This window comes from Varroa jacobsoni, unplaced genomic scaffold (assembly GCF_002532875.2).
Source record: "Varroa jacobsoni isolate VJ856 unplaced genomic scaffold, vjacob_1.0 scaffold_1287, whole genome shotgun sequence".
In the NCBI taxonomy this organism is placed as follows: Eukaryota; Metazoa; Arthropoda; class Arachnida; order Mesostigmata; family Varroidae; genus Varroa; species Varroa jacobsoni.
This window is the reverse complement of record NW_019214189.1, coordinates 64855-136943: the sequence shown is the minus strand read 5'-3', so window position 1 is coordinate 136943 and position 72089 is coordinate 64855. Positions and strand designations below refer to the sequence as shown.

At 42.9% G+C, this 72089-nt stretch overlaps 1 protein-coding gene and 1 long non-coding RNA gene across 6 annotated transcripts in view; both read right to left on the bottom strand.

Annotated features, from left to right (window-relative positions):
- Positions 1–21294: 21294 nt before the first annotated feature.
- LOC147752380 (uncharacterized) lies at positions 21295–53059 on the bottom strand. Its single transcript, XR_015314220.1, has 3 exons — positions 51246–53059; positions 22579–22642; positions 21295–21515 (listed from the first exon to the last, which is right to left on the bottom strand). It is a non-coding gene; the product is annotated as an uncharacterized LOC147752380 (long non-coding RNA).
- Positions 53060–59308: 6249 nt separating this feature from the next.
- LOC111268450 (P protein) overlaps positions 59309–72089 on the bottom strand; it is a 53955-nt gene continuing 41174 nt past the window's right edge. For 2 of the 5 annotated variants that reach the window (XM_022847441.2, XM_022847433.2), the window contains one exon: positions 59309–60430. In XM_022847441.2, coding sequence (XP_022703176.1) covers positions 60390–60430 — 41 coding nt within the window. In that variant the 3' untranslated portion in view covers positions 59309–60389. Of the gene's footprint in view, positions 60431–62858; positions 62946–69995; positions 70486–71272; positions 71332–72089 lie in introns of those variants that run through there. The other 3 variants (XR_002685232.2, XR_002685234.2, XR_002685233.2) reach the window with 3 other exon arrangements.

The window sequence follows — 72089 nt, the reverse complement described above, 5'->3', positions numbered from 1 at the left end:
TCCTGTCATCGGTGGCGTAGCGTGATTACTTTCGATACAGAAACTGACGTGTCTGTATAAAATACGAGACAAAATGGGACAGGGATGCGATTGTGAAAAATCGATGCGTTTATTTGGGTGCAGAATGTTTTTAACTCACCCAGCTTTGTCTATGACTATCTGAGATCTGTTGTATGCCCACTCTCTTAGCATGCACATAAATATACAATTTTTGGGGCCAATAAAGCATACCATTTATTTAAAAGAAAATAAAGGTTGTATACATATCGCGCCTAAGATAAATTAATTGGAGTTAATAAAGCTGGTGGGCGTTGCATGTGTGAATTTGCAGGTTGTTTATGTCTAAATTATACTTAAGCGTAACATTTGAGAAACAGTTGTCGGCCAGAAGTCCCGACCATGTCGATGTGTACTATAATTTTTCTTTGCTGTCCCGCTATGCAAGCTTTCGACATCATAAGCCCAGTCTTTTGACTGGGCTTTGACAAAGCCCACAGTGTATATTACTAGCCTCATTTGCATGTATCGAACTAAGAATCCTACTAATAGAATGTAAGTGAATTGAGGTTCGTCGTACAGGATAGCACGGTAATGAAGTAAAACCAAATTAATTAGCTCGCTTTAGCTTTCAGATTAAGAGTCGCCGCGCTCATAGAAGCAGAACATATGATTTGAAGGATCGGTTGAAACTCTTAGCTTTCATTGGACACTAGACTTTAAATGTAAGAAAAACACGTGATTCCTTTCTGAAGCAAAAGAACGAATCTTCTCAGTACCTGGAAATCTTGAACGACTTTTCTGTGTCAGGCACACCGAACAGCTGAAGCCTGAAGGTTGCATTGGAAAATTAATTATGGCTTCCATCTAATTTCACCAACGTACTAACTACAGAAGGCGGAACTCGAGTAGGATTGTTTCAATGCATTTTTCCACTAAACTTTATATATAAACTCAGCATGTTTTAGGAAAAAGCGAACGCCTACGTTAATATCTGCTGGATAAGGCCTGAGGGCACTCATAATCTACAGTTCTATTAGCATCTCTATCTGTCCATGGATTCACACTTCAGATTTCGGATGATACATTGTAGGGTATGATTATGTAGAGGCTTTCGCCACAAGAAAATAGAGAGAGGCAAAAAGGGAGCTACCAAGGTTCCGTATCATACTTCATATACGACTGCGCACCTTTCGGTGCAACAGTTTCTTTAGCTTTTTTAGCTAGTCAATATATGGTTTTGTAGATGTTGGGATGCGTAAGACGTCTGCCATCAAAGTGTACATATTGTAGTGCTTATATTGTTGCCAGAGTCATAAGAAGTAGCAGCCGCGCCGTTAACGCTTGTCATGTAGATTTATAATGACCCTCTGTTACTTTGTTGGCTGGCTGCAAGGCGACTCTAGATGGTGCGATTTGCCACCGTCATTGCCGCGGCTATCTCAACGGCCGACTACTAATCGGAAGCGCTTTTTAATATTCATCAGAGCCACCGAAAATCTGTCTCTCTCTCTCTCTCTCTCTCTCTCTCTCTCTCTCTCTCTTTTTCTCTCGAACTAGAGTGTACCAGTCTCTCAATGGATCTAAATGGCTAGCGCCATTCCCAGACGCAGATTGATTCTGAGACAGGTAGCACTGTCATAGGCCGCTATTTGATCACACACATGACTGGCAGTGCGTCGTCACTCGCCGACATACTTCTGCGAGATCGAACAGAAATTATTACGTACCCAATGATTTCTCTTCGTTTTAGGTAGAAATTCTCATTCTATTAGCGCACTAGAGGCGACTTAAAAAAGGACGTTCAACTCTGATCGAATGGACAGATAGATCGGTCTATGGCCACAAACGGTCACGCGCAATCAGACAATGACCTTCTTGCTACCAAAGAAAAGGTATGGCGCGTACTTCCACACTCAAGTCAGTCTGTTGTTGGAAGAGATTCCATCGAAACCTGGTTCGGTGAGGGCAAAGTCTCACTTGGCCTGAACAAGAAGGTTGCTTTCTATTGCAACAGACGCTGCCTAATGGCTATCGAGGACTTAACGTGAACCGTATTTTGTTCAAGTACACTTCTGTGCGGACGGAAAGTTTTCCACGCCAACGAAATTATTCCAGGGGCAACGGTAGGTGTTCGCTCGTGACCACAGCATCGAATGCCTAGCATTGATCACAGTGAACTGAACGCCAGCTATGGTAAACGAATTCCAAAGTTTAACTCATCCTTGCAAAATCATGATAAAAGCCGGCTGTGAAAAATGGATTGTAGCAATCTTAAAGATACAAAGCGCAATCAATGACAACGAAATAATTAACACACAATGTGTTTCCATTCGTTACCAACTAGAATCCTCCGCACTGTTATTGCTTGCCTTGAGTTACCAAACACGCTAATGGGAGCTATACAACCTACGTATAATTGCGAACTAAGCTATTACTAGGCTAGAATAAGTTAAACAGTGACTAGCTTCAAATATATTAGACCATAAATACTGTCGAAGGAAAGATGCACTTCAAGCCAAATTCGAACTTTTTACTCGAGCTTTCGACAGCTACACGCTAGAAGCAGCTATAAGTTACTTCACATTACGAGGACCTCATATGTATACATACGATGCAGTGAGCTGCCTTAGTTAAATTTTAATTGTAGCCTGAGTAGCTTTGAAATTCCAGCGTAATTAAAAATCAATCATTCGAGTTTGATTATATCTTTTTTAATTAATTATATAGTTTTATCTTTCGATTGCCTATATCACACAATATCAGGACATACATATACATGTGTATACTCTGAGAGCAAGACACGTGTATTCGCTACCTTTGACGTTATACAGACATTACCCCTTTTCGCCTCACCTACTGCTTACAACCTTACGTTGTTCTATGCAAGCTCACAATGGAAGCACTGGACTTCGTGCGACTCCATGGAACGTCACCGCTCTCGAGGTAGCAGAATCGCTTCAATGATGGCTTTAGACAAAGAGATTTTTTTTGCAATAACAGGAACAGCGGAGAAAACAGGTCAGATGAGTCGCTGGGAAGGCGTGTTCAGGTGAAATATGTCCGCATCTTGCTCACCAGGCCAAGAAACGGCAGTAAATGTCTAACCTAAACGAGAATGTCCAGTGCGTACGTTTCGGAGGTAAAATAATATTGAAAGTTTCGAGAAAAGCTGGAGCTAGCAGATATATCACAGGGGTTATTGTACACTATATGTTATCAGATAGACCGTCTCGCTTTTACTGGACAGCTGATGTAGAAGCAGGCAGAAAATAGAGCAAGAAAACGCCTGCGGGAGAGCCATTAGCAGGTCGAACAAGCGGAGAGACGACCCGCTGTCGCGATCCCTGTTGCGCCTGCCGTTGCCTCAACATTACGCACGGCTGAGTCTCCGCTGGATATGCTCGAACACGCCTATTATTCGGGAAAGAAAAGCTCAATTCTCAGATGTTCTGCTTTGACAAACCAAGTAACCCGTTTTTTGTCCCTTTACAATTCTAGCGACGTTTCGCCGCTCCCACCATCTTCGTACAAAGCGTTGCGTAGTAGTAGCTTATCGCGTAACTGAACGATGTCGGCGCGCCGGTCAGCAGGTCGGCAGACGGACAAAGAGGCAACCGTGCATCTTTAGCGGTTCAGGCAACGCGGAGAGCCTATATTTCGGCATTATGTTGCTTGTATGTGTTCCCCAGTCAGGTCGAGCATTTCAAGCCAGTTACCCTATGGACTGACTGAGAATAGGGTTGTGAAACAGCTCTATCCCATTTAAGCCAGTAAGCCAGTGAATTTCTCGCTTCTACTATATGTACCCCCTTTTGCATTTACCCTTTCCCCGATTCCACTCAACAGCGAGAAGTCTGCTTGTTGCGAAAAGCGGAGACCATTTCGCGGTGGCAGCAATAAGCACTTCTTCAGAAAAGGGAGAAAGACGTCGGGCCAGGTCATTTCTTACCCACTTTACAACACGCAACAGCAGTTTGCCCTTACTTGATCAGCGGAAGACAGCCATATTTGACATGTAGAGTGGCATCACAGTTTCGCTGCCGATCTGCAGACGACTGCCTGATAACGGCTTCTTCCTCAACCCTCATTTTATACAAAAAAATTTCGAATCTTCAGGGAGACACAATCCTGTAGAGAGACACCACTTGCTAATCGAGGGTAATTCGATATGTTGTAAGGCAATAATAGGTGATACTACCCGTATATTCACATGTAAAAAAACAAGATAGTATACTGTGTCCTCACCCGATAATAATCAGCAAATAGTACATCGCAATGTCGTAAGAAAACTGTTCTTGTTCTAACCCGACACTGTCGTCACAACGGGCAGACGCAGCAAACGAGATTCGCTTATCTTTATAAGCTCCCGGGGCCGGTGGTCCCAGGCCTTTATCGTCGACGCTGAAAGTTTGACGCAAACGAGCGTAGCAGACTGATCCAAAAACATAAGCCGCCTCATGCCTATCCCAAGGAGAGTGTGTCACTTTGTCACTTCCTTGTCGACGTAGTCTCGTGCTGCAGTGTAGGTTTTACGGGTTTACATCCCCTTTCCCGTCCTTTTGCTCGCCAGATGAGATTGTTGTCGGCCGTTTTCAGTTATGATAGCAACACTGAGCTAAAAGTATGAGAACGAGTGGGCGCAAATTTGGCACGCCTACTTTCTATTCGGTTTTACAATCGTCAAATGCGCCGTCAGCTAGCGAAAACTGGCCAGTACGCTCCGTTCGTTCTACTTGCCTGGGTACGAAACAAGCTAAAAATATGCTCGTCAAAATCAATTAACGCCATTCAAGGTGCAGCTTGCGTGGATAAAAGGTGACAGGCAGACTTTCTGCTGGAAAAAATGACCCCTATTCCAAAATAGCCTGCTGGCCGTACGGATGAGCGCGCCCAACGTAGACCAGATGAGGGAACTTCACTACTTCATGTTGTTTCTTACGAAATAATGATACTAGAGTGAATTATAGAAAATAAACTGGCAACGCACCTAGGTGCGGCCACCTTATATTAAGTTATGCTAATAATGCGTTGCGATAATAGTGACATTTGCTCTAGCGTGATAAATTACTGAATGAAGCTGGCTATGAGGATAGTTTGCTCTTCTACTCTCTGTCCATTTCTCGCAGCAGAAAAACACGTGGAGGTGTAATGCAGCATGCAACTCGTACAAGCAACAGAAAGATTAGTTGGATGTTTAACCTAAAAATATGTCCGATGCAGCCTCGGCCTTCGTTTACCCCACAAAACCAATTGTTCAAGCGGACCCGAAGATAGGCTCACTCTACCACTCGTGCCATGTTCATTGCGAATAGCTTAACTAGGATAGACCGGTTGAGGTCTAGCTATACTTGCTTGACTCTTGCCAAAAAAACAGCAAGTAAGCTGCAAATCGAGCGGTTCTTTCTCCAGCTGCCACTTGTTATTTTGCTGCCTTTCTCCTGACCCGAGTCAATTGTTCCGGAAGGCAATAAGCACTTTCAGGAACCGAGCCCAGTCCGCCCCATACGGAGTCCGTGCTATGGGCTAGAAACAAAGTGGAGTCCTGCTACTTCAGTAATTTCCAACTAGAACGTTTCCACCTTTCAACATTCTTCCTCCCTCTTTGTTTCTTATGTTTTTGATAGGACGAGACGCGGTCAGTATTGCGCATCTTTGGTCCGTAAATCTGGCAGATACATATATAATATACTCTGGGCTATTACTTTAGCATCGGGACCAGCAAGCTATGGTTAGGCATCGAAGAGTCGAACACAAAGCTACCTTGTATAATATGATGCTATACGATGATTGCATAGCTTGCCCTGATTCACTGGCGTGTTACGTCTGTTACAGCTTATTATACGCAACTTACAAACAGATAAAAATACATATAACATATATTGTTGGTCCAACGTTGTGCTTTTTCACAGCGGCTTTTAGTTATATAAAAAGGGCGGTAGCCAACAAGACCGATCGTAAAGAGGGGCCATGTCGATTCTCAGATATTATTACCATCAATATCAGACGTGCGTATAGCTCCACAGTAAGGCAGTCTGGTGCTATTTTCACAAACAGGTGAGAAGTAGTCGCGGCGCGATGCCTTCGCTTGCCAGCGCCGGCAAGGACTGTCTGCCACCGTTGTGTGTCTGTCTGTATATGGCCTAGTGTGTTAAGGTGCAATAAGCCCTTCATAAAATGTGCGATGCATTCAAATGCGAACCTTCCAGTGGAACAACGGGAGAGGCTGACCGCGGCGGTGTCTTTTTAATTCCGTTCTTCCCCTTTTGCACACACAACTACTGTTTATTAAGAGGCCGACGTGCGAAAGGACTCACAGCACAATATGGACGTGTGTAATAACCTGACAATGGAAACTTACGTCGAAAAAGAGCGAAGGTCGTCGGTCAATATTGTATAACATATCGCTGCTTCAGAGGTGTAGCAGTGTCCTAAATCAATTGGTTGGCTGGAGACTATCCGACACGCCTCACCAATTTTACGAATTCAAGCGGTGATGCTAGACACCTTTTCTCTGTCGTCTGAGGACGGAGCCGACGACCCTTGTTCATTTGTGTTCGCCGGCTTCATCGCTTTTCTATTCATCAGTTATTTAAGTATGTTTAGTAATGGAACATTATTGCGAGCGTAGTTCGATGTTTGGTCGCGTTTGGTTTGATTTGTTCATGCAGTGCGCTCATACTGGGGAAGAGCACCGTCTTTCAGGCAAAAAATAAGGATCTGTGTCCATATTTTTTACAATGGCAGGTCTCCGATCGCGCATTGCTTCCGTTACCGGTCACTTATGCGTCACTGAGAGTTTAGGTCAAGATCATAATACGTGTAACTGGAGAAACAGATCAACGAGTAGGTACGCGTAACAACTTCGCTAGTGTTCTCTCTGACTCGATTTCAGATCGAGACATTGATAATTTGCTATCTTTGTACTTGTTGTAAAACTAACAATAGCTACAATCACTGCTGCATGAACACATTTCTCTCCTGTCTAGAGACGAATCGGCGTGTTGAAGAAAACTGTTCCTCGACTGTTTGTAATGGCGTCCGCATGCTTTGAAGTTCGCGCTCTTGCACGACCGTCTGTCTCTAATATGATACATTAGACCGAGGTGTGGCTCTACAAGCAATATCGAAAGGGCAACTATGAAACAACATCATTAACAATAACAGCATTAATTATTAAAAGAGGTAACAAATGCTATCTGTAGATAGATGAGCCATATAAACACAGCGAAGAGAAGGGTGAACAAAAACTTGACGCGGAACCAACCGTAAGAGCATTGGCTGAGCTGAGTGGTCCGGCTGCAAAAAAATACGATAAACTAAATAGTGTAATACTAGTAGTAGCAATGGTGCTGTTAATAAGAGCGATGTGGCAGCAAGCAATACCATCGCTCGTTGTGGCCTAGGGACGAAACAAGGATGCAAGAACGCGGCGAAAAAAGAGAATACAAGGAAAAACTAGAGCGTTTAACAGTACACACGTAGGTCAACATAATATTATATACATTGAAGCCCCTCAAATTGAAAGCACCATACCCGCTTCCGCAGGCTAATTCGGCGGCATGTCTCAGCAATATCCGATAAACAATACTTGCTCCGGTTTGGACTCGTGCCCATCGGCAGACCGATCCCAGTTTTTCGGATTATCTTACGGGGTGTGTGTCCACCTGTCAATCTCAACCAGAAAGTGGCTGTCAGCCCACAAAGGACAGAAACGAATCCACAAACGTTCTTATAGGGTTCCCGCTTACTTTGCATACTTCGTGCTCTGTTTTCAATAGCTAGAGGAAGGAACAACAGGGGCCGTTTATCGGGCGAGCGTACCGGGTTAGAGCTGTTGAGGAGTGGCAGACAAAGCTGTCGACCGAATGATCACATTCTGTATGCAGTACGATGCGGTACGGTGTACAGTCATCGCAACATAGTAAACGAGCGCGCAGTACAACAGCCTACGGTCGTAATAAAGGAAGTAACGGGACTGCCGTGTTGCTGTTTCAGCTGCTTTCCTAGTGTCCCGTCCCTCAACACTGAGTAGATCAGAGAAGTAGCACATATTATGAAAAGGACTGACGGTAGCAATGGTCGTAGTTGGTTGGCTTGTTGTAACGCTAACTGTAACAACAGTTTTGCGATCATGGCGGCTCAACTACCCATCCACATTCAGCTGCGGAAAAGGCCGTTAGGGAGAAAAATAATGGGGAATCCCTAAACGCAGGATGGAACGGGTGACGACGGCGCTGCTAGCAACCGTGTAAGTGGCAACTTGCAGGCAAGCTTGCCCGTTTCGTAGCAAACCCTGCTTTCTGTCAAGTCTGGCCATAAGACCATAGCCGGGACGGAGACCGCCGTACATAGAGCAACACATAATACCCGTCCGACGGCAACTTTTAACATATGGCAACAGCGGCGGCAGTAGAAGGAGCGGTGCACGCAATATTCATTTCGTTTGTTTCTAATAACAGTCAGGATAAGGGACGTATTTCACTACAGAAAAGCAGCCTTGCCGAATACCAGGCAAGCGGCGATGTACACACACTCTGACAGATATAAAACAAAAAAGGGAAACAACGAACGAGAGGGACGGGCGGCGAAAGAAGAAATTAGAAACAAACGAAGAGCTGTTTGAAGCTCGAGATCGGAGCTGAAATGGCAAGCAGACGCGTACAAACAGAGCTTGGCCGTTTTCACTTCGCGAGTCGCATCTACGATAATTCGACCAACCACACACGAGCGGGCTTGCATCAGCTTTTTGAGGGAGTTTACGTACCCAATTTTTGCTGAAGCATAATATACATGCCCGACATATTAGCGGTCCCTGTATGTGTACATAAATACGCCATTACTTTTCCCGAGAAATCGCATATACGAAGTGAGCGCATATTTTTAAAGAAGTACTACTGAAATGGCTGTAGCCATACAAAGACAGTAGTTCAAAATACCATCAAAGCTATGAAAAATCTCTGCGCCGCAGTTAATTCTTGTGAGCCAACACTAGAAGGAGATACTAAAACAGGAGATATTTAATCGATGCTTAATGGATTTCGAGCATTTTAGCAGCAGAGCCCTTTTAAAAATACGGGTGGCCTAGTGTACAGCAGTTTTGCCTACAGTCCTTTTGCAATCGGATAACACCGCCCGCCCCGACTGCGCCAACAGTCCTGGGTGGTTGTTGTAAATGCTACGAACCTGCAGCGTAATATAATGACGTACTTGGAAACATAACGACCTTTTTGGCGCTTTTCTGAAGCATTACGTAAGTATGCTGTTTTAAGTATAAGGAAAAAAGGGTAAATTGAAATACACATTTTCTAATGGCAGCTGCGACAAAATAATAGTTCCACTAAAAATAATAATAATCAAAGGATATACTCAAGCATAATATTTAAATACACAAAAGTGTATAAGAGCGTATTTCATTAGGATTCGATTTCATCTCGTTTGTCGTGGAAGACCATAGAAAAATTCCCATGCTTGCGTGATTTCAGCTCTTCTTGGGCAGTCCCTAGGCCCATTACTTTTTCTGAGGAATCGCATGTACGAGGTTCGCGCATATCTTTAAAGAAGTACCGTCGGTATACTTGTTCCACACGTACTAATGTAACTTGCCATCAATAACTCATTGACACACTGAATAATAAATAATAAATAAAATAATAAAAAATAAAAAAACAAACTGATTGTGGGTGTGTCCTTATGGCTATGATCAAACTCTTCATAGACATTTATAAACGCACTTAGAAGCGAGTGTAGTATCTTTCTTTGAGTGGCATCCCTTTGAGGCATAAACACCAACACCTTAAGAAGTCTCCAATCAGCGATCTGAACAGGCGTTCAGATGAACAGCAATAGAAACCACGAAAGCCACTACAGCCTTCACCAATGGAAATAACAACGTCAGCTACATGATAAGTAGCAAACGGCCACATATGTCAAGTCAGTCTTGCAGAGGAGTTTGGCTACACCTTTAAAGAGATCCGCATAGCGTGTATAGTAATAGGCTTGGTAAATCGTTACAGACGCTCAATGTACGCGGTGCTTTCGTCCAAATTGTTCGATTGAAGTGGTTTTGGTTTATAAGGCCTCGACCTCGCGATGACTCACACCCATTTGATTTTTGGGACGATTACAGCCGCAGCATTGTCAGCAACTCGACGGTCAGTATCAGTGATTGTAGAATGAAAGCTTTCGTCTCTGTTTCGTCTTCCCGAGCGCACAACATTAGGCGAGAAGCGCACGCAATTGCCACTCAAACGACTCATCAACATCTATGTGTTCGGAACCTTTTTTGTAACAGATGTATGTTGACTCAATACACGGCCGAAGCGGCACCCCTGACTCGCGATTTGTACTGCCAGTGGCGTTAACCACAACCGGTGAGCCTTTTTTGCTACATTGCAATCAAAAAATCAGAATAAGTCTCATTGCGACGCGGACGAAGTGACATACGTTGTTGGATAACGAAGAATGAAGGCAGCCGGAATAAGACCGTACCCAGGATGTTCTGGGCGATAAATTTCTGGGTATCGCAGTTAACTTCCGTCCTTCATACTGCTCCGCAGTGGCGTACGCCGAAACACGGGAGTCGAGTGACAGAACATAACGACAACAATAGCATTGAGGCCGACATCGGCAACAGACAATGATAGGGTCCAACAATGCGGCTCTGCTCGCCTTCCACTTTTTTTCATCTTTTCTCCTTTCAGCCCCGCGCTTTTGCCGGATCGATCACTTTCCCGGTCTCACTTTTGTAGCTTTATCCAAAGGACAATCGGCCGTAGACTGTCAATTGCCTTGCGCAACGTTATTGGCTGTAGTAACATTTCAATCGCCGGCTTAGCCGACCCTAAAAAAACGTCGTCTTCGAGAAAAGCATCAGAGAACACCCGCTCAGTCATGAAACAGAGTCCGCAAAGAAACGCAGTGCTAAAAATTAAATAGGAAAAATAAGAAATGGGAAGGTCACGGAGGTGGCACAGAATTATGTTGACCAATCTAAATAAATCGGGCTAAACGTAAAGATTTTGAATCGAAAACAGAACAAAGCGGAATAGAAGCGCAATACACACCCCAGCAGCGGAGACGCGACATCCGACTGGCACGAGCATGATCAGCGACTGACAAATAGCTTTTTGCGACGCTAAGATAGTGAGTTAGACGGCTTAGAAATCTTTTGAACATGACAACCCTAAATGCTGGGGACGATTACTCTCAAATGAGGAATTAGGCTAACGTTTGGTGAAGACCGTCAGTTTAGGTTTCTACTACCTGCAATACCGATTCAACAGCAATATTTGTGAAACGGAGGCGGATGTTTCTCCTTTGATGACCCTTGGAAGGGGGTATCATTTGGTAGCTACCTCATATTGCATTGTCGTCTGTTTAAAAGCAAGTCGACTGTGCAGACATGGACGGGCTGCTGCTTCCCTTAGCTGTCTGTTTCTGTTTTTCTCGCGCGCTATCCCTCTCTGTTAATTTCACCTGCTCTATAATGGCAGGAAGCGTCTACACGGGTTTTATCAACTCGGGTCGATTGAGGAAGCAATACCGATAAACTAAGACCAATAATCTTCGACCAGTTGGTTACAATAGATCAAGTTCGTAGAAAACCTATTATGTTAAAGGTGGGGCGGGGATTGTCAGCGAGTCGAAAATACCTCTCAGGCATTTCTTGTCTCTAGAGATTATTCCGCTGGAGTTAGGCTGTTGGAATAGATTCCATTGGAACTCGACAGGACTTTTGTCTGCTCCAGTTCAACTATCTTTTTAATAAAAATTCTATACGCAATTGCCCCGTCCAATCGAACTTTAGAATTCCAATTATATGTGTATTGCGGTACTCAGTATCTAGTGTCACTGCTAAATAAAATCACGCAACACATCCAGCAGTTGGTCGCTGCCATTTTCATTATGACACTTGCTTGGCCACGCCTTGTGCTGTCCATTGCCAGCGATAGGCTTAATTTAGTACGACTCGACCCCACACTACGTCAATAGCGTGTTTACTAAGTAGCTATTTAAGTTTACACAAACGGATGACTGCTGGCCGAATCAGCTTCACTTCGTAGGCCATTACGTTCTGTTACTACCACTGTGCAGGCTTCGTTTGGCCCCAAAGGTAAAAGAGAACCGTAGGAAAATTCGATGAGACTGTGAAGGAGACTCCTTGCCGAAGCCAATTTTGGACCCCACTTACTGTTTAAGCTAAACGAACTCTACCTATGTGAGGCGCCGTTGACACCGTTCGAGGTATCAGTGCAATACGAATAGCACAGCGCATGTAGTCCAGATGAAACTAAACATTTTCAGTTGAACTTTGGTTCGCTTCTTTGCTGCAAACCTTCATAGGTTCCTGCGCTTAGTGCACGTATCAGAAGAAGGGCAGCGATCATCAAGTACACTAGGAAAAAGACGGAATTACGAACGAAGGACAACTGAGATTCAGCAGGGGGCAAACTTCAAAATTTGGCTACTGCTGGGCCGACTAGGATAAAGTGGGATGATTAGCTGCTTCTATTACTGGCAGTGGCCCATAGAGGGACCCATCTGGTTCCCACCTGACTCTGCTGGGGAGCTTACACTGGTTTAGCATTTGAGAAATTTGATTCAAAAACAGCACGAAAAATGTACAAATATGAAGAGCAAAACTGTATTGGGTTAATCAAAGCAGCTCGAAGGGTTAGTTGAAGCAATAGCAGCAGTGAAAGGATAGAAGCGTTGTCACACAGCTCTACCATCAAGTGATTTACTGTACAGCACAAAGGGAAAATTGAGCTCGCGCCATCAAAAACTAATGAAGTGTGACTATAAAGCTCTGGTCTGGTATCACGCGCTTCAATAACGTTGACCTCAGTTGGTCATCATTGTTTTATTGCTAAAATGTCGGGTGGATGACTGGTCCACAGGACTAGCAGCCCTTAACAACAGCACACTATATCCAATATTCAACTGAGAAAGACGACAAAAGGCGATGCGAGCTTGAACGGAGTATCCATGAGTGTTCGCTTGAGCACATCATTAGCTCCCTGGCCTGTGCGATAACCGCCCTTAAGTTGACTGATCGCTATGGTTGTTTGCATTAGGCTGTTACGCGTTTACGTCAGGTCGCGGTTTTGTTCGGTCGTGCCCTAGAACTTTTCCTCAGCCATAGCAGCAAAAAACCTGTTCGGTATCTATGAAAGTGTGCGGAATTGAGATGCACTACTATTCTATGGAGTGAATTTCATTCACAGCGTCCGCTTTGGGGGCCACGTCGATGGCTAGAGCCAGCAGTGATCGCTTAGAGCAGCTTGGTTTACAGATTAGATAGGCTGACGAGGTGGAGTTTAACAGTTAAAGTGGCTAAAACGACGGCAGGCTATGTTTGAATAAGTTACGCTGCTTTCAAGGTCACTAGTGCATCTGTTAATGGAACACTCCAAGCGAGTTAATAATGTCATTATCACACTATTACTCAGACAGCTGTCAAAGGCCGACGACGGCGCACAGCCGACAGAAGGTGCAGCGGTAAGCTGAGCAGAGAACACGGGTAGCGATCGGCCCGGTGACAAGACGGAACCCACCTATTCTCGTAAAGACGTACAGTCCACCGTTTTCTTAGCATCAAGCTATATTCGTATGGCGCGCACTAGGTCATGCACCCGTTTCAGCTTTCCGAGCAGAAAATCCTTGGCCAGAGCAGTCCCTCGAGGGTTTCTGCTTATTTAGTTAGACGTTGAAAAGTAAAAACTGTTATGCCGATCAAAATATCACAGCAAGAACTAGCTGACTAGGCTTTATCTATTTCAGCAGTTGTTAGTCAAGGGTTACATCCGGCCAAGGCTCTTCAGCAGAAAATTACAACTGAGGCTTACCAGTAGGGGATTTGAGTGACGACAAGTCGAGAGAAGTGCGACGTTTCGGAGGGAGCATAAGCAGAGATCACCTTTATCAACTGGCACTCATTGCAAATGCTATATAAAACATTGTAATTTACAGTGGTAAAAAAATAAGCTGCCATTTGGTGTACCCATGAACAAATGCCGTGGCTCTGGACATCACTCAGTTCTAAATTCAGTAGTGTGACTTCTATAATTTATAATCGTATAAAAACAAGCGTTTGCCTTTATTACATAACGATATTTGGCGAGGCGAGACCTGGTTGCCGTACATGGTCCTATTCCTATCTCATGCTGTACCTTGTTGTGCCGTAACTGAATTTGACTAATCCAGGGAACGCACTACACTTTCTACGGTTCGACCCAGTATGAGTGTCTTTGTGTAGCTATTATCGCGCAGCATGTGCCTATCTTATTATCCCACGCCGTACCGGCATCGTTTTGTGTACTCGATAAATTTACGTTATGCAAATCGACGTCCCCGGTATTGCTACGATCAAAAATAGTGGTTTGTTCTATGTGCAGCGCCAATGATACGGGTAGATATGCACACGCAATTGTACATGTGTACAGAAAGCAACTGACACTTGGAGAGTTAGCGTTATGACAGGGATTTGTTAACGACTAGCCTCACAACGAACAGCGGCCACAACGCCGTGAAGAATCGTGTCATGAAGCTCCGATAGATACGATCCGCTAATTCCCGCGCCTCCATCGAACTCAAACCAGCGCTATTCAATACGTTCGCTTTGTCGACCCTTCTGCTCTTCCTTTTAACCAACTACGATAGGGAGTATGTATGTGAAGTATTTCTGTTACCCTCTTCCCCATGTCCTCTTTGTCAAGTAAGACGCTACACCGTATACGTCTAGCACAATACTCGAACACGAAACAGGGAATGCTCTGCCTCTGTTGATTGTTTTACTTAGATATATATATTGCCGCTTGTTTCAACATTTATCCCAAACGGCAACATTTTCTCCTCGTTACTGGAAATGTACTTTAGAAAAATAAAATTCCAAATGACGGTAGCGTCGCTTGACAATTTTATTTGTATATCTATCAAAATTATACGTACACGTCCATATTTAAATTGCGATTTTTATAGACGCACTTGTTCACAAACATGCGGAAAAATAAAGAGGGGACTAGGTCAATTCGTTCGTAGGAGGTCTACGTTTTGACGTGGACTATTCGAACAATGAACAATTACCATTATATATATTATTATTATATGCTTATTGATAAATTTATTAGAAAAAGACGCACGGACATATAACGCTTATATTTAAATTGGGTTTCCGCTATAAGTTGAGTCGATTATTCAGGTCACCAGGACAGGTGCGCCTGCGGATTGCCCGCCGCCCTTCTCGACAGGATTGTGCTCCGTATGCTGGCAGTTCTGCGGTACTAATTTTCAAATATTCCAAACCCGATCGGGCCATCGTTCGATCTGAGCCAATCTGAACTGAAGTTGTTACACAGAACAGAATGGCTAAAGGCTCATGCTTTGTTTTGGCTGAATGATTTCAGCAGTTCAGCAGTCGTCTTTTAATTCAGCTTCTTCTGTTTTTTCGCCTTGCCTGGATGGCAGCGTTGGTATCATCCTCTCGGGCACAGCGAATAGGGTCTTTTTGGCTTCTTAAAACGTTGTTCTCGGTCGTCCTAAACTTGACGATATTTTCAGACTTCGAGAAGAATATTGCTGAAGAGAAACAGTTAACGATATAAAGTCTACATTGTGTGTATGTATTCCCAATATGTTCGTGCATTGAGAAGAATACAAAATCAGTGTAAGTACCTTAATAGATACACAGTATTTCTTCTTTTGCTCTTTTAACAACAGTTCTCTCCTTGTAGCTATTGTGGAGGATTTTTTGCTATTGTCATCTAAACGTTCTGGAGAAAAAGGATAGTGGAAATCCATCACGTAGAGTATGACAAGATTTGGATAACAATACGTAGCTGATGACACTCCTTAGTTTGTTGCACTACTGGCTTAGTCTGAGACAGGGCAGATTATCTAGCCCCTAGACTAACGTCAAATGATCAAAAGAGCACAGGAGCTGGACAAACTAACGCTCAATACGTAGATCAAGGCCGTCAGTAGAGGCTGGATAATATAACCTGGTCTTTGGTCTTGCAAAAGAAAAAAGGGTGTCTGAAGCTGGTTTGCGTCGACCTTCCCTTCGGCCTAAGCATAACTCTTCGCTTTCTGTTCATGGCGCGGTAGTCAGAAGCTCCCTCTCTTTTGTGCGTTCTCTGCTTTCACTTTCTTTTTTTCGCTTTATAGCCTTAGCGTTCACTTCAACGACTCTCCAGGGTCGTACTCCAATGCGCACGATTTTGCTGATATGTTCGTGCTGTCGCTGGCCCGATTCTCCTGAGTCGCCGTCGGCTGGCAGTTGCCGTTGACCCTAGGTTCAAAATCGCCGCGTGGTTATCATATCCGAAAAAGCTAATAACAGATGAGTGTGGTTCTATTGTGCATTGGCCTCGCCTATTTCATTCAATTACTGCTGCCTGTGCCATCGTGACCTCTGCCAATACAACGACACCATTTGATACCTATACCTAAAGCCGGACGTAGGCCAGCAGATCTAGGCAGGTATAAGTTTTCTTTTAGCTGGAGTAGGGTAAACAACGGTATTGGCTAAGCGGCTTTGAAAAAACGCTTGATTTTTCGCCTGCTAAACGGCGGAAAACAGGCGCTTGGTGGTAGCCGAGCCATATCGCAACAGTCTTGATCATCGTCTAGAAAAAAAATGCCTTTTCACTTAGTCTTGGTCGATAGAGAAAGCGGCTGAGTTGAAGGCCGGTGGTAGGAACTCACATCCGGGAGATTGTAATGTAAAAGGAATAGACCGGATTAGAACATCATAGCCGTCGAAAGTGTCGTCCATATCCTATTTTTGCTTGCGCTGTTTGCTCACCCGCGTTCCGTCGTTCAATATGTTCACCTGTTCATCGTTTTTTGTCCGAAATTTGTCTACGCACGATAAATCGGCTTTAAATTTCACAGTAGGTTTATCTATTCTAGTGTTAAAAGCCAGTGTCCATCTTTGTGTATGTAGCACGTGAAACGACACGTTTGTGTTAGACAAGTTGCAGTTCTTGGGTCCATCAATACAAGACACTGGAGAGGGCCGCAGAGAAAGAGGCTGGTCGGATCAGCTGCTCCCCTCAAAGACCATAGAATTGTTTAACGACATTTTTTTACAAGTGCTAAAAGCGTCATTGCTGACGATCGTGCCTATTTAATATAGCAATCACCCACCGCGGCTACCGTTTCTATTCAATACCCAAACCACCCACCAGTCAGTTCGAAAATGTTTTTTCTTTTACCTCTAAATAGCTTTTAAGTAGTAATTGTCCATTAAATGATATTGGTAGATGTAAACCCGTTAATTTACTTTCTCAAATCTTAGGTGTACCAAGAGAAGCTACTTCAGCTACTTTAGTGAATTTTCGAGGCTTTTAAATTTAGGCTCTATGAAGGATATTTAGGTTTGTCCAATGAAAGCCTGCCTCGAATCTCCAAAAGTTACATCAGAATTGGCAATAATGCAATTATCCATTAATTTCGGGCTATAAAGATTATTTTACTATCTCGATGAAGGTTTGTTTAGCGTAGCAGGGTCGGATAATGTCTGATCTTTGTTCAAGTTACGAAAACGACGCACTAGCAAGTTTATTCTAAAAAAAACTGGCTTTCTTCCTGTATCAGGAGTACTCGATCAACGCATGCATAAAGCTCAGCGATAGATCAACAGCGATATAGTTAGAATAAACAATTATAACTTGATGAGTAATACGCAACGCTAAGGTGAAACCGGTCGGGTACCTAAATTGTTTGACGTATATTGCTCCAATCATGCAATGGTAAGCGCTTGGACGAAGCCCGCAGGCAAAAATGTTGCATAATTTTAGTAGAATTCATTTTGATAAAATTAATTCAGAAGTTTCTGGAAAACACTGTTAGACGGATTAGAAGCTCTAACAGCCACCGACAATAATGAACGTGTGCGTCACACTCAGTGTGATCTTAACTTCCTAATCTGGGAGGTTTCCACTTCTACGACCACAGGCAACCTTATGCAACATTACTACCACACAAAACAAAGTATCCCACCTAATTCCACACTCTTGACTAGTCTACTTGGCGGGAAAAATTTAACATGGTTTTGTAGCGCGAGGGTGGGATGAAGTTCGTCGGTAGAATCTAGATCCCTATGAAGTTGTATTGTATGCTGTTTGTAACCTCTTTGATGAAATAGTTTCAGCAGCTGCCTAGGAAATGATGATAAAACATAGGTTATTGTGTCTAACACATTATCAGGAACAAACTACTATCGAATAGGCACAATTAAAGGGTCAACAATACTGTGTCCGGAAGAAAACTCCAACTATTTATCGGCAAGAGTACGACAAAGTACACGGATAGCAACTTCGTTGTTCATGTGTTACCGACCTCGAACAGTCAAATAAATACATAATATTATATATATAACGTCTAGAATACTATTAATAACATTGTGCTATGAAAACGATAAAAGCCACTCGTTTCCAAAAGGGTGTGGTCTTTCCCAGCGACTCAATTCCGTCCGTACCCCGTTGCTTTCCCTACTCTGAGTTTCGTTGCTCCTTTCTTCGCACTTCATCTTTAGAATGACATTAGCTCTGATTAGGTCGATTCGTCGATCGAAATGAACCACCAAATCCAAGTGGAACTAGTTATCCCTTCTCCGGACGAGAAAAAAACGGCATGGAAAAGGCAGAGTAGCAGTTTTCATCGAAACCCCTACGCATAGATGTGCTTAATATTAATAGACGAACAAGGCTATAGAGAAGGCGGACGAATAGATTGTGGTTACTAGCCTTGCAATTAATACGTCTTATGAGGCCAATGTCTGGACAGCATCGTAAGAACGTTCTTCTTTCTTTGCAGCTGTCTGTGACGCCGCCGTCACTCGAAATAGTCTTTGTAAAAAATGTCTGTCGTTCTGAACGGACGAAGCCCGGCCATGACACTGTCACCATGTGTGGTACGCTCAAATGTGTTTCCATGTATCGTGTTCAATAGAGTCGAAAACAATACAAATAAATCTGGTTAATTTTTTACAAAAGAATATTCAATTAATCTTTTAGCTGATACCAAACACTAAATTACACGACACGAGTTCGCTGGCAGGAAGAGCAAACGATCTAGCGGCATAGTGACCTATTTGTTGTATACAGCGACTGAAAGCCGCAGAGACACTGGCAGCGCTCTCCTCTGCAATGAGTCCGCATAAGAAGCAGCGCTGCTGTAAATGCGACCATTCTTTAGGCCGCTAGCTAGAAGCCAAACGATTCAAGGATCTCCAGTTCTTCGCAGCTATATCTATGTTAGATTACGCATTAGAACCACCTATTTACGCTATCGTTTAGGAGTAGTAACTCGCCTATCGAACATAACTCACTAAATCATAATCTGTTTGAGCTGAAAATCGTTACGCGACACAACTGCAACTAATCGACCTGATCGATCCGATACATTGATTGACCGATATCTTTTTCAATTACTCCAATGAGGCAGAAAGGGACAGTTTGAAGAACGAGTGCTCAAAAACACCAGTTCTTTATCGTAAGGGAGGGCGGTAACGGTCTATGCAAGAAAACGCGACAAAGCGCTTGGCACTCGCTTAATGATAACGAACGGAAATCGCATATAACACTCTGTAAAGCTAGATTCACTAGTAGCATCAATGGCGACTGCAAACTATTTCGATTTCTTAGAATGACCGATTCAGACCGCCTGTGAACATGAGAAGATAGAGAGAACCGAAAGCTTCAGCCGATTTGCTCGCCTTTTGGTTAGGACAGAAGACAAGGAATGCCTGCTGTGCGTCTTCATAATAAGAATCGTAGTTCTTCAGCAAATATATCGTACTGGTGTATCGAAGTATGTATTTATACAAAGAACTTACATGGAATTCGTCTCTACTATATCCACAAACGTACACACACACGCCCATAAGGATTGCACATACATATTACATTACATAGTGGACGCCATCCCATATTTTGGACCAAGTCATCTTCTTTTTTGTACTCAAAGGCTATATATGCGAGATCTCATTGGCCCTCTTCTCTTCGTTTCACTCATGACCGTCTCGCTCAGAATTTTTGCTTTCAAGCAAGTTCGTCCTTGAAAGGTCAATTCCGTTGAGCTTTGAGGATACGATGCTCGCAGGATGACAGTGCTCGGGGTACTCTGTCATGATATAGGGGATATCTGGCCTAAAGGGTCAGCAAGGGGATCTTTGACAGCTAGCGGTTCGGATACGGAACCGATAGTCGGCAGACGAGTCATTCGATCCTACCAAATACGCACTCTTGAAAGACGACCAGCCGACCAAACCCCCCACCCCCACCCCTGAGCAGTGTCATCTTCCCGAGACGTTACTCGGCACTCACTGGCGATGTAGCACGTTTCAAGCCTTATCTACGAAAACTAGCTGCAACGCCGCGTTCCACTTTTACTTGCTTGAGGTCAACATATCTCGGTGGAGTAGCAGACATTAGCTCTAAGTCAGGCACAGTCTAGAAAGCTGCCTTTAGAACTTTTGATACTAGCCTTTTGCTGAGAGTTGACTTAAATTTACTGTGTGGACTCGAGAGTGATATGGACAAGTGCCCGCTATTCGAAGATGCTCCGACCTGCATTTATCGTCTCAGTCTACGAGAGCAAGAAGCGTGCTCTAAATTATCATCTGAAGCAGATTGTTAGCTTACGATTAGTTAGTACATTATATGTAAGACGTACGATTTGATTAGTCCTAGAAGAGAAGCGAGACATCCAGACTGCCAATAGAAGTATATAAGCCATTGGAAACAACGTTTGACCGCAGCCAACGACACAGACAGTTTGCAATGTGACCCAGTTATGTTGGACAACTATTTGGCTGGGCGTCGAATCAGTCAGTCTGTTAATCAGCTGGTTCTCTTCGCTGTGGAACGGCAAACGAAAAAAAGCAGAATAGGGCTCCACAAGCGCAGGACGACACAATCTAACATACCAGACCTACCTAGAGAAACTAAGGGATCAAAACACGGCAACTGCTTCTACTGGGTATTGTGGCTATCACTTCGTTCTATGCTATCGAGTAAATAAACGTCACCTTAGAATGTTCTAGCTTGAAACTCTGTGAAGTTCTATAATTCCTCCGCCTGGCAAGAAATGGCCATATGCCAGGCGAAACTTTGTACAGGTTAAAAGATATAAATTAAAAGATACAATAAAGGTCAAGAGCTAATTCGGAAAACAACTTTAAACAATCAGAGATAGCATCTTTTGACCTTCTGAGGCTAAGAAAAGGGATGGTATAGTTTATTCTGGGGGCTGCCGTTTTCGTTTTCCCAGTCCTCTACTTTGATAGTTGGGTATAATTACGGCTAAAAATGTGAAGAATACTAAAAAAGTACAAAACGTATTTCGACAAACAGCTGGACACGTAAGCTGTTTATAGATACTCACGTTTAGTTTGCGTACATGCATGAACCACACATGTGGAAAAATTTGAAAATCTGTGTACAGATGGATGCAGACGTATTGGACCCGGGAAGGCTAATTTCTATATGCACAACTTACATCATACACACCTGAAATAGCAAAATTAGCTATGGTTTAATAACTGTGCATAATGATACGATGATGGTGTTTCGTTCTAATAGACTAATAATAAAGAGGTCTAATATACAAACCTTATGTAGTCTTCGGTGTCAGCACCAATTATAGCCATTGTGGTGCATCCTATTCAATAAAAAAACTAATCAAAAATCATAACTTGAACCGTATCTTCCCGCACCTTATAACAGCGCTGATGGTGTTTTATGTTTACTGTGTGTCCTGTCCTTAGGATCAGTTAGTTATGAGCAAAAAAATCCTACGGCTCTCTCGCCGTAGGACTACTTTGAGTCAGTTCGGAACTCGAATCCATAACCGGCCTAAATACTAAGCCATTTCGGAAGTATTTTATTAAAAAGAACTTTCATCGGTATGTTTGCTGTTTAATCTTGTTTTTTAGTTCCTTAATGGTAAGAACTATTTTTCCCTTCCCGCCCTCGGTTCTCATATCGTGTTCCTATTATCAATTCGTACTGTACACAATAACAAAGACGCGCAGATTTTTTCAATGGAAACTTTCGTCTGTACTCCTAGCAGAACTATTGGTCAGGGGTAGTTAGGGGGTCAGGGAGAGGGTATCGGTCAGAAAAACTTCAAGGAATTATTCTAAAGCTATTTCTCATTCAACGTAGAAGTATTTCACATATATGAATGAAGTACGACCGTTCGCCGATGCCGATTCCACTCATCATGCTTTAAAACCACAAATGCTCTCAAAAGTGGCACAAGCGATGAGTGCTTCAAAAGTCGTTTCTCACTGCTTAACTTAAGAGATGCATGCAAATGATCTTGATGTGGAACTCAATATGATATATTTCGTAGGTAAAGTTATTTATACAGGACTAACTGTTATAATGATTTTCCAATTTAGCGCAAATCTGATCTATTTCGATAAAACAAAACTTACGACCATATCTTAAACATGGAGCTAGTTATTGTTCCGATTACAATAGGTCTATAAGTTACTGAACAGAACTTTTATTATCGTTAGTACGGAGTGGCGTTGTTTTCATCTGTTGATCTATATGATCCACGTACCTCGAATATCGGTCTGAATGTGAGCCTGGGAGATGACCGGTTAGAGTCGGCGCATCTAATGCATCTGAAAAAGGTTCCTTACTGCTTTTACAATGTATATCCAGAAACCTAAGCTCATAACAAACTTCTATGCAGCACATGTCACTTAATACCGTTTTCGTGTAACGTACGGTCATGCTGTGGCACGGGACATGCTCAATATCAAAAGCGTGACAGTCTTCAATGATCTAAATTTATTGCTAAATATTTGTTAAGTTAAATCTAAAGCATCTAATGTCCAGCGTCGTATAATGACTCAGGCGATTTTTACACTTGCAGCAAATACGGCCTAAATATACGCGACAGGTAACGGACATGTTCAATTACATTTAACAGCATTGTCACACTAAATGATTCATGCATGGTATTCTCACATGATATATCCTAACATGCTTTTTTAACATGCTGAATTTAGAGCCGTATTTGTTAAAAAAATGTGAGACTAAAAGGGCAAAACTGTCGCTCGCACACAGTGCTCTGAGCTGAGCGTCTAGGGCAGCTCCACGACATGGGCTCGGTTCTGCTGAACCCGAGGCACAGGCGGATAAATGCCGTTCATCGAAGCGAAAGTATACGTAGCTTCTAGCATCAGCTGCTGTTACCGCTTCTGCACCTAAGAGGAACGAATTACGAGCACGGAAATCTATCCACGACGATGCTACATAACGCATATAGAAACTAACGTCTAATTGACACGGCATTGTATCGTCTCTGAACACGATAGTTTAATGAAACACAGAAGAAATATAGAGGAAAGAAAGAAGGTTTAGTCTCCCCATCGTGTTTCGTGTAATATATAGTTATCCAGATGGGTAGAAGGTAATTAGATACGACATTACCTTATCAAAATCCTTCACATTATAACGGAAATCTACCAAAGTTTTGCTGTTGCAAAAGCGTTTGACGGATATATATTGAGATAACATCTCTGGGCATTTTTTTTGCGCTTTAGTCTAATTGGAATGGAGAGCTCTTCAGACTCTCTACGAACTGATATCCTATAAGACATATTGGGCTTGCCATTCAAAATAAGGTAAACGCTTTTAGCTAGCGATTTATGATTGGCTTGCTCCGTGGACGACATTTTATTACGCTACAAAAACAGTTGTTAAAATCGAAATATAAAATTGATATGCGCTACCAAATCGAGAGTATTGCTGTTTGAGCGTTGGCAATTTTAAATAACTTTTTGTATCGGTGAGCCTCACACAAGTAATAATATTTTATTAGTTATTTTTGCCCTACAATGTTATTAGACGTTCATTCCTCAAGATACATTCTTCTTACTTATATAAAACATTTTTTCACATTATTCTACCAATTGAAATCACTATCGGCTTTAAATTATATTAGGGCAGAGACATTATAGGGAGGGATGAATATTATATTAAAACAGCTGTACACGCAGCGTGCCGCACCTGCACAAGTGGAAAGTACATGGAGGAACAGCCGTTAAGACAGTCGCAAAGGAGCGCAATTGCACAACGTCCTCTTTACGTGAGGGTCTCCCATAATTCAGAGCTGGCAAGGGCCCTTCACAAACACCCAGGGACACTTGTCCGCCGGGGCAAAAGAGGCACCTTTGAGAGAGGAGGTTCGGAAATAAGACGAAGAAAACTTAGAACATATTCAATGGGACAGAACCTGCACGCACACATATGGATCTTGTGATGATATATATGCATAGACGGATGGTCGCCCGTCTCAACATCCGCGCAGACGGAGCACTGTAAATGGAGAATTTAGAAGGCAGGTATGTACGCCTCAATATCCTTAGAATGATCATATGACGTAAAGGAAAAACGAAAGTAGAAGTGAAAGAACGCATAGACCTGAGGTGAGACTTGCACGAAAAAAAATCGTATAATATTACTTCTCTCGTAGGTAAATGACTACATTACAAACGATAGTAGCAACTATGGGTCACGAGTTAGCGCTTTTAGTTTTTCTTTTCTTAATATTGTTAGGGTTCGAACTTGGCTGTACGGGTTGCAAAAAAAACAGGTTTCTTTGTATTTAGTCGTAACGCCAGATATCATTGTCTGATTTTGCTCCAGCCTCCTCCCGAGCACTACATAACCAAGAAACATCGAGGATATATACGAAGATATATTGGCGTAGAGAGATATTCTAGCTTGACTAAAAATAGAACAACCTAGATATCAGAATCGTGAACGGATTAAACGCTGTCTTTATTTGCTATGACTGCAATGTATGGTTCTGTTAATTAAGTATTTTATCCACCACAAAGCAGAGGTATAATAACGTAGCCAACAGCCAGACAGGCTAATGGACAATCGCAAATTAGGTATCATCCTTTTAGAGTTGGAAATGCTCACGTCCAGATTGACCCGCCAAGAACATTTTGCTGGTAATCCTTCCACTAGATGAGCGCGGTACGAAGTCGATTTACGGTCACGAAAGAAAAGACGAGCTTCAACAATTCTAATCATTGGCAATGATTAGAATGAAGGCAAAACCGTGTGTCATCCTGCGGTCGCACGAAGCACATCGCTTCAGGGCTCCGTGTTTAGCCAATTAAAAGCGCAGTGCTAGTGGCGTAATAAATGAAAAAAGGCATTCTGTAAAAAAATTAGACATCGTGAAGACAAGATCAACAAAAGTGCTGATTTAAGACGCAAAGTAATGCGAAGTAGGATTTCTTTAAAACAGCGCAATCAAAACATGTATAATATCGCAGTAACTGAAAGCATATAACGCAGGCTCGTTATTAAACTGTGGGGGGTTGGGGTCGCTTACCTTCGATATGTGGTTACAGAGAAATGTTCATTTCCATTTTATTATTCGAGATTGTTTCTATTGAACGTTGCAAATGAAAAATGTCGACGATCTTTAACATTTTTCGTGGAGAAGAACTCTTGTTTATGATATGGCCAGCCTTTGACAACTAGACATATTATATGAATGTAATATATGACTGGTTAGAGTAATTTGATTTTGAGATGTGTTCGATTATATATTATAACCCAGCCTAATGGTCTATTGAAAGGAAACTTTTAATAGGTACATCTAGACTTCGCCTCACAAGATCAGCAGTACGGATAGGAGTGCGTACCTCCTAGATAAAAAAAACCATAGTCTATTACCGTCTAATTCGACACGACGTTTACTGTGACCTTTCTCGCTATGGGTTTAGTCTGACTGATTGAATTACGACAGTTTCGCCATACGTGCGTCTGGTTTGCGCAAGAGTATGCTTAAATTTTCTGCATCTGTACAAGAACATCTTCTTCAGACTTTAGCCTTCTGAAGCCTAATGGGAAGCTCATACGTTTTTAATTGGCACATATTTGCTGCACTGAGCCATTGACAATTCCAAAGTTAAGGGAGGGAGGCAGGCCCATTACTTACTTCTTTTTTTGCCCCCACTGCCGCACTTTCTACCGGGTCACTGTAGACGAAAACTCAACCATCCATAACCACTGTCTATGCATGCCCATTATCTACCTAGTGGCCATTGAGACGCTAGAATTAGCCAATCTACCGCATACTGTTATATATGGTATATAACATTCTATACATGTCGGGTAGGTTCTAGAAAGTCCAAAGCAGTAGAAACATCGATATGGTGGGGTATCCGTTGCGGTTAAGAGGGCATATGTGATGTTGTATAAGAAGGAGGTGAGTTTCACTTCACAGCTCTCTCCTCCCGAGTCTAACACCAAGGCATTTCAATAACCTCCATTCTACGACGTCTGCATGTGAGTTGTGTCTACCCCCGGTCCGTTGGTCTCCCTGAATGGCAGTGTCTGGTTCTGTCAGGGCCTGCTTTCTTTATGCCATAAGTCTGGGATGCAGACTTCCTCGCCAACAAAATTTTGCTTTGGTGAGAAACAGTTGTCGGTTTGCCCTGGGGGGTATCAAAACCCACTTGCCATCGCAATGTACATACAGATGTATATATATATATATAGACCTTGTGTGTCTACATTTACATATATATGTATAGAAATTGTGTTTATGCTTCCATTTTCCCCCTTTTGTTCTCCCCCTTTTTTCTATCGGCTTGTCCACCTAACAATCAGGTCCACTACTTGGCTCTATCGCACGGGCGTCTATATAACTCCAGAAACACAGGCCAAGCGACGGCTATTGCAGAAAGACAAACGACAACCAGCAGTGCCCTGACCTGCGCGGATCAGACCGATCAGTCGAATCAATAGGAATCACAGGCTCGTAATAATAGTAACTATACCAACACATTATCAGATAGACGTATAGGTGCGGTTTTCATTACAACCACCCTGAAGCACCACTGAACGACCACAGTTCTGACCACAATGGACAGAAGGACGATGACCTCGCGAGGCCAAAGTACTTAAGGATTGGTGGCGGCTGGACGGATGGGGGCAACGGACTAACCCAGTACTGACAGGATCACAGTCAAGCAAGAAAAAGAGATTGCGGTAAGAAGATGTAGCCTCTACCCCTGATTTTTCTCTTAGATACGACTATCCGACGGCTATGAACGCATGTACCGTCCCTATATTCCACTCGTCCTCCTTCCAAATGCACTACCTCCATTGCGACTCCTCATCGCCTCGCCTGATTCTCTGCCGCCTCCATCAACTTGGCCTGGCCACTACTTTGTAACGATACAATTCACAAGATTCGTAACAGGGACGGTCCAGACAATTGTGGTCGCCATTGCTTTTAGGTTTCGGCTTTCCTTCGTAGTCTTATTTGCAATAACAGTGTTTCTGGATTGCGCTACATAAATTGCTGTCTGTCAATACCAGCTTTTGCTTATATCTAATGGATGGTGATGAGAATTTTGCTACAACGACTAGCAGCTACCAGGCAGCAGGAATCAAGGAGTGATGCGGCAGTGATCCTGTTACTGTCCTATTCCATACTTGCTTTCTTAGTCTTCTTGTTCTGCTTCAATTTCCCTCCCGCTAGCTCCCATCTACCCAGTTTTCTGTGTCCTACCTCGTCCCTAACGTTGCCCACTTCGCCACCTCTCTACTTTTCTTTACGAGCAGGCGTGCGCAGTGGCCGTGCTACCCGTCCCCCGGCGCCTCAATCGCACTGGCTACTCTATGCACTATTTGACAGCGTTTCCTTCTGTAATACTTGCAGCCTGTCCTTTACTCCCCGTCTGCAACGGTCTTGAATAATTACAGTATCCTACGAGAAAAGAAGGGAATGCCGGGGTGATCGCCTTCTTATCGACATAGTCGTTGTCGTCGCCGCTGCCGAACGGTTATGTCAATCTTACCAACGGTCAGGCCAAAGCCCTTTTCTTCCCATCCCTTCATCCTGCCCGAGGGGCGAGCAGCCTCATCATCCTTCGCTCTCCAGTGAGTTGGCAATGGCCAAAACGCAGAAGGAGGACTAGACGGGTTCTTTTTCTCTATTTCGTTGATGCTGTTCCTCCTAAGTTGTGTCGACTACAACAGCCAGTTGGTACTCTTTCCGTTTCTCCGTATCTATGCGATGGACCCAACGCAACGAGGCGCGGTAGTCACTTCGGTTGAGGAACGGACACGAGACCAGCACAAGGCACGACGCGGCCATAGCAACGTGGATTAAAGAGAACATCTACCAGCTAAATTTATCCCACTGAAGAGCTGGTATGTACATCGCATATGCGAGTATAGCCATGTACATCCACGAGTATGTAAGTGGAACTCTTGACGCCTGAGAAGCTGAATAACTGGGTAGCTGTCTCGTCAACTGATCAAACTAAATCCCTAGACCACATCAAAGAGAGACCATCCGCCTAATCAATCAGACTGGTGTCACTAATGCTAGCATCGGTCTAAACAAATCTCCGTTACATTAGTGCAAACGCCATTTATAGACTTGGTTACGGTCAAGTACGTTCTATTTGCCTCTATTTCTACTGAACACCCGCCTGCTTTACCGGATTTAATCAGGCGATCAGATTCGTTTCAGCCATGAAACACCACAAGCGCCACCGAGAAGGCGCAGCTCAGTCTAGACAAAACCGTTATGCAGAATACGGCCAAACAACTACGACGCCATAAAGACGCAATTCGCGCCGCAGTTAAATCGAATACGTCAATACTTGAGATAGCGCTGGGTATGTTAAGTCGCTATAGATAGTGCTGCCTTATAAAAGTGTCTCCTCCACGTGTTTTTTTTTTTATCGTCAGTATTGATGCTGTGTCGACAGCAGACTCATTCCCTTGCTACGAATAAAGGTATTATGGCTATGTTACTAGTAACAATATTCGCTTGTATAGAGCAACACGATTCTAATTGGACGGTTACCACCGAATCAAGTAGAAGATCTCATACATCCGCTGTCTAGCTCGCATCCTCGTATCTTTTATCACGAAAAGCTTTAACTTGTCTCGTGTTTTGGCTGTTACGAAAACGCACATCCTTTTGCGATACTTGAAAGATGCGCCATGATATCAATAGGCACAAGAGCAAGAACAATGCCAGCGCTAGCCAATATTTGCCATATCTCTAGTTTGTTGGAACGACAAACTTCTTCGATAATAATACAATAAATGATTAACTGTGTAACTTTTATCTCACAATACTGTCTCAAAATACATCCCTGAGCATAGAATCAGAAAATAAACTGTTTTTTTTCTAAGTTTATCGAAAAAGCAGGTACCATAATGTTCGGTAGGTAAACGACTATTTTATAGGCGCACGCTATTAAGCCGATATATATATATAGTTGACTTGACGATAAATAGTATAAATTGTGGTCAACGTAAACATTCGAAAGAACGTTATAGGGACGGGGTCGTCATTTGTATTCTGGCTGATTTTCTTTGCCATAATAGTTGTTATAGATGAGACAGAGAGATATACAGAGCAGAATGTTCCCATGGGCCATTTGGTATAACAAGTCCGCGACTCGGATCTGTCTGTTTTTGTGTGTGTATGGTGGTGTTCTAATACGTGCTTGTCGTCGCCACCGATTGGACGCCTTACAGCGGTTCCAGTGGTAGCACATAGCTATGCCCGCGTCGCGTGACGATTTATTAGAGCTGAACAACAAATCATATACCAAGAGATGAAGAGACACAACGACATATAGCTCTTAGAAAAAAACGCAGATCTCTTCTATTATGATGCTGGCGTCACATGGTGATTTATAGAAGATTAATATAGAGCTCCGTTTAAAACAAAGGGAAAGAGAGATATGAGGAATGAAGGCAGTGGGAAAGAAGTGGAATAAAAAGAATCGAGCGAGAAAAAAGTGATAGAGACCAACTGTTAGGTACTATCGATATAATCGGTAGGATCGAAACGGACAGCCTATAGAATCAAACTACTATGCCGCCTGTTCTCCCGCCCCTGCCCAATGCTGGCCGAAATTTTCGTACGAACGTTGCCGCCGAGAGTGGGACCTGCTCCTTACAGTGTGACAGACTGCGGTTGTAGATAGTCTTATCAATGTTTGTAGAGAGCTCCGTACTAACACTCGCTGGCTATATGCGGTTACGACCAATGGATATAATGGAAAGGGACTAAAGGCTCTGCGACTTACGACAAATGCCAAGCCTGCTTCGTTCACGCGTGGAAGCCCACCGCCGACAGAGGCAAAGGTTGTTGAGTCCTCAGCGTGTTAGGAGAAAGTCTTTCTCGACATGAGGCAAGCTTGACGCTCTTTGCTTTCGCCGTTTCTAATTTACCTTCTTCTGTACAATGTCTACCGGACACACTCCGATAGTGGTCATCTTTCGGCGCGGATATGCTACCATACTGGCAGCCGGTTAAGGAGGAACTGGCGGAAATGATTGCAGTAAACGGCGCAAAGGATGGAAAGGGGTCGGCGCGCTAGCCGTCAGCTACAACCATTGCCGGAGTGAGCAAGTACTACGTGCGTTGCTAAGCTTTTATTCCGTGCCTTCGACAACGGTAACCAGTAAGCAGTAGCATCATACGTTCATATGAGGAAGTGAAAAAAACGTGGAGAGGTAAAACGGAGCAAGAAAAAGGATGAGAAAGTATAGTGGGTAGGCGGTCGGGGCGATTGAAGGACTTTTCTATTTCTCCTTGAGACAGCAAAAAAAACACATATGTATACCACACGTTACTATAGAAAACTTTCACGTTTCTCACCCTCCCCTGCGTTTCTACACAAGCGCATACAAATACGTATGAAGGAAATGGAGACGCCTAAGGGCGGAAGGAGTATACCGAGGCAGCAGACTCCACAAGCGACAGCAGCAGTACAAGAAGCAGCAATAGTAACTGAGAAGCAAGCGGGCAGGGCAGCAGTCAGGCTAGTAAGAGGCAAAAGAGAGAACGCGGCTGAAAGGATGGTGGCATCTCCGCCCTGTGCCTCTCCACAGAAGCGCTGGTCGCTTTGGTAAATTCAAATTTACTTCGAGTGAACACGCAACGCTGCCCACTCAGGAACAACAGCAGTAAAAAGGATAGAGACAAAACGATGTGGAAAACGGCAGTGCTCGGTCTATGTTCGATGGCCTCGTATGGCCTACAAGGTCGTCTACCAAGCAGCAGACTTCCCGGCAGCTCAGAGACTGACCTGGAAGGCTTTTGCCGAGGCCACGGCGGCAGCCCTTGGTTCGCCAGCGGCCAGCCCATACAAAAAACTTGGACATGAGAAGGTGACAAAGACCTGAAACCGCGACGGATGCCCCTGCGACGCCTGCTGCTGGCACGCGTTCCCGTGCTGGCCATCCACAGTCCGTACTGGCCGTTCACGGTCCGTACTCTGTTACCAAGGACGTTAACGCCAATATTACCAAGCACCTATCCCTGGCGTCGTTTCCCCTGCCTCAAGGGCGGTTTTAACCCCCCTCATTTGCCACATTCCCAGCCATCCGAGGCCAGAGCTCCACCATTTCCGTTTTCGTATCCATTCTCAGTCGGTTTTCATACGGAGTCCTTTTTTCCTTTCTCCACGTTCTCCTTTATTTCACTATAGAAATCCGTCTATGTCATCCGCCTCGCGCAGTTTCTTCCGTTGCGGTTATACCCCCGTCTTTGCATACGTTCATGTTGCCCCACGCTACACAGCACGCTGCCCTATTTCCTACTCTCGTGGCTATTCGTTTTCTCCAGTTGCTGCCGCCGTTGCAGTAGTTGCTGTTACTGCTAAGATCACTCCTATTATCATTGATGCAGACAACCCCATACTACATTTTGCCTCATCTTAACCAATACGTCCTCTTTCGCCCATTTGCGGGTACAGCCGAACTGTGCTTGCTCATCGTCGCTGTTGCTTTAAAATGTCGTCGTCTTTGCCGTTTCCTGGTTGACGAACCCTTTTTCAGGCCATTCCTACTCCGGACGGCTGTTTTTAGGCTCTCGAGGATTCACCGGCGGTTTTAAATTGCTTGTTCGTTCCTGCCGCAAAACACCCTTCTCATTCCTTTTTTTGCATTTGTTCCTTTTCGATTCTCTTGAAGCTCTCTTTTGCAATGGTTCTTCCTTAGAGGTGCGTGTATATTGGCACCATTCTATCTGGGGATGTAAACGCAACCGCTAGGAGAACGACTTATGCACATCTGTCCGATGAGCGTGGGAGTTTCGTACACTGCTTTCGTACGCTGTCTGTGTTCGTCTGTTCTGCTTTCATTGAACCAACATCCAGGTAGACAAAATAGACAGCGAGCAAAACCGGTGCGTGGAAGGATGTAGAAGGTAAAGTCTGCCATGGTACAGGCAATACGACAGGCTCTGTCGTCATAATAGTAAATTGACATAGGGCAAAGTTGCACGGATAGATTAACAGACAGATAGAACAAAGACAGAAACAAACTGGAAATAAGGAATCATCATAAGAAAATAGGAACGGGAGAGTTCCTACTTTGTTTACCCTTATTGCCTTAACGACAGCCCCCACTTCTACAAAGACACTTCTACACTCTCAGGACGTTCGAGTCTTTCGAGGAAACAAAACAAAAAAACAGTCGTCGCTTCTTTTGTGGCCAAAAGCATCAACAAGAATCACTAACAACACTTACTCTGGCGATAGCAGCACATAGGTTTATGTTTAGTGTCTATTGCCCTCTCATGTAGAACAAGGAAACAACTAGGCCAACCATCGATATCGTCTGCTTGCTACTCAAGTCAACAGACGGGGGCTTCAAGCGCGCTCACAAAGCTGCACAACACTGCTAATAGCGAAGTAGCATTTTGGACCTCTGGTGGAGTCTTGGTCGAAAAAAAAAGACGAGACGGCAAACGTAGGGGCGACATTGCGCATCTTCTAGACATAAAGCGGAGGCATTAGTGTTTGGGTCAAATCACGGATATTGCTTGAGCTGGTACCAGTCGGCAAAAGTGAACAAAAGAACAGCGTGAAACTGCAATAGGGGCGTGTGTGGGAATTGTTCCAAGGTCGAAGACAGCATAAAACAAACAAAACTGGGAAGAAAGCGAAGGCCAAGGAAGTGAAGTGTTCTTGCTGGCGTTTTGTGGTTGATTTATTCGGAAAGGAACAAAGACAGGCTCATTACAGTTAGCAGCGTATCGACTTAGCTGACAAGTAAGACAATACTATTAGCTAGTCGTGTAGATATTGTAAACACGATCGATACGCTGATTAAATATCGGGAATAAATGCTCTGCCAGATGAAATCAATGAAAGCGTCTAGTTTAGAAGAAAAATTAGATAATAATTTTGCTTTCTGGACACAGACATTGCGCGTTGGCGGACTTCAAGCAGGGCCCTGTTTCATTGCAAAACATTTTTTAAGCCTGTCTCAATTTAAGTAGTTCTTGAATACGCACTGAAGTTACGTTCGACTGACATCAGTGTCCTGACACTTCCTACTCCTAATTGAATACACGTGATCAGAGTTGGTCTCCTGCTTGCCGCAAGCGACGCCATTTAGGATGTGTTCACGATGATGGTTTAAGCCCTAACAAAAAGAAACAAATCCTAATAACCAAGGCGTATTGTACATCTTCTACTTCAAACCGGAGACCTGCCTGGTAATACAACCCAGTAGCTTATCTTTGGGTCGTCAATGTTATGGCCTCACACTTCGCTCAACAGGTCGAATTTTGGTTTTTTTGAGTGCATACATAACTAGATGATTTGGCCTTGGACCTAAATCTGAAATTAACTTACAGTGGCACAGAATTAATGGTGAATAAATATATTTCCATCTGATAGTTTTCATTTTCTTATGAAAGATTTCACTGGCCGGGTTGTCTCCTCTTCGCACGTGTGCTTTCGGCGTACAAGACGCAATGATCCGTTGCGAAATAAGATGCTTATATTCTGATGGTATATTGAAAAGTCACCTAGCCGCACACACTTTTGCTAAAGGACATTTATCCAGAGGAGGGCTATGCACACGTTTAGCGTAAACTATCAGAGTGATTTTTTTCACGTATACGTTTATTTTAGCGAGATATCTCAAGCGTATATTCGCTTTCGCAACATAAATGGCCCTAGCTGAATTTCTGTACATTTTTGGGTTACGATAGTCCGAACGACAAATTGTTGACATTCGCAGATGAGCTGACTACTTATATTGATCAAATATATGCGTTTACTGGGGAAACTCCCGCCCCTATACCTGACCCAACAGACAAGCATGCCACACAGCAAGCATATTGTAATAACTATTCGCCGAAAGTAGCCAACACTTGTTATACTGTGAACGGCCAGTGTGTATATATATATATGAGTATATAAATATGGGCAATTGTTTTACTTATCACATAGCATATGGATAACATTAACGGGGTTAAGGCAACGAGCCATTGGCACGTGTGACGGTGGTTGTCTGTGTAAAACAGATCGTACATATATGAACAGCCAAGCAGAAGCGGCTTTTACGTTACCTATACGCTTTGGCCGTGCCTCATCGTCATGTCTGCCAATGAAGCTGTTTCGCAATGCAACGTGCCGTTCACTGAGCTGTACCTTTGAAGCCACTGCCTGCGCAACCTAGGTTTCATTTCGACCCGAGTAAACTCAACTGGGGCCACAAAGTCGGTTCGGAACCATTTTACGAGGATATTATCTATAGCAGCATTTTCAGCAATAGCTGCCTGCAACGATAGTACGTCGACGACAACGATCCAATCACTGTGATGAACTCTGTATTTTGATGCCTACTATCGGCCACATTCGTGCGTGCAAGATAAATGACCTTAGCCGATTTGGGCTCCTGCGAACGGCAAAACCCGAAATCCATTAGAGACGAGAAGAAGGATGGTCATGTTAAAACTATCTAGTAAGTGGCAATACTTGACTGGGATAATGACCGGGTTTGAATTCGATGGTTTCCAGCTACCGGCGACGTATTGCTTGTCGCCCGGTAAATATTCAGGTCTACGGTCTAGGAATATTCGAGAACCGTTCTACTTGTTTTCACGCTCGTGCCTTTATGTAGCCGTTGATGTTTACGTGGAGTACGGTATAGACGAACGAAATGCAAGTACAATTGTGTGTAAGAAATTAGATTTCTGCATTATGATATATTCTGCAGTAAGGCCGTATTCGATTAAAACAAGCGCGTGCGTATTATTGGACAGAAGAGCGTCCTTCATGACGAAGGAACCAATCGTAGTCAAGCAGTATTTCAATAAACATGTATAAATAGGATGTAACATTGACCGAACTCACCCTAATCAATCACACGTGTTGTAATACAAACAGACAATTAATGGAAGAAATATTAAGTTATGTACACGATATGCAACATGATATATTGCACTGAGAATTCTTTTACGTTCTGTCTTTGAGAGTGAATCTAAATTAAAGTTGATATTTCAACAAAATTTTTTGCGTGCTGTCAGGCGATATTGGTAGCCATCGTCCTATTCAAATGTCGTCCGAATACACTACATATAAAAGAATTACGGAACCAAATTTTAGCCTGTTAGCAGACCAGAAAGTACTAAAAATGCAAGCGCTCAAAATGGCGAAAAAGTTAAAAAAAATAAACAAAGTACGAAAAGTCACAACAAAACTAATCATTGAACGACCTAATTGGCAATCAATATTATCTTTTTAATGGTCCTTGGTGTCTTTTTGAGGCCTACTTTGGATCTTTCGGTTTGTCTCATAAAAGCGGCACGTAAATTGGAACTAGCAAAAAAACGCAGCTTTTTTTTTTATATTGGTGGGGTTCACCGAAAAATTGAATAATAACCGATCTTCTCTCAAACTGCAAGAACCACACACCCTTTTTGCTTTGGAAAGTTCCTTGCTTTACTCTTTTTTTTTTATCTGGTACTTACAATAGAGAATGAACGTATGCTTATTACAACCAACAGCCCATTAGAGCTTTCCCTAATTTGTGCGCGCCACTCTTTATATTAGGCCTTCACGTCGATATGGACGTCTAGAAATCAAGATGTCTATGTTCAGATATGGGTTTTTTACATAGCCACCGACTGATATGATGCTAATTGACAATGTTAAATAAAAGCAAAACGACAAAACGGCAGCTTAGATTGAGTGCTTTATTAGTAAGTGCGAAGCTTGTTTGATCATTTGATTGATTTTATTGATGGGCAAAGCGACCGACAATAATGGCCACAATTGGGTTTATGGTGAAATTAAATTTATATACTGCTTCTTCCATGTCTATTGACTACGCTAACTAGATCAGTCAGACATACATACAACAATATGGAAGCGTACCCTTTTGGTCGCCGAATAATTATGTCGTTACTGTGGGTCGAGCAGGTGCAGCAGTGTTAACTGCATTTGCACCTGCAGACTAACTGCACCTGCTAAGCAGCTATAGCATTGATGCAACTGTATTTGATCTCGTCCAATAGTGAATCATTAAGTGAGGTGCTCGCAGCGAGACGCGGGTTCGCAAATTTTTGCTAAGACGAAAGCATTTTTACTAAGGAGATAGTGTCGTTCGCGCTTCTGTATGAAGGAGGCATAATAGTTATTTGATTTTTCGGTAGAGTTTTCGAGTTGTAGCAAAACAAGGCCTTCATGTACTCTATTGTTGGCTCCTTCTTTGTTTTGTACTTGTTGAGCGATAGAAACGAGTTAGAGAGGAACGAAATGTCAGTAGTAGGTTAGAGATACGCTAATAGAAGGTTTCCCTTTGAAGAAAGCAATTTAATAGAATTTTGTCTATTCATAGGTATACAGGGTGAACGCTGTGACAGCTGATGAAACAGTTAGGCTAGGAGACGATGCACAAACACAAAAGGAACATGTGTTATTTTATTCTATTCTGTACATTTATACGTGTGTCTCTAGCAGTTAATGAAAGTCTGCCCGTATACGGCAATCGCTGTAAGTATCTCGCTCGGCAAAAATGAAGCATTGATTCCTCGTTTCGTTCTCGCCTGCATGGATGGGCACGTATCAAGCCCCGCCTCCTCGGAGTGCTCGTATGCCGCCGCTTGCTTTACACGCTGCACCGAATCCAAAGGCGGCGGACAAAACGTTCATTCAGAATCTAAACGTTCAGTGAAAAGTGTGAGATGAACGCATCTCTAAACGCTGAGTAGAATGCAATCATGTTGATGTTCAAATAGTGACGATGTTGACGCCGCAGGATAATGGCCCTGTCGCAACAGAAAGGAAAAACCTTGCTGTTTTCAGAGACCACTAACGTCTGATTGATGCTTCATCGCTTGTTTTTTTTTCTAATCTTTTGGTTGTTGTTGTTACAGCTGCGTATGTCGCCATTCTACAATGACGCAGCATGGCTGCTGGGCGAAAGACACGCATCATCATCATCATTCATGAATATGACGGTTTTGCCGATACTATTGCTCATTCCGCTGCAGATGGTAATAATACCGATTATTCGTACTTGCGCAGCAGCGATGGTTGGGGAAACCACTCCATTATGACGGTTGTCTGAAATCGAGGACCGTTGAGACTGGTAGAAACAAAGCAACGAGCACAGCTTCGAGTTCGGCTGCCTATGCTGTGCAATAACGAGTACGAGTGACTAGTTGAAAATGTTCGTTTGCTTGCAACCAAATGAAAAAGTAACGCAAGATCACAGTCAGAAAAACAGGGATCTATCTCGCTATTGCCATGATCCGCGGACAATAACCAGTGCCACTTGGCAGTAACTCGCAAGTACATACGGGAGTAGCTTTCGTAATCTTTGGTTACCATGGCATGTAACAGATAAATTTATGGGTTGTATGGTCGATTTTCAATGAGATCCAACTTAGATGATCTCTTTAGGAAGATCTACTGTTAATCTCTAAAGACAGTAGCTACCCTATGATACTGAGGTCGACAGGAATTGCGACCTATAGCAGCTGATTCCTTTCAAAGCAGATTTAAACGTTAGGTTGTGATCCTGGCAAGGTGGATTTCCAGACAAGTGCAATCGTGCACGAACCGCGAAGTAGATGTATTGCCTCTTCAATGAAATGAATTTTCGTAACCGGTAGCAACAGCGTTAGATTTGATACATTAGATACACATACTGATACCTTCCATTAAGTAATTGTCCACCCATATTTACCACACTTTGACATAAAGCTTGATTGTTGATAGCCTGTGAATCGCATCGGGCCTGAATAGAATGCCTAACACTGATTTAAATACATTCATTTGGTTAATTTTGAGTCATACAAGTTACTACCGGTCATATAGTCAGTGCCTATAGAATCAGTAGCACTATGGATCCATTAAAGCGATTTGGCTAAATTTCGCTCTCAACATTAATAGGAGCATAGCCATCGGTCGAAAAATGAACATCTACAATTACCATGTACCGGCACTTACAGATAAAGTTGAACAGATAAAAACATCAACATGAACGTAGGATGCTAACATTGAAGCGTCTTCATAACGGAGATTGTTGTATTGCAATTAGCCATACCCAGTACACGTGTTTGAGTGTACAGAGTTTGACTTAATCTACTAGGACGACATGATTCTGATTCGGAAATCTGAATCTTTCAGTATCCAGAACTTCTCGGTAAGTGGGTGCGTAGAAGGTCTCGTAAATGCTTAACACAGCAATAAGTACGGACGTCCAAGTTCCCCTTGTCAAAAGAGCAAGTTACACCATCCACATTGACGGTGCACATTCATACGTTGAGTTTGACACCTCGCCCTGGCTGTGTTATGAACAGCGCGAACTTAAGTTACTCTATGAAACAGCGCGCCAGACAATATTTACGATCAAACAACTATAAATGACACAGAAAGGAAGAACATCGCCTGGCAAGCTAAAGACAGCGACACTTGATTCGGTAATAGCCTCTCTTCTCCGTCGTCCACAATTAGCGGTGTCAAAGACGCCTCGTGTCCAGCCGATCGGCGGTAATAACAACGACAGTAGCCATAATAAGCACACCGATGATTGGGTGAGTCTCTCGTTCCGTGTAAGTCGGCAACAACCGCACATTATAATACCTTACAATCAACAATCGTTGTGCTAAAGGAGCGATCGATCTAGGGCCGTTAAAATTACCTAAAAAAGGTACTGTTTTGTTTTGACCTGCGAAATCGCCGCAGCAGCTATGAGACATGAAAATGTTAAGATCCGTTGATGGGAACGAGTCGAGCGGATAACGCGTAAAGCTGATATCGGACTCGAGCTGCCAGACCGTTCGCCGTTCAAGGAGTGAATCATCAGCCCCCCGACAGCTGTCAGAAAGAGAAGCTGTCGTTCAAGCCACAGCTTCATCTGATAGGAATTGCGCCGTTGGTCGATCGCTACGCAACACTCTCTGGCAAACGACAACCCTGCCGTAGACAGCGTAATTGAGATGTAGATACTCGTTTTTTCTATCTGGACCGTTTCTCGGATATGCGATAATTTTTATTATTCATGTTAGCGCTGTTCGTTATAATAGACATGACGTTTATACCAAAATGTACACCATCTGTAAAAATTCGACTAACAAAATAACGAATTTATCTAAACTAGAATGCTCAGCTGATGATCGCGACGCCTGCAGTTACATCAGAATATAGCTATTGAGAACTCGAGGTGATACGGGTTCGTGGCGATATGTATTAAAAATGCTGAGATTTTGGAAACATTTCAACTCCAATGGACCACAGGACTTTTGCCTAACACATTATCCGATCGAATGAATATAATAACAATGTGCACGCAAATCCCCTAAATTCAAACGTATGTGGAAGTGTGCGAAGAAGCATCCTCCTAAATCAATTCTGAGTTCATGTTTATCGTAGCATCTTCTTTTTATTTTTAATGACGCTAACTCTCGTAACAGAAAACGCCTCAATGACAGCCCAGTACCTCAGGCTGGGTCGGCCATCAACCCAAAAAATAATCATAACGGGTCTATTTGCCTCATGCGCAACAGAGGAGTCGGGCGAACAGATAATTGAAAGCTATGCATAATGCGAGGCAGGAGAAGGAGTCGAACTATTCAAGTTTGGCTAGCTTTCAGTTGTTATAGAAATAGGTAGGTGATGTTAGGCAAAGTGTGAGCTTGCTAGCCAACTAGTGTTCAGGGGCCCTCGTATCGTTCCGACTCCGCCGTTGTCCGCTCGTTCTTTTGAATGCTTTAGCTACAGCCGTCTTCCTTTGTTGCTTGCTTCCTCCGAATCTGATCGTGCGCGTCCTGTAAAAAACAGCACAGGTCGACGCAACGCAGAAGAGATTGAGCGGCACCAAACGGCAGCGACAGTACTGATGCTCGATGAACAGCGACACGGAATGACGGCGTTGTGCTTATTGCCAACAACTAGATCGGATGCTTTGGCTCACGAAAGGAGACGAAACGCCAGAGGACTAATACAGAGAAGTGGCTCGCGCCCGCAACGGCCAACAAGTATGGGTGTTCAACGCTGTCATGTTTCCTGGAGCTTGTCCTACCTCGTAGTCGGTAGATATGTGTCTATGTCTGAGTCAGACAGCACAATAAAAATGGAAAAATGTCGTAGCCCGTAAAGAAGGAAGCCTGTAATTGTCGAACAGACGAAAATTATGTGGGTTATCGTTGCAACTCAATCGGGATGGGCCCTGCACAGCACTTTATCCCGCTATAATACTGCCGCTGTTGTTGTTGCGGGAACTGGAAGCCAATGTTGCTCTCGGATCAGAACGACTGTCAGATGCATAACGATGGTTTCCAGGATAATGCTAATGGTGGCGATGTCACAATATGATCTTTAATTTTATCTCTTTTTCTATTACCCTATACTATATCCATATTTATCTACGCGTTCTTTACCTCATTGAGTATTTCGATTGTTGTTAATGAACGTAGAAAAAGAAGCAGCGTATTGCCATTGGGCGGTAATGATAACAATTGTCACAGTTGGCGCCGCCGTCGCCACGTATCCTCGTCATGGTCAGCGAGTGCACGCCGCGTACACAGTGTAATAAAAACTGATGATTTTCAGATTCACAGCTGATAATCAGCGTTTACTGGTGATCACGTAGTGTAGACTTGCCTTATCCAACCAAGACCAGTTAGAGCAGGACCTGTCACAATGGATGCGGTAGCGTCAAATGAATCTCATTGTTCTTTATGAGTGCAAGTGAATCCCTGTCTCAGATGTCGTCATGATTTCGTGCGTTCATTGGACAAATGATCTCATCTGGGCAACACGGTGCTATTTGTCGATAGACGACCCGTTGTGATATTGTTTCTTTGTCTCTTATAACAACAGTTGATGTCACTGCTGACGCGGTCAATGTTGTTGTCGTCGTTGCTGTTGTCGATCGTAGTGGTGATGCCATTTCCATTTAGTGATTTTATCTTAGATATCTAATAAACAGTTGCTTATGCCAATTGAGCTTCCGTCTCTTTTTCGTCACCATGAGTGTTCTGATACCTTCTTGGTTCTTAGCAGTCGTTCAAGTAAACAGCCAGGTCAGACAGTCGTGACTCTTCTTTTTGTGTAGAGCATAACCACAGCCTCAATCCAAGTTGTTTAGTTGTCCGTCGTTTTGAGCTCGAAGATTTTTAGTTGAGACGACGAACCAAATCTCGAAAGAGTGGTAAACCCACGGGTTTGTCAAGAACAACGATATTGGGTTTTATGTCTCACGTTTTACACAATAATATAAACTAAGCCACAAAGAACACTGGTACATAATGAATTGAGCAATTTAGGCCGTAATCTATTTTTTTTTTTCACACTACACATGAATAGCTGTTTATTATGTAAAACGTAATAGTGGATTTTTTTTTTCAGGAAACCTATATATCGTAGAAAACGACTAAAAAGAGTTTCGTACGATTCATTTATAACCTTTGTTTTTAACGTCAGTGACCATACCGGGCTAACGTAATGATAAATACATGCAATATTGCGTTCATCTCTCTTTCACCAGAAATGCGTAGTCATAGTTTGAGAGCTAGCATCCATTCAAAGCCATTGCCAAGTATCATTTTGGTATTTGTAGCTCGGAAATGTCAAGAAGCAGAAGTCTTTGTATGAATGACTCTGCAGTCTCTGTATGAATGATATTACACATGATTGTAAAAACTATACCAGATAAATGCATTTTTAGGTTATAAGTATTGTTCGCATCATATATTACTGCTACTCTTAGTTTCGCTGAACGCTGATACACTCTATTAATGGATATGAGGCTAATGAAAAAATCGCCGTTTCATTGACTTTGCCCTCCTCTTCATTCTGTGACTTTGTTTTTAGTTAATAAAATCTTGCTAAACTATGCTGCTGATAATGACAATAAATCGTTTGCCTATATCAGTCAAGCCACATCGTAAAACTGGTCGTCTATTTGTAGAGTTTTTATGTACGATCACTTCTCTAAGACCCATCGGGGCTCACATGCCCCACGGCGTTCGTTTGTGCCATAATCTTTCGATATTAAGAACGTCTACTCATTATTGGCCGACCTGTACATATTCACCTTAAGCCCGGAAGTTTTAGATCACTCGTCTGTGTTTAAACTTAGCCATGAATTATCGTAAAAGTTTTGTAATGAGTCTTTGGCCTCAAGAAGTGTATACTTAATGTCACATGCTAGGGACGGCCTGTCACTGCTGACATACATAGTCCACCAAATCCGTATTGTGCTACAAACATTGCTGGGCTTTATTATTTAATAATAAATTATTCAACACACAATAACCTCCGGTGTCGGCGCCGGCCCATAGACAAGGCGGCTCCGTCTAAAGTTGAATCAACATTATTAACTCATCCGGATTATCTGAACGGATTTTGGCTCCCTGCACATTTACGCCCTCTGCCATTTCTTCATTCTGGACTATATTCACGTCACGACCAAACATTTCACTTACATCGGCATTTTCTCGAGTGGCGAGATCATCTGCTGCATACGCGTGTCTGTTTTTATGCGACTGATTTGTACGCCCTACACAGGTATGTGTATGAGTCCGACGTAATCGACACGTACTCATACGATTTAGATTAATACATCTAAATCACCTGACACAACTGTCCTCCATCGCTTCCAGCGAATCCTCTTCCTTCTAAATATAGCTCACCGGTGTCTGAGGACGGTTCAGGTCTATCGTAGGCTGCACAAAACGGAAGAACTCGCACAGGAGCAGTAGCAAAAGAAAGTGAGTGCAGCTTTGTAGACTTAGTCAAGCAGGTATCACTTGGATACTTTGGCGTTGGATTGCTGGCGCTAGACGCAATCGTTTCTCATCACTGCACTGACCTTGGCATCGCTAATCTGACCGGTTAACACAACGCGTGCCGGTCCTATCGTCCTGACTTCTTCCATCGCAGTATTGTCACGTTGAGACACGTCGCCCCCGCGAGCACGAACGCGTAGACGTTTCTAGTCACGTTGGTTCAACCAAAGACGTCACAAAACAAGTAATTTGTAGTATCTTTGGTCTGTGTTGAAGTTTCTTCTAGCTTCTCGAGCTGTATTAGGCGCTGGCAGCATCAGTGGTGTCGTGTCTTGGGTTGTGAGAGAAACCATATGCTGGTGTTATTGCTGATTTGCAGCTTCGTCTTTTTCCTTTCTAGTTAAAAGGGTACAGACAACACTGCCGTCAGAATAGACGCGCATGTTTCGTCGAACTTTATAGCGTGGCAATGCCTGAAATTGTTCCTACTTCTCGTCCTTGTATCTGTCCTATCAGGTGCTCCTTAAAGCCTGAAATAGAGAACTATATAACGTTTCCTTACTACATGCTGTAAATAACACTTCACTTTAGTCGCTCCATTGGTATTTCGTTGCTTACGATTTGCGAATTCTCACTAACAAGAAATACCTGCCGTTCCATACGCAAATAGCTTATCTCCCTCAGCTATTTCCATTCCAAGAAACGTTCATTTGTTCTCATAAGATTTCTCGTAAGGTTTTCTCGTAAGTATTCCTTTCGTATCAGACTGAAATTTCAACATCACATTTCATCGAATTTCATAAAGTTTAATTCCATGAAATTTATATAATGTTTAAACAAAAGTATAGAACAGATAACTACGAGGTTAATCTAATCTAGCAGATGTATGACAAACAAAACTACAGACTTTCTGCGAACGTAATAGAAACACAACGATATCAGTACAGTCGCTGCTGAAAATTTGCCAACTTCCTGCTTCTAGCAGACATAGTATTACAGATGTCAGAACTTACTGGCACATACGATCCCCGTGGCTCGCTTCGGGGGTCAAGCTAGCGGCTCTACTTGCACGCGTGCATGCGCGAAACATCGTAGCAGTACTACTAGTTACAAATAGGAGAATCTCAAGTACTGACAGGGAAGAAAGCTATGGCAGTGGGTGGGAATGACCGGTTCCCCTTATTCCTTGTCTGTTCGACCGCCGTCCGTCCAACATACTGTGTTAGACTTACGGAGCACCAGCTACGCTGGATGCCATTCTCCGGATGGCTTTCCTCGGCGCTTCGAATGACGCGGTGTTTTCATGTGCTACTGCCCTTGGTAAAGCTGTTACAGCTTCCCCGGTTCTGCGATTTCATTCTCATAGTAAGAGTGGACCCTTAGCAAGAAAAAAGAATATGCGTCTGCCTGAATCGGAAGATTCATGCTTGTTTCGTAACTAACTGTCGGTCTGTTTCGTTGCTGTTCCGTGTGCTGGATAGACGTTCCCGTTGCAGTTCTCAGGAGGAGTGCCTGGTGGTCCTTTGGCTTGGTGCGTAGTGACCCTTTTCACCAGTAGTCGTTTCACGGATCGACCCAACTCCCGACTAGAACAAGCAAGTCGCGCCCCACTCTTCTTCGGGTAGTTGAGATGAACCTGCTGCTGTAGCTGTCTGTTTTCGAGTCTTTCTAATTCTGCCGCACGCATTCAACGCTATACAACATGTCAGTTGTAACTCAGCTGAGGGCCCTCGCACGCAACAATGATGAGTACTAGAAGAAATGGGCCTGACTTCTGTTTTGAGCAATGGACGCCCTCGATGGTTGGCCCTTTACCGTACAGCTGACTGGCATTTTGCCGTTGTTGACGCGATTGGAGTGTCCACGCGTGCTCAATGTTTCAGTGCTTTTGTTCTCAATTGCCTAAACCGGCTAGTAGCATGCTAAACCCAAGGAGCTGTAATTATTCGTGAGCATGAACAAAGAAGATAGTAAATCTCTTAAAAGTAAAGGCAGCTGTTGGCTCCTCAGAAGCGACTAAAGCTTGAGGAGGCCGCTAGCAGAGGCCGAAGGTGAAAGAAGTACAATCATAATGTGACCTCATTTTCATACGACTAACTGTACGGTCATTAATCAGACTTCAGCAACCATCAGTCGAGTATGCACCGTCTCCCCTCCACCCACACAGGTTTCAATAGAATGCCTGAGAGAACTCTCAACTTGGTATATACAAGTACAAGTAATTCTACAAAAGTACAAGGAATGGATCGGTGATGGTAAAAAAGCAGGACAGAAAATCAGCAAGAAAAAAACGTATAGAAAAATTACCCGTGTTTTAAAAGACGCGCCTCCTTAGTTCGTCTGTTCGTTCATCACGGTTAACTTCTTGTGTATGAACAATAACTTAAGATTAATGAGCATAAATGATGAAACATCCTCTGTACGCTTTTATATGGTCTCAAAGAAACAATTTTGGACCGATTTGCTCTACGAACTGCATATGCCATTGCTATTGATACTACTCGACTATGGTCTAGAGACAAAAGCCATAGGCAATGCCATTTTGTTGACAATAACGAAAAGTTCTATGGAGAATTTTGGTCATAGGAAGGCCAACGCATCATGCCATAGGCCGAAACCACAGTTCGCCATATATTCAATTTGGGTATTAGGAAAAATTTAGTTAAAAATTGTTCAGGGCGTAGAAAAGACTCCTATATTCCAACAGCAAAAATCCACTTGAAGAACTCCGGAACTCATATGGGAAAGCATAGAAATGCATAGCTTATAGCTACGTTATATATAGTTATGTTTTAAATAAATAATACAAACTAATTGCCAGGCCGGCATAGCATCGTCGCTTTTCCTGCTGCCAGCTACCAAGATGCTAACAGCTAAGTTTATTAAGGTGGTCTGTATAAACAATGAATCAACGGAATGAGTCAAATGAACGGAAATATATCTTGTAATATCAAGTAACGTATGCGGTTGAAAGATTTGAGTGTTGGTAATTCCACATTTATAACAGTTAACAGGTATTGTGCATACCTCTTATCTAACTTTATACTATTTATCATGTTTTACAGCAAAAAAAATTGCTACATGTACTTGCGGCTTGCCTGTATATATATATCTATATATATAATACGGAGAACGTTCACACTGTATACAACAAATACTATGTGCCAATCCAAATATTGCACGAAGGAAAATGTCCACTCCCAGGGCAATATGGAGCAATACACGTATATAGTTCATCAATTGAACTTGCTCGGTAGCTGAGGCAGCGTTTCTTTAGTGAGTGAACAGTGTATTTTTGCTATTCTCGAAATGACTTTTAAAAAAAAAAACAGAAAAGAGTGAGAAAAAAACTATCGTTGGTTTGTTTACTTCAGCATTAGGAGACTTTCTTATTGTTGTTCCCAAACGGGGTAGCAGTCAATCAGTGACTGTTGCTGTATTAGTTACCGATATGCGCCATTACTTTTCACAACTAGCTCTAAGTATTCTACCTGAGATTTGCTTTCCTCCAATATCCAACGATTCTCATGTATGCATTTTCTTACGGGGTCAATTCAAACAAACAATATCGACGAGAGAAAATTCGCACTAAGGGACTAGCTCTAACGGCGCTCCATCGCTCAAGCTTCGCTTTGCACTACCTTAACTGCTCGAGTTGAAGCAGTACCCCAGATGGCCCTAAGCGCCACGTTCCTTTCTTTCTCACTGGCCTGCTTTTCCCGTACAATTCTATTTTTCTACTTCGCATCCAATCATTCTTCCAGCCAAAGCTATGGATTTCGTATCCGACAGGAGCGTAGTTTGACAGTAAGCTCACGCGTCCCGTGCAGCAGTCCTCTGTACCGCTTCCTATCAACACGCTGCGCTACCTGTCGCATCCAGGTCCGGCCCATCCGATCTCACGCATCCACAACCCTTCAACCTCCGCCCGTGGCTTATCAATTTCATGTTCCAGAACGCATTACCATCTCCTTTACCTATTCATGAGCGCTACGCATTTTCACAGGACTACGTGCACGTATTCGTCGCATCCGTAGCACAGCAATGGTAGCTGTAACAGGGGAACTCAACAGTCCCCTTCACATCGATACGCGCGGACCCACAAGATCGTTTTTGGCGACCTGACTCCCTCGACTTCGACGTTCTGTCCCATTTATCCGACCTGCCGCGCTGTACTACATTTTTTTTTGGCTTGAACAAGTTCAACGGCGATGACAGTGAAAGTACAAAAAAAAACGCGTTGAATGCGTTAGCGACGTAATAGCTCTTCGTTGCTTTCAGAATGCTCGGATCTCAAGTCCATTCTGCTCTGAAATATATTTTCTTTTGGCCCGAAACGACTGATTCAATTGATTCGGTAAGATTGAACTTGTATGAGTAAAGGGATCATGCAAGCGACCCACGAAGATTTCCACTGGCTCTCAGAGGCGTTTGTTCAGAATTTTCATTTTGTTTAGAAGTAACTTTGCAACGTATTCAATAACACACTTGCATATAATCAACATAAAAACAGAATACGAACGACTAATACAAATGTTTTGTTGCAGTTTCGACCCCTTAGCTTGCCGTACGTGTTATATAACGGCAGTCTTCAACCCAACGATATGGTGAACGCTGTTTAGCCATCGTACATAAGGTGTCAGGCTCATCAGCGGACACGCTGGCTAAGCTATATTGGCCGGTGCAATAAAAACGCGATTTATTCTTCCAGGCCAACTTCCATCTTGCGTCTATATTAGGACCAAGATATAAGCAAGCTGTTTGTTAGTCCTTAAAGAATGCATTATTAGATGTTTCCCAGATTTCCACATCTGTGGCTGTAGTGCATCACAGCGTGTCACGTTCATCCAGACTTATGCCGCTGGCTTTCATCCAAGCTGAGTCGAACCGCTAACCGCCATAGCATGAACATAAAGGCGTCACCGACAGCCTCAGGCTGGTCATACATCATTAGTGTGAACGCCTGCACGAGCTACTCCTTCTCATTCTTTCCCTCTGTGCTTCCCTCTTAGCCTCCCCCCACACTTCTTTCTCCTTCTTTAGTTTTCAAGCGTTAACAAAAGCTATCGAACTACGAGAACGGGCAAAACCAAAAAGCTGCTGAAGCCCAACACTGCGCGCTGCGATGCAAAGACTACGTAGCTCGGAAAGGCTTGATAAATCGCTATTATCCCGCATGATTTTCGGTAGGCGTCTTATTCACTAGATGGTCATCAGCTTCTGCTGCTGAAGAGGGGCGAAGACTGCGATCATGACGATTACGATGACGACGAGGGCATCAAGGACCACGGGCAGTAAACGACTCTGTCATCATTTGGTGTAGGAGAGAGACACTTGCACGTACGCGTTATTGCCCTAGGAATATGACGATCGAGAGAGAACGAGCGAATTGATGAACGGAAGATGTGCAAAGAATTGATGGAGAAAAGGATGGGAAAAACTTTATCGTGACAGCGCGATGCCTTTGGCCAAATACGTTAAGCGCATAAGTATGTGAAACTGATGGAGTCCTTAGTGCTATATAAAATTAGAATCTATGGGACATTCGTAGATAGTTTCCCATACAGAGGTTTATGAAAATCAATGTTAGTCTAGCAGATCACAGCTTGCCTTTAGGGAAGGTGGTGTTTTAAAGATCAATAGGTATTGCTGCCTAATTTTTCATGACGCTGGTTATACAAAGCTTGGTCGTTCTGTCAGTGAACTAATTTCAAGCAATCTGTATGCCTATGCAATGTGAGACCGAGTGAACTCTGTATTGAGGCATACACTTCAACACAAAGATGCTCGATGCGTTTTTAGTTTACTCTTCCACAAAAAAGTAGAGATACGCGTGAAAGAAACGCTTTAAACACGGTTGAACCAGCATATATGCTATATTCGGTTGTAACACATTGTTTTTAATACTTTTGTACTGATCCGTTTCTCCCGAGGAAACTAGGCATTCATTTGAGTAGATGAGTGTGAGCCAATAAAAAACATCTCACTTCGATATATAAATATAAATTTCGATTTCAGCCCTAAATACAGCCTAGTAGCCCCACTCAGCTCTAGGGTAAATACCGACCGAATGCTGGAATAGGAAAGAGGGAAGGACCCAGCAAATAGACATCTAGCGAATTGAGGGCTTCCGGTAATAAAGATGATAGAAGTGAGCGCAAAGGGCTTCACGACGCAATAGGAGGACGAAAGTGGGGTCAAGCGTTTCGCCACTCTTGGTCTCGTGTGGTCTCCAATCATGGGCACGGCATATACGACTATACACACACACACATCCATACGCAACCGCTGCTCTGCTCGCCCCGTTGCAATCTCTTATCTCAATTACTGCGACAGTAAGGGCGGCTTCGTGTAGATAGGCCACTGTAGAGGAGTGCATTCGGAGATGTAGGTGCGTCTCTGTCTACCTGAAAGGGCGCTGAATCGATGGCTGATGTCAGCGAATAACTATATTTTATTATGTAGGTATTTCATTGACCAATATGTGAACGTATTATTCAATCGCCATAGCCTTATGCTAACATGGAGCGTAGTATCCACGCGTTTTTAGTTTGGCTTTCATAGCATGATTCTCTAGATAGAAAAACATAGATGATGTTTTAAGTAAGCCACATCGATGTCTGATACATCGTGTCGGCGTGTAAACGTTCTGACTACGGTTGCTGTGCCGATGTCCCATGGGCACTCATCGGGTCTTGCAAAGGCCACTGATGCTGCGCTTTCTGTGCCACCTGCACGTCGCCGTCTGTCTCTTTCGTGAAACGGTACTAACTATTTGAAGATTTTCATTTTTCGCTGAAAGCAGAGCAATTGTCTCTACGTACTTGTAGACTTCCCGATCTAAACTGATATAACGACGCTGTATATCAGTTTTGATACCCAGAATAACACGACCCCGTCGGCAATGGCTATCAGTATCAGCGCAGAGCATCAACCATGATACGTAGTCGGCACCGTTGGCGCGCATTACGACAACGTCATTTGATGAGGATTTTTCTCACTACTACTGCTGCTGCGAGGGGCAAAGACTAGCGTTAATTCGGCTGTTTTCACTCTACCGGAGCAAGGGCGGCATTGGACAGAAATCACAGACGACCAGGCTGTGAAGGGTCATTAGAATTATGCGTCATTTAACGTTTTTGTTATTCCGGTGTATTTCTGGATGACATTTTTTGTCGCACATGGGCTCGTTAAGAATACACTTCCTCTGCCTTTATCTATGAATAGCTAATGGCTACACAGGGCGTAAAACAACCGTTGTGTACATGTTCTGAACAGCCTCCATAGTGGATGAACGTATAACAATTTACTCTTCCTATACTGTCGAATATGCCATCAAATATTACTAGTGCATATACACAATATAAAATTCTTTACACAACCGAAACGTGCGGCATCTTACTGAGCTCGTTATATAGGCGTCAGTGTGTGAATAGTACTGCACGTATCTTAGCAAGTACGATAATTATTTCTGATCGTGGAACGAGGTTTCCCAGTATCGCTATGGTTGAAGCAAGGTTATACCTACGGTCTTGCGCTTTTCACTGAGGCGAACCTTCCTTGGCTTTGCTCTCTAGTTGCTTCAGCTATGACGGTCCTGTTTCCCACTTTCCTATGTTTCCTGTTCGTTCCTTTCGTGCATCCTTATGAACACGTCGATCTGGTCGGGTGGAAGTGGAAGACCGGTGCCAAAGCTACGGACTGCGCTATACAATCCTACTGCTGATGCTGATCGCTGCATCAGCTTACGCACCAGCACCGTCCCCTTTGCCTCGTACGTATTATTCGCTATCGTTATAGTCCTCGTCTCTTGTATATGTATCTATATACGAGAGGCATATACATGCGGGCCTTTTGTCGACCGGTCGTTCATCCGCAAAATACTATTAGCTTAGTGCTGCTGCTGTCAGGTCCACTCGACCTATTCGGCCTTTCTGCGCACGCTCCGAACATGACTGTTTGCCATGTTCAAAAGTCACTGAAGCCGTAATGGCTATAGAGCCAACAGCATTGGCAAGCATGGGCCCAATGCATGTGTGTACCGCACGACAACACTTAGTGCACACACTACATAATTGATGGAATGGGAGAACGAAGCCACGCATGAGGATGAACTCGCACCGTGCGGCGATTTTTCTAGTACTTATCACTTTTGACTGCAAAAAACTTACCTTTTTTTCGTTGCAGCTGTTGTTACGGTGGTTACAGTAACTTGTGTTAATGGCGCGGTCATCAAGAATACAACAACGACAACAAAGATAAACACATAGTATCATAACGCACAGATACACACACCCAGCACCCGAGTCGATGATTCCTCTTTGAACACCAACAAATAACAGCAACTACGCTTTTGTTAGCTCTATTTTTCCTTTTGGCTCTGGTTCTCTACTATGTGTTTCTATATAGATGTTGAATGAACCAAACAGGTAACGGAGATTAGCAGTTCACATATTCCAATGGCAAATAGGTAGATTGGGATAAGGAAGGCTTTTCCGGGGGAAACATGTACAAAAACAAACCGCAGAAGGAAGATGCGATGGTCAAGTCGAATATCGCTTACGGACTGCTGGATACGTCGGTTGGTTCGTATTGGCGCTCGTACGGTCGATAAGTCACCCACCTTAACGGTAGAGTATAGGCAGCTGGCGTTTAGACAATTTCGCAATGGTACGCTCCACAGCACATAGACAATAGATCGATGTAAGAAGCGGATATGAAGTGCCTTATTTTTTCGGCGAACTGCGACCCCTGGCTAGCACCATTTACACTATCATCGGAATGATTATAAGACAGCCGTTAATGCCATTCTTATGTACGAGTGTGTCTTCATTTTCCTGCTGAATCATAAGAATGCCCCCTCCCGCTCGTATTGCAGACTATATATTTTAGTTGGAGGTCAGCCCAGTCGTTAGCATTAATGATACAGATGTTAATGCTTATTGCGGTTGCTGGTCAATTTAGTGACGACTTACTAGTCACTCGAGATCATCGGTAAATCATTGTATTCCACTTTTACTTTTTGCTTATCTTTCTTTCTTTATTATTGCCATACGAATTCATACACGTTGAGCTCAAAATGTTCTACGCAAATATTTCAACCACAGCGGCAAGAAATAGAATTCGATGTTATCTAGCTTACAAAATCCACAAAAACGCCACGATCCGGCAGTGCGAAGGAGGACATAAATCCAAAGGATTCGAGGTTGATACTTCCACGTTTTATTAATTTTGCTTTCACGCACACACTCTTCACGTATGCACGTATATCCTAAAGCGTCATACACGTGCCGTTTAAGAAATTTTTACCTTTCTACCTTTGTATATATATATATATATGTATATATATATATATAGATAGATAGATGGATATTGCTTACGTCTATGTGCTCAGACGAGCGTTTTCGTTATGTTCTTCTTTTGTTCCGTATACGCCCCTGTAGGCCTCTGTAGTTGGCTACCTAATTATGCACATTGGTCGTGCTTTTGTATGATTGCAGCACGATGAAGTACACGTTGCACATTACACTCAATTCGTAATCCTTGTTGACGCCGGTAGTTGTCAAAGGTAGCCGTTCTGCTTTCCTTTTTACAATGAACATTCTGGTTATGTTGTTATTTTTCCGTTTCGGCCGCCGGTCATCATCTTATTCAGTTGTCCTAATCGACGTCATCATAGCTAGTGACCGGCCAATAACGTGCGCTGCGGTATCTTCAGCAGTGTTTTTTTGTTGCTGGCGTAAAATTGTGCCCGGACAGTGCACGACGCGATGTTGACAAGGCGCTGCAATGAATGGCAAAACAATCGCGCACAGACGGGGCGGGCTCGTGACAGGCCCCTGCCGACCCATACGTTGGCACTAGCAACGATATCAGTAGGAAAGACAGCATTTGACTGTGGCAAAACTGGAGAAAAGGCAACACAATCGCCAACTGACCTAACACCGACACGCTGAACCCTTCAAACCTTCAAGGGTACTGGCTTCAGTCTGCTCGTCCGGCGCATGTTGCCACCCGGCGCGACCAGAGGGCAGCACCGGCGGCCCGCTGGGAAAGTGCGCTTGGACTGGGAAAGGGCATGGACTGAATGGGTAAGTTTATGAGATTGTAGACGAACCAATGAGCCAAAGCGGCAGCAGCAGCGAGAGCTGCCAGCGCGTGCTTCCCATTCCCGTCTCCGTTCGCTCTTTCCTCCACCCCTAAACCCCTGAAGCCTAATCCCTCCAATTCGCCATTTTCTTTCGCTCTCTCCCTCTCTCTGTCTACACGTGCGGGGAAACATTCCTACCGTTCCATCTCCGTCTCTTCACCAGCTCCAGTAAGAGCCCGGAGCTAGCCGAGGTCGAACCGGGGCCGCCTAGCTGAGTACTACCCCCCCCCCTCCTTCCTCCCCCATCAAAGGCCCGGGTTGCTGCTCACACCCACACAGGCGTCATGCTCAGCTAGTATAGCCGTACGGACAGCGGTTGAGGCATACAGCAGCAAACTAAATTGACAGGACTCAAAATGACATTGGGTGGTTTATAGCGGCCACACTAAGTGTGTGGTTGATCTACATATGCTGTACATACAGACGTTCACAGACATACATGCACACACATATCTGCGTATATGTGTGCAGGCGTAGTTAGTTAGACATAAAAGTACGTCATGATCCCTCAAGACGGCTGATGAAAAGCCTTGTTGTGATAGATCATTGGAATAGACCTACGGAAAAGGACATTGTTCCTCGATTCAATAAATGCCTTTATACGGATGCCGTTGGTGAGAGCTCGTCCAGTAGTTGGCAGGGAGCGAATATATGAAGGAAACGTTTTGTGGGTTAGAATGGTACGCGATGAATTAAGACATTCACTTAATATAATAGTTCCTGGGTTACTATTTGGCTGGTAGGTTGGATTGCACACCATCTTATGTAATATTATAAACTGTGCATCAAGTCTACTTTGTGTAAACAATTATATTTGAGCCAACATCGTTATTTGTTTGCTCACACGTGTTGTATAGCAAGTAGTAACGGTAGAGCTAGTTTGGCCTTTTCATTCAGCCTTGTCAAATATGCACTTTATTACTATCATATCGCCAACGACAAACATTGCCATTGAGTGAAATGTAAGTGTGCAAGCGTATAATATAAGCCAGATAATTATCAGGTGATAATACGATCAACACAAATAGTAGCCAAGATATGCTACAGGACATGTTTTTTACATAGTCAATCGCAAGGGGCTTCGGTATTAACGTCCTACCTTTGAACAATACTAAAAGGAAAAGTCCAGTAGCACGAACTTCAGTGGTTGAAATTGTTACAGCTAAAGCAATATGTTCAAAAATCACGCATTGAGTATACACGATCTTTTATTAAAAGGCTGGACAAGCTCAAGACCCTGATTCACTGCGCTAGTGACATCGTTTCCCCCAGTGGTGCTTGTAAACATTATCTTGATACTTTAAAAAAAGAGTATTCGATTTATTATGAAAAGGATCCTTAGCAAAACAATACGAATAGCTAAATAGCTGGTTAACGGAATTAGATAGCCACGATCGAAAGTCATTGTGTTCGTACTGATGTAGACTTTAGACGCGGCAGCTCAGGAACACCTATTAAACGTAGTTTAATTTATTCAAATAGGCGTTCTAGCTAAATATTAAGTTGCGTCAGCTAGAAGTAGTGTGATGTAACGGTTTGTTATAGGCGCTTTTGATATTTTCGTTCCGAATCAATCTACTGCAAATCGCTTCTGCCTTCGTCTGTTCCGTTCCTTCTGTAATATAAGCAACATTACGGTCCTACCACCGGCCTAAAAAACTCGCTATCAATTTGAATCTCGTATTCTGCCTTTTGTTGTCTAGGACTGAAAGTTTGTTGTCACTGATACATTTAAGCTAGATGTGTACATGACTTGGTAAAAGCCGATCTGACTGCGTGGTAATACTCGATACTGAAGCAGGTTTTTTGATGCATATATATACGAAGAACCTTAGGTTTCTGTAACCTTAACGAACATTTTGAATCTAACTGTCGACAGAACATAGCTACTACAAGTGTAGTCACGTGGAGTAGTTCAATGGACGGCAACGTTATTTACCCTTTCGGTATATGTTACACATAAATACATGTATTAAACAGAGTTTAGAACATGCACAAATAGCTGATTAGGCAAATGAGGCGCTTAAATAGAAAGGCTTTGAATCGAGTGCATAAATCTGGTCCTTCTTTTGCAACATCCTCTTCTAGGTTGGTAATTGTGGCTTATGTGCTTCACTGACCATATTAATAATCAAAGCCTTGCTCAAATGCATCGTCATAATGCTGGATCATTAACGTAATGGGTTTGTAAATGACCACTCGTATTATAAGAACGTATACGACGAGCACTTAGGTACGTACGCTGCTAACTTGCAAGTATATTTACTAAGAAAATAGACAGGTCTAACTAGACTGGATCTAACTAATTAGATCTAATTTGTTATTCTATTACTTAGTAGGATGTTATAAAAATGGCTGAACAAAACGATACCTTGACAATATGGCTCTGCTCGGATTTTTATGTGACGCCTTCGAAACATTTCATATAATGTCTGATATAATTTACATAAGGTTTTACGTAGAAACTTTTTGTCGTGCACCTAGGTAGGAGAATGGGTCCATGTATGTGTCATGACGAAGTGACTATGAATATTGATCCTGGCCTAGTTTTATGGACCAAGCTGGACCACTGTGGTCACCAACCTTACATTGTCCTTTCATGACTAGCCTGAAGTTCCTTCAGCCCGGCTAGAAGTGCCCGGACTCGCTCGTATCTTCAATCTCCAATAATAAAATGCAGATTCTAATGCTGAGTACGCCGTGATCAGCAGCCATTACGCGTTATCGCTGCTTAATAAGGCTTTATATCATATGCCCAACGTCTGTGCATGTAGGCTATCATGTTGTGCCCTTCTTGGGGCAGCCTCATCAAGTGAAGGACAGCGGAGAGCGTGATCTTTTTACTTTCTAAGTGAAGCGCTTCAGTAATATAGCTGTGAGGTGCTTAGGCACCTAAGGCAGTATAACGGTGCAGCTGCTCTGCTGATTAGAGCTAAACTCCACGTTTTCGAAAATTGTATAGTCGTCGCCGTGTAGATAAACGTACATCCGAACGATGAGTATTAAAAAAAATACCTGGATACCTTAGCTTTATATTACAACGTCTTAAGTATTAAGGGGTCGGTTCCAGATATAATTTTATTATTTGAAGATCATCGGTAGGGATTACGATATTTAAAAATGTCTCTTGCGTTTTACGTCCGTACATAAACTGGTAAGCGTTACTTCAGACCACTAACTTTCAGACGGCTGATAGGAACACTATGTTTGACATCGGTAACCAGCCGTCCGATGGAGTGCCTAACGGCGTTACCGGACGTGAAAGTCGAGGCGTTTAAGATTACAATTACTTACACAGCAAAACAATTTGCTATTTGATGCTAACCAAAGTGTTCGCTAAGAAACCACAGGGCAACTTTGAAAATAGGCCGATAAGTTGATTCAGAACTTTTTACCGCTGCGACTAATAGGCACAATTTCTATACTATAATGTTCGAAACGGTTACGTAGAGTGAATGATTCACGAATCGTTTCTAAAGCGTGCCGCTGCGTTGAAGTACCAAAAGCGTCATGTGTCTACAATTATTTTCCAGCTTCTTCGTTAGGTTAGGCCGAAGTGCCGCGCAGGGATCCATAGACCTTAACACACAGACCACCACGACGACTCCGATTGCTATCATTCTTGATCCCTGTGTTATTCATCGTCAGTATTATCATCATTCTATTTGCATACTCTACCAGGCAACCAGAACAACACATATATAGCCACCATAAACAAAAATCAACTTTGTCACGTAATCTTAAATATTTGAATTTACTATCTGTGTCAGCACCTTTTTTCTTCTTCTACTCATACATCTATTATTAGGTTACTGTGTTACACAGCCGTCGGCATGGGCTGCATCTCCGAAAGGATTCGTCAAGTATATTTTTTTAACAAGGCGACTTTTTGCCATTATCCTCACTATTATGGGAATCACTATCGACGACATCGTGTCTTCTTGTATATGTCCCCATCCTTAATGGCTGCATGTCGATCATCGTACAGTCGATTTGGTACGGAGTCCCCCGCTGTGCACTCTTCATATTTCGTTCTGTCGAATCAATTTTATACTAAAACGCTATAGCAGTATAATTCAAGCAACACGAAACAAAATCTCAGAAATGGGCGAGAGAAAGAGAGGAAGAATAGCAGGGCTCAGGGAGAGAGCGAAACAGGACATCGTCGAGGAAGCACAAGGTTCGCTCAGTACTGAACGCCGCTGCAGACTTTCGTGTTATCTTATCATAGGTGGCGGTCCCCTTTATCATCATCAACTTTATAATCGGTAAATCATTGCCATCATTATTATTCTTTGGTCGCTTGGGCTGTGGCCGCCTTGATGGTGTGGTTATCGCTACTGTGCGACGGCAACACGAGAAGAGAAAAGGGCGATGTAAAAAAAAAGGAAAGATACGTTGTTTCTGACTAATAAAAAAAGGACGAGCCTAACCCCATAGGGCCTTTCGCATTGGGCTAATGCGACTACGAAAAAAAACCAAAGATAAAAGTTGATTGGACAAGGAAAAGCAGAAGCAATACTTCTCTTGGCTTTGAGTCGGGCTTGTTGTATTTTTACGACATATCGTTATGATCAGAGGTCGCATTAAAGTACTGTTTGATCCCCTTTAAATACCTTTCCTAAGCGCTTTCGCAACGGGGTATTTTTCAAGTTTCAGATAGTCAATGTATGAATGTATTGAGTTGTTTCGTCCAGCGCTGCCGTTAAGCGTTGCTTTAGAGGGATAGCGGCTTCCAGAACAAGTCGTCCGCTTTCGAACCTAGACCACCTCGTATATCCCTAAGTTTAGTAGGCGAACACGTTCCCAGTACACCATCACGGGCGTTAAATTTTAGACGGTCGAACGCTAGTCAGATCCTGCGCGCTAGTCATCAACGAAGGAATGGTTCTAAAATAGGGCTACATAGTGGAAATCGCCGGAACGGAAAAACGAACTGGGGTTGATGCAGCAGTTGACGCCAGTGGCTAGAGGAAAGTTATAGAAAGCTGTTGTTATATGGGCATTGGGATACGAAGCAGCTACTTCGTCGTATATTAGTGAAGGTCAGCTGCACTGAATTTATGAAAGCCTCTCGCAACGTGGCATCCAAGCAAACGACTATAAACTACCGGCGAAGATCGCCTCGAGAATTAACGATGCTTAATGCCAATATAAGACTAGAAAAAAGTGGTGTGATCGCAAGAAGCTACGGCGAATAGAGTAATCACGATAGTGTGATGGTCGATGACACGTCAGAACGACTAAAAGTCCAGGAGGTGACGCAGCTGCACGCTGTTGTAACGGTGTCGAAGAATCAATAGTCAGCCGATAGACTCATAAGGCATCGCTCTTCAAAGTTGAATATCAAAGAGCGCATGGCATTTACTGCGACGAAGTCGTCAGCCTTCCACAGGAGTCACGATGAAAACAAACAAAGCATCGACAACGACGAGACGCCGATGTAAAATTTCGTACGCTTGCTGGTTCTTAAAAGAGTTGATAGTGGGTCATGACTTTCAACTGCGACAGCCGAAGGCGCTAGGGCGGTCAGCTGAAAAAATCACTCCGTGAGCTGTACTCTGAGATTCAATTGAATCATGAGCATTTCTATCGGCATTGGAAGGCCGCTTAAATTTGAGAGTTCTCGAGACTGCCGGGGCTGATAGGACATGGAGGAGGTGTAACGCGTCTAAATAAAAAAAATATATAATTTTTTGAGCACTAATAAATACGGAAAATGTACGTTTTTTCGTGTCCTTCTCTATTGAAACGGTATCGTCGTGACGTCCATCGCCTCTTCGAAGTGTTGTTACACATAACGTTTTTGTATCAGGACTATTCTACGATAGAGTTGCGAACTGTTTTGTTATCATGGCTTTTGGTGTCGATTATAAGGAACACGTGTAGTGCTGACGCAGCACTTAATTAACACTAAGCACATGAAAGAAGTACGTTCTTATATGCATATCGTGTATTTACGGAGTAAACATAGGTGAATACGTTGATGCAACTGAAGTTTACACTTATCTGCTGATTTTGTGTTTACTAGCAGTGTTTCCTGCCACATACATACATACATACATACACAGACTGCATACACTATTATATGCGATGCGTTATGTAAATAGACATTACATTAGTACGAAAGGGTGAGCGTGACATTCTAGCAGTAACCAAGCTAGAAGACAAATGAACCAGTCAATGGTAATAATGTTCTAAAAACAAAAAGCACACACATAATACAGACAGGCATACAACAACGTATTATTAATCATATGATTATGAGACCGAGGCCCCGTTGGTGGTAGAATCCACACAGGCGCAGCAGTTACTATTTGACAGGCTCACGCTATCCTTCTCCTTAGCCTCGTCCGTTACCTTAACCAGACCTGGTCTGCTTGATAAGAGAACTGAAGTCGTTGGAACCGCATGTCCATGAAGTGCACAAACAAAAGCGTGAATATATAAACATGAGAGCATATAATTCCTGTAAATTTATCGTATGTCTAGAACTCCAGACACGTAAAAACGGCCCGTTCCAATTAATTGTGTGCCTTTGACTGCTGTTTATTCTGCAACACAACTGTGCGACGCGACGTTATGCCGCGCTTGCCTCTGTTATGCTCCTATTAGTAGTATATAAATAAATCATACTGGCCACAAACAAAGACCTTATGAGACTCTCGTTTAATGTAGATTGGTCCGATTTTGGTCAATGAGCATCTTTAAAAAACTCATCATTGATACCTTACAAACAAAATCGTTTAAAAAGGAACCATGTTAAAATATCATGCATGAAAATCCTATTTAAGCAGAACTATCATTTAACCAAACACATTAACCAATGCTTGTATCTAATTTCGGTATATAATAATAACAATTATTATTAGTTGATTATTATATCGAATGCGTTATGCAGTTGTTGTTTATAATGCCACTTAATATAAATCAACGCCTTCTCCTTCATAATAGTAAAAAAAAAAATGGTTGAGTTCTTGCTGTGAGAGCTGTATATATTCTTAACGTATTGGTGCTACATAGGTTGCCGGATTTCGTAGTAATCTTCACACACTCAAGGCTCCATATCGCGAGTCGAAGAGCGGAGTTCCAGGACACCGCACAGGCGCTTTCGTTGCCGGCCGACAGATTTATGCTATCTTGCCCATTAGCCTCGGGTGCTACTTCATCCCGAGCTGCTTCCGCTTGTTGACGATGCCGAAGCCACTGGAATATAATGTACATCTAATTAAATAAAGACCCTTATTTACTATGCATCGGTTAATAAATTCAGTTAAAGTCATTCGAACTAGACTCCTTCGCAGCTGACAGGTTCAGGGCATTCGTTACCGTGAATGAGACCGGAGTATGTCTATGTGCTACGGTGTTAAAGGGCCATCTACATACACTCAAAGCTTTTTTCACTAACTCTTCATACGGATCTTTCTTAAGGTCCAGAACTGAAGAAGACATCGTAAACTTTGGTGTAGCATTTCTAATTAGATGTATTGTAGCCTAAACATGAATCAATAAACAAGCAACGTAGACTTTTCAGTAATTTTCTAGCTTCGTTACATCGATTTTAGTCAGATTTAGCTTGGCTTTGAATTTGCCGTTTTCGCTGTCGGTAGGTTAAGAAATCGGAACGGCATTAACAAGTCCTCCATAGTTCATATGAGGCTTCTCAGCCAAGTAAAATGTTTAAGAAGATTCAGGTCCGTTTCATCAAGTACTATTTGCTCCACAAAATATCGATACATCAAATAAAGTATGGAATGCTGGTCGATGTGCCGGCCACTTCAAGACTTCGATCGGCTTCGATGAACTAACTATCCGTCTGCGTCACCTTAAAGCTGCGCAACTGCAAATTAATTGAAATTCTGACGTATTTCTATGATATAAGCTAGCAATAAATACGTTACATTTGTATAAAATTTGATTTTTCTATTCTTATTATGCTCCACGTACATAGGTTAGTGTACGTGTATATATGTCATTTTTCAGTAGAGAAGGGAACTGGAAATTGAATCTTATTTCTCCTGCTTGATTGCCGAATAGGCCCTGGTAAAACCGATGACTTGGCGGTGATCTTGTATGAGAGCTGTCAGTGTTGTTGTAGTCAATGGTTGTTTAAGATCTTAGAAGAGCGGGCTGTCTCTGATCTTTCGAACCGTAGACCGTTTTTTTGATGGGTTGTGCATCTGCTCCATAAATATCTTCCAAGTCCTTATGGCATCACAAACAGCCATTCCCACCTCTATAAGAAAGAAGATAGTATACGTATGATGGTACTACAAGCGTTCCGCGTTTCTCTAGCAGCTTTTTTACATTTTCGGATTTTGAACGATAACCAATCATATTTTCTTGGTTATTCATTTAAATTATAGTTGAAGACTCCAACTGGGCATATACCAAAACCTCATCATCTGTTTTCATCACTGGTCGAGTTTTACGTTCGGCATCCCCATTAGGTGTTTTACCACATGACTAGCTTCTAGTTTGTCTATGCTTGCACTCAAACTTAGACCACAATGTATTTCTAAGATCTCACCTCCTTCACGATCAACTAAAAAAGGCAAACAATCTCGTAATCTGTGCTGCGATACATAGTGTCGTCGTTGAATCGAGCTAAAAACATGGTATAACTTTGCTTATCAACGTGGCAAGTGCTTGTATCGATCTATCTGTCACCAGGGTCACGAAAATAGTGTTTCTTTTAGGAATAGACCATACGCTTTTTATTTCTAGTGCTTTGCTGACCGTGTTTGGAGAACGGAGTTTAATTCGTACGTATGGGTGAATTTTCTTCGAGATATTTAAGATAAAAAAATTTTACTGAATTTTGAAGGAACGATTATAGTACTACTGTTTTTTTTATGTCAATGTCGAGCTTCAACGGAATATAATGCCTACTCCTAAATTATTTGTTATATAATTGCGATTTCTCGTTGTTTTGATTGCTTTATGTATAAACAGGCTTCGTGGTTTCATATTCGACTTTTTTAGTATTAGTTTTCTCCTGAAATGACCGATTGCCATGCAACGATGATTAGTCGGTATGCAACAATGATATGTATTGATGCGTATTGCCCTAAAGGCGAAGCCACTTCTTGGGCTTTAAACTCTTCTTTGGTTATAAACCCTAGACAATCTTCTGCTTGACATTTTGCTCTCCGAAGCTATCCTGTAGCTCTACTCCGAATTGTGCCGAGCACGTGTGGCAGTTCCATTAACTGCTCGCAACTATAGGTTGCGTGACGATTCGCCGTGCAAGCGGGACCCATATTCTTGGTCAAAAATGTTCTATTAAGTTATTCTTGAAAAATGACTATCGTTTCGGTAAGTCAATGATTCTCAAGCTCAGCAACGGTAGTCTTGTTCTATTATTAAACTTTCTTTTTGGTTGCCACTTGAAGACCATAATAGATTGGGGACACTTCATTATGGAACATTCCTAGACAGAATTTATTTGATTTTTTTATTTCTACCTGCGGGTTATCGATTAATATGTTAGACCGCCCAGTAGAAGACAATCTGACTTTATAAAGACCTGATAAATATTGTTACATTTTGGTCACCTGGTTTACGCATTCTCTACTTAGATTATTAGTCTCCAAAGTATGTACTGACTAGAAATTGAACGGGTACTACTTACAAATTAGAGGAGTTCACGAACAGGCACCAAATTGGTCGATCTTATAGCAGTTCCAAACGGAATGATCTCGAACAAAAATTCGTTTATCTAGAACCAGTAAATGCTGAACTTAGCTCCATCAATGATGCGAATATATGCTAAAATTGGTTATTTTAGTAGTCTATATTACAATCTAGAACCTGTCACAATAGTAGTATACCATAGCATGGCATCATCAAGTGGCAGTTTTGGAATTTTCACGGAATTTATCTCGCCGGATTTATTCTCCGTAGAGAGTGAAGACGTTGCGGGATGGCAGGTGAAAGGAGCGAACGAGAGTAGGGAGCGCGAACGTTTAGTCTACGGTAGAAGGCGCGGCTTATTATTAGGATACTAGTGCCAAAGACTTCTTGCCCTCATAACTTCACTCCCCTAGCCTGTTCTGTTGCTTCGGCTGTCCTTAGGGGGACATTGAGCAGTGGAGACTTTAGACCCATGAATCCCGATGGGGGAGTTAGGTCGACGCCAAACCTCCATCGCCTAGCTTCGGTTGCCGGCAGTTGTCGCACCGGCCGCTCTTGTAGCAGTAGAAGCAAGAAGGAAGCCTCGAGGCTTGCATCAAATGGATTTGCTTTGTAACTGCCAATCAACCGGGGCTGGACTTGCCTTAGATGAAGCAGACCCTTGAGAGGCTGAGGGGAAAGCAGACGTCGCGACATATACGAAGGGAAATAAAAGAGAGATAGCGAGGATGAAGGCCGAAAGGGGCTTGTTAAAGTGTCTTATTTGCCCAGTCTGTGCGATTGTACGAAGTGAAACAAGACACACAACAATGGCAAGTGGCACGTTTAGCAGGATCAACCCCTGCCACCATCTCCACCGTTTTCCCGCCGTAGCCGACAAGATCGAGTCCACGGGATTAGGATCACTCACTGGTGGCCCACAGTCGAACAACGAGGTACCAAGTGCAGCTACGAGGGAAGAGGGAAAAAGGGCTCCGCTTAGGATTAGATCTGCGCTAGATCGGGCCCATCAGCTGTCGCCGGCCGGCTGACTGTTCCGCTGAGGTCCTTCGCTACCGCTCTGCGTAATCAGAGTAGGGAAACGCAAAAGGAAAGTTCGTTTATTTTTGGTGACGCCAGCCAGCAAGGAAAACACAGTGGACAAAACAGCGGACAATGAGGGGAACCTCCGATAGATGCTGCTACACTCCGCTTCCTTTTTCTGTTAAACGTTAGGTCTCTGGCTTCTAACTTCTGGATTCGTTGTGCTATGTTCCTGGGCTTTCGTTGTTTAAGCTTGAAGTTGGATTCCCCAAGGATTGCTGACTGCAAGCCGACAATCGAGCGACTTGAAGTCCACGAAAAAGCTTGAGCGAGCTTTTTCTAAGCAAAACGCCGGCAATGTGTCTAGACCATTGGCAGTCATAGAACTGCTTTTTGCGTTCTTTGCCTGCGTTCCTCCTGCGCTAAAAGTGCATGGAACGCAGAAAAGGGACTAAAAGAAGCACGTTAGGGTGAAACTTTTAGAAAAAGGCTAAAAATCCGTCACCGTTGGGGGATTACCTTAACTAAACGGGATCTAGCTGGCAGACAGGCTTGCAAGTTAGGCGCAAAGATCTTGCCACTACCTGTGAGAGAGAGCTTGGGACGCCGACGTACAGCAAAATGGTATGGTTTGCGACAGGCTGACGAAAGACGCCATGTGAAACGTAAAACGTCCATGACCAGAGGCGGCAAAAATGGAACGGAAGAGCCTAAGTGATGAGAGAAACGAAGACAAAGCATAAAGAAGAAAAAAATAAAAGAGGAAGTCGACAGAGGTTGCAAAGTAACAGGGAACGAAAATCCCGCCTTACCTGGCGGTCGACAGATTGCTTATTCGCCAAGCATCCAGGTAAGTAAAATGAAAATAGAAAAATATTCTACATCGTACAGTCAGTTTTCTTCTAGGATATCCGCTACAAACTACAGCAGTGGATGGATGGGAGAGCTAGAGCTTCCCAGGAGAGAAAGTGCTTGCGAGATCGACTTATGAATGCTCCGCGTAAGACGCTTCATGGCCGCGGGCCTGTTTTCAAAGCAGCCAGATTAAATAATCTTAAAGCTGCTACTGCCGCTGCTATCGCCGCGCCTGAAATAAGCTTAATGACTTGATAGCGGAGTGGGTCGGCAATTCCAGTAAGACGAGTTTTCTAGATTTGTGAAGTAAAAATAAAAGAAGAAAAAACGAAGCGAAGCTTTATTTGTTATGCTAGGTTGCAAGTTATAATTTTCTTACGCTCGTATTAAAGTAAATATTCGATTTTAAGTTTATTTATTCGTCTCTGTCAGTTGTAGCCAACATTCTTTACGTACAGATCAAACCACAACACAATCTCCCAAAATCAGTGTGAGTATATAGAACATAAAACACTTTGTGCCATATGGTGCTCTTGTTAAGCGACATGATATCTATCACGATTTCTTTCGCGTCTAAAGTAAATACAGTAACATCAAGTTTGTTTCCCCTCGGTTTCCTACAGAGTTTGCGCTGGGGCCTGTTAGCGATAAAACAAGTCGTTTAGCGAGTCATTCGCCTGTTTTCACCCGTTGTTAGTCATCACACCCGAAGCAAAGAAATTCCCATCAATCTGCGCAAATTTTTCTCCCCAGCTTTTAAGGTTGCTTCCCCAGGACTTCCGTTGCTGAGAGCTCAAAGCGATGATGTAGGTCTTCAGAAAGCAGTGCCAAGTCGGAAGGCGATTTTAGGTCGCCATGTGTAGCCCCAGAGCTCCTTTGAGGAGGAAAGAGGCTTTGATGCGATTTAATTGTTCGGGGTTCTTCATTGTGGTATCCTTCCAAACGACATAGACGTTATGATCGGAACTATTTTCAGGCTGAACAGACTGAGAGCGGTTTCGAAAGACAAACAATGAGGCGGGTAGATCGCCCATACGGTTGACACTGTTTTTCTGCATTTTTTGGGAATGTACGTTAGTGTTATTATGGCATGGTACCACTACGGAGGTATTAAGTCTGCACTATAGTAGATTATCTGATGAAATGTCTATTAGAATCTCACGATACTTGGGGACCTTTGAGGGTATTTGCGATTAGAATCTTTGTTAGAAAGTGCAGACGGCGACAGTTTCGCAAAAATATTAGCATTGATCATCTCACGATGACTCGTACTGACAGACGATTGTGCAAAACATAAGAACTGCGGTTCAGATGAATCTAACAGAGAAGCTGTGTTTTTAAACTTACGACCACCAGATCGTTGACGGCCCAGCAGAAACGGCTGGCGTTGTCATCGCTTCTCATAAAAAAAAAACAACATGATCTTCATCCTATCTAGTACAACCGCTATAGCTCTTAAGTACGATGACCCTATACAGCCATCGTCCCACAGGGGCAGTAGGAGCAGCAATTCTATCCTCGTGCCCCTACACCATCTCTTCGTTCGTTGATCCGAGTCGTGGACACTATGCAGTGTGGCTTAGCGTGGGTTGTGGACGCCAGCGTTTCGTACTTGTTTTTCAGCCCCTGAAGAGCAGTCGTTTGCAGTTGTCAGACGCAGTAGGTCGTTATGAAGTTTTTAATTCGGCCGGCATTACTCGCGCAGTGGGCGTTTCTTTTGTGGGCCATGAAGAGATGTTAGAGTCTTCAGCAATACAAGCACGACAGTGACAGAACTGCTGCCAGCATCTGGAAGCGTGGTTTTCAACTACAAGCTGGGATAGTCTTTTTCTGTTCCCCTCTTTTGCACTTTCGCATTCTGCCTCGACCGCTCTTTTATTTTCCCTTATGGTTTACTTATTTCTCGAGCTACCGTAAAAAAAAGCCGGAGGTACCTAGTTGGATATGGTGCCGTCGCAGCAGTTCACGGTACATAGAACCAAAAAAAAAATAAATAAAAACGTGCTCATGAGGTGAGAAAAACGTTGTCATTTAGATTCGCTAAGCTTACCTATTAGTACATCAGAGAAGTGTGTTCCGCCAGCCGAGTAATGTACATCTTTAGAATTGCGTCCTGCTTTTTTAATTTTGGTTCCGTTTGGAGTTGAAAGTTAATGATGCTTTGGGCCGCTGAATTTACTGCGAAAGCTTCTTTACATAATTTAAAAAAGAATAAACTTGAGGATTAAAATTTAATAACCTATTCAAGTGTGGTGAAGAAATATTCGAAAACTGACGTAGAAAATGGCCGAAACACCATGCCTAAGAGGCCCATTTCATAATAATCCCACTATTTGTAATTTTAGCGTAAAACCATTTGATTTGCTTGATCTAACTGAATGTCCAAATGAAGAAGAGGATGCAAGCGCGATTTACCACCAACGGGGACAAATATTTAATCAAATAGACGATGGAAACAGTAAGACAGTGTAATCTGAGGGAAAATGGCCTATCTGATTGAGTACAAACACTTTCCACGGAGTCCAGAGTGGCGTAAGTTGAGATTACCTTAGTCAGCTTCTACGAGCGGGAACAGCTGGTAAGTTATAGGCTGCTGAAAAGACTTTTCATCATATCACCCACAAAATCACAGATGCAATCTGTCTTGTAACCCCTTTTTAACAGTGCGCCAGCTTTCTCACAGCATAAGCACAATCACGGTGTGTCGCAAGTATTTGCATTAGCCATAATTGAAACCCGTTCTAAGGGGAAAATTGATAGGTCGACGTCAGCTAATAACCTTGGTGTATATATATGACCCATATGTTGAACTACTATACAGCGAGAATTACATAGGTCACAAATCAGTGCCTTTAACGTGATCTTGTCTTGCTCATAAAAGGTAGACGTATATAAAACGCGCACACGTACAGGTGCGTCTACCGTAGAAAATGAACGACCTAGTGACAGAGGGCGATAAGGGACGATCAGTGACTAAACCACCAACGCTGGGTTTGATACGTGCATTTTAACAATGCCAACGGACATTACCTAAAAAGCTGCTGTTGGTGAAGAGCTCAAAATGAAGGTGACAAAAAGAGAATGCCTACTTTCTTCTAAGGAAGGCTATAGATTCATTTGATTTGAACGTTATTTCGGAGCATTCATTACATATATGTTATTATCTGTACTATGACAGTCCTTTAATCTTGACCATTTAGATAACAAGAAAAATTGTCACGTTTTTCTAAATATAGTATAATTATAATTACTCTGGTGCTACGCTAATTACCGACCGGAAGTATGAACCTAATCGTCCACAGTCATTACTATAGCATAGATAACGAAAGACTTTGCCCGTTAATAAGACTACAATTCGTGAAATAACGCAAGCGTTATGAGAATACAAGCGAGAAAAACCAACTACGTTGCAGGATTACGTGAGCGTACAGACGTCTGCTTAAAAAAATTCGCCCGGTTCAATAGCAGTGCATGTGCACGCCCGTTTACATACTCATATATTTCCTTAGGCATATCAGATATTAGGCCAAGAAGCGAGTACAATAAGGCAAAGTGCGACTCACTGACTTTTGCCTCACCTGTTCTATTGTCCGAGAAAGTCGTCAATCTAATGACGGCTGTAAACAGCGATGGATCCGTTAAATAAGCAATTACGATTTTCGAGTGCACGCGTCAATGTCTGTTCGTTCGTGTGTTCAATCAACGGAGTCTACGAGATCGAACGAGCGCACAGCCATTCTAGCGAATGAGCGACGTTTTAAGAAGACGGATCGTTTCCTGTCATAATTTTCCTCTTTTTCCTATTTTCCCTCTATCTGCATGGTTCAACAGCCGCTCCGACGGCCGTCGTGCTCGCGCTGAGGCCGCGAGCCACCCCACCACAGTTCAGGCTACTGGGGTATGCTCTCCCCCTGAGACCATTCAGAACAACGACGCAGCGGCAAGCGGAACGCAAAAAGGGAAGTCCCATTGGTAACCGGCAATGGGCGAATAGCGCATCTTGCGGAGGGGAGGGATGGGTAATGTAGATTGGGCGATTTAGGTTTTTGCAGCAAGAACGACAAAGCGTTTCAACGGGGATATATCGACTAACATTCGACATGCAACAATAGGGAGCGTCTTACGTCACTGGCCCCGTGGTTCTACCATCGTTTCTGTGTGTATCTGGACAATCGCTTTTCCCCGTCTTCCCCAAAGAAGATGCTTCAAAAAGAGAGAAGATTTCAGAGAGAGAAATGACGCGGACCTTCAAACATATGATCAAAGAAAACACCTCACTGGATGTTGTCGATAGAATGTGTAACAAGGAACGAGCCTCGAACGGCATGGAACGGCGTTGAGGGAATGGGGAAAATAAGAGGACAAAAAAGAATACGTTTATTCAAAGGGAAAAGACATTGAACAGAGGTGGCGCCCCCGAGAAGAGCGGAAAAGATCAATGACTTAGGGAGATGCTAGTTACTAGAGGGAAAACGGGAAATACAGGGATAGAATACGGCGAGAATAGACATATGTTAGATACGCATTCATGCTCAAACAAAAATGGGGGACTAAATTAATAGAAGCATTTAGACATGTATGTATGGGAGTTGCTGAGGTGAAAACTTATAAAGGGGAAAAGAAAAGAAACGCGGTCTGATATCGTTAAGATGGAGAAGCCCGTGGCCTATTCCGCTCCTATGCTGACTAATTAGTCGCTCTACGTCGACAATGAACCTGTAGTATCACTCTACTGCATAGAGCCCGCAATTAGCGGTAGAGGCAATAGTCTGATACGAAGCTAATGTCAATTTTCTTGACTATGCTCATTGCCAACAAACATTCAGTCGCAATATGAAGGCGTCAAACATCGACCATTATCCAACGGGATCAGTTAGATATAACGCGCGCGACTTTAAGCTTTTGGACTTCTTCTCTGAAAATTCGGGTAGAATATCCCCTATGCTCCGGGGATTATCGATCCGATAATCAACACGAAAGTTCGCTATTTATTGCTTCAAACACCTGACTGATTTAAAGTAGAAATAAAATACACAGTTCGGTTTTTAATCGTATAGAATTTTCGCAAAATTACAAAAAATTGTGAAAAGTCTATCTAAGTCTAAAAACAAAAAAAAATTATCGAAACTGCTATACTTTATCCTCCAAATTGGGAAATTGCTTCCCGTATTGTCTATGGTAAAAGACACGCTTAGTATACGACAAGGAAAAGGGACTATGCTAAATACCCCTTCTGCAAATTATGAGACGCCATTCGTATTGAATAATACGACGCAATTTTAATAGTAGTGTTCTTATGCATGTTCTCATTTATTCAAGGGCCCTCGCAAACAATGGACATTGTCCCGAATTATTCTTGCTCGTGCCCAGTATGGACGCGACAGGCGCCACCTGGCCTCCGCGGGAGCCTCGAGCTATAATGTACCGGCCCATAGTTCCTTTTGTTCTATCTTGTTTCGTCAGAACGGAAGTGTCCATTATTTACAATTGCGAAATAGGACGAATCTACATGATATTCATCTATACAAATGTTTATAATTACCGCGTCATCTTGTTCCGCTGTATTTGGCAGTGGATTATTATAGAGTACGCAAATTCAATGACTGCAATCAAACAGTGGCTATTCAGGCTTTAAAAAAATCGGCAGGGGAATAAATAAGTTGTTAAGTTTTGGCGCTCAAGGTTCTTGAAAGATTTTGTCAGTAGGTTGCGTTCACGAACAAACTCTACCTTCGCAAGCAACAGACCTGCAATGAAACGCGTGGTGTTTGTCAGGCACCGTGTACTGACATAAGAAAAAACAGATTTCGAAAAGCAGGACAGTTTTTTCTCCAGAGAATAGTCGTGTATAACTGAGTAGTCCACAGGACTTGTTTTGCTTGTTGAATTGGACAAAGATACCTGCTAACGTTGGTTCTCTCAAGCTCGTTAAAGTAACAAAAGGACTGTTATAATTTCAATATTCTCACTTGATCAGTTATCGAATTATGTTATCACATCTTGCTCGTAGATCTCAAAGGCTAATGCTAGGTCTTTCTAGAGGTGCAATCGGTTATCTGTACAATTAACCAACAAAAAGTGTTTTTTTTGGCATAATACTTTGGCCGTCTTTAAATTGAGGCGGAAATTTTAAAAAGTCTTTAAGTGCAGCAGTTAAGTAAAACGACGACAACCACAACATAGACCAAAGATTCAAGAAGCTCTTTGTGATCATTAGATGCAATCAATAAGGGAATCATTGAGTGTTGATCGGGAGAAATTCTCACGCTATTTTTCAAACACATAAATAAACTAACGTCAAATCCAAAAGTGTGATCTGCAGATCTATATTATTTGATTTATCAGCTACATCGTCCCAATACGTTTCTTATATATGCACTTTTTTCAAGTATGTAGAATGTTCATTGTGTAGCTATTTATAAAGATAATAGGGGGCTTGTAGCAATGTTTTTCCTATTCATCCAAGCTGAAGCCCGTCCTAATCGTTTTTTGTAATGCCGCTCTTCAGTAGATACACTCTCGTCCTCAGCTTACCATGAATCGGAAGATCTCTTTCATTCACGACAGTCGCAAGCTCATCTTTGTCAAGCGGCCTATGTGGGAGATAAGAAAAAAAAAACGCATGCCATATATCTACATGGAATAGAATGTTCAGATATAACTGTTTTACAATCAATGATTATACTACGCTGTAAAATGTATTAAGCAAATGTGGTATTGTTTTTTCCTGTCGTCTTTCTGCGATCAGCAAAAGCTTGAGTATTGTTAAAGCTGAAATACTGCGAACAAATCAAAGTTTCCATTAATACCGAAGAAGGGCCGCCATCTGTACATCTGATAATATACAAGACGATCATATTCTTAAAATGGTAGACAATTGTGCCACTACAATAATGGTAGTTAACAAAGTAATTATTAGTTAATTTTTCACATTAATTGTGTCAGACATATATATATACGTTGACATGGACCATGTACGTATAAGGTGTTCTATAGATGAGGGACTTCGTTAGTTGTAAGAAATCAATCTGCCCGAATCGACATGCGATAGTAGCTTTATCGTAGCTGAATGTCTTCAAATGATGATGATGATGATGATGATGATGATGTAACCGACTTCGGTTCATCGGCACTGATGATAACAACAAGTGGTGCATTGTCAACAATGACCCATATCTTAGTTACCTATTTCGTCCGCAATCGATAAGAGACATCGACGACAAGAACTTCTCGACGAAGTTTTACTTACGAGAACGCCTTTGCTGTATCAGAATCAGCACTAATCATCATTCAACCACGTGTCCTTATTTCTTTACGTAGTCTTTACTGCTTGTACTCAAGGACTGTTATG